Genomic DNA, 72089 nt, shown 5'->3' with positions numbered 1-72089 from the left:
GTGCATTGACTCGATCGCACTGGCGATGAGAGGCAGCGGTTAGCTGTACCTCACAGTGATCTGATTGATGCCCCGATAGATACACGGGCGCAGACCTCCATCCTTCTTCTTCACAAAAAATAAACTCGAGGAGGCAGGTGAAGTGGAGAGCCGAATGTATCCCTACCCCAGGGATTCGGAGACATATGTTTCCATAGCCGCCGTCTCCTCCTGTGACTGAGGATACATGTGACTCCTGGGAAGTGCTGCGTCTACCAGGAGATTTATCGCACAATCCCCCCGTCGATGGGGTGGTAATTGAGTCACCTTCTTCTTACAGAAGACGAGAGCCAAATCGGCATATTCTGAGGGGATGCGCACGGTGGAGACCTGGTCTGGACTTTCCACCGTGGTCGCACCGATGGAAACCTCTACATACCTCCCTGAGCACTCTCGTGACCACCCCTTGAGAGCCCTCTGTTGCCACGAAATTGTGGGGTCATGACAGGCCAACCAGGGTAGGCCCAGCACCATGGGAAACACAGGAGAATCAATAAGGAAGAGACTGATTCTCTCCTTGTGACCCTCCTGCGTAACCATGTCTAGTGGAGCGGTGGCCTCCCTAATCAGCCCTGACCCTAATAGTCGACTATCTAGGGCGTGCACAGGGACGGGCATATCCACAGGAACAATGGGGATCCCTAAACTATGGGCAAATGAACGATCAATAAAATTCCCAGCTGCGCCTGAGTCTACGAGCGCCTTATGTTGGGAATGCGGGGAAAACTCAGGAAAATTAATAAACACATACATGTGAGCAACAGGGGGCTCTGGGTGAGCCTGGTGCTGACTCACCTGGGGTGACACGATAGTGCCCTGCCTGCTGCCTCGACTCTCTGAGGAACCCCCCCAGCACCGACCAGCAGTGTGCCCTCTGTGGCCACAGATGGTGCAGGGAATGGCCCCTCCTCCGGTCGCCCTAACCGCAGCACCTCCCAGCTCTATGGGCGTCGGAGAGGAGGTGCTGGGGGATGGAACTGACAGGCCCCGGTCCGGATGTCCGCGGGTAGCCAGTAGGTTGTCCAGCCGGATGGACAGGTCCACCAGCTGGTCCAATGTGAGGGTGGTGTCTCGGCAGGCCAACTCCCGACAGACGTCCTCGCGCAGACTGCACCGGTAGTGATCGATCAGGGCCCTGTCGTTCCACCCCGCGCTGGCGGCCAGGGTCCGAAAGACCAATGCGAAATCCTGCGCGCTCCTCGTCCCCTGCCTCAGGTGGAACAGACGTTCAACCGCCGCTCGACCCTCAGGCGGGTGGTCGAACACTGCCCGAAAGCGGCGGGTGAACTCTGCGTAACTCGGCGTTGGCCCACTCCAGGGCTTTGCCTGAAAGGCAGGAGACGAGAGTGTACACGCTCTCACGTCCCGAAGGATCCAGGTGGACAGTCGCCAGGGAGAGCTCCAGCTGGAGTAGGAACCCCTGGCATCCGGCAGCCATCCCATCATACTCCCTCGGGAGCGCGAGTCGAATCCCGCTGGGACCGGGTGAAAGAGGGGTGGACAGTGGGACCCGCTGTGGCGGGGCTGATGGAGGCGCTGGAAAACCTCCTCTCTCCCAACGATCCATCGTCTGCAGCACGCAATCCATGGCGGTGCCCAGACGTTGCAACATGGTCGCGTGCTGCTGGACGCGCTCCTCTACCGCCACAGGGAGGGCGTCTGCTCCTGCTGACTCCATTCCGGGTGAGTTATTCTGGAATGTGGTCTGTATGTAGCTGGTGTATAGGAGTCAGGCGCAGGACAGTAGATATGAGTAAATAAACGTACTTTACTCAACATAATACAAATGCACTACAAAAGAGAGCCCACATTAACGGACCTTACTACATACAAACAATAACTCACAAACTAACATGGGGAACAGAGGGTTAAATAATAAACAAGTAATTGGGTGAGTGAAGCCAGGTGTGTAAGACAAAGACAAAACAAATGGAAAATGAAAAGTGGATCGGCGGTGGCTAGAAGGCCGGTGACGTCGACTGCCGAACGCCGCCCGAACAAGGAGAGGGACCGACTTCTGCGGAAGTCATGACAACGTGCCATTGAAACACAGGAGTGATGGTTGCTGATAATGGGCCTGTGTACGCCTATGTAGATATTCCATTAAAAGTATGCCGTTTACAGCTACAATAGTCATTTACAATATTAGCAATATCTACACTGTATTTCGGATCAATTTGATGTTATTTTAATGGACAAAAAAGGTGCTTTTCTTTCAAAAACAAGGACATTTCTAAGTGACCCCAAACTTTTGAATGGTAGTGTAAGTACTGTTGATAAAGTCCTTACTGTTGATCCCATGTTTAGTATATTATGGTATTTATAAGCAGAACCTGTCTCAGACCAGTACAGTCATTCAGAACCCCCCTGTTTGTCTCTCATCCAGGTGTGTACCCAGTACATGAAGGACTCTAACATGCTGTTCGTTGGAGGGCTGTTGATGGCTATAGCTGTGGAACACTGGAACCTTCACAAACGCATCGCCCTCAGAGTACTTCTCGTAGTAGGGGTGAGGCCTGCCCTGTAAGAGACCCCCTTTATCTGTTTTAATTCTCCTATTACAGAGCTGTTTGGTCTAGTGTTCTGATAGCCCAATGTGTAATTCATATCAAATGTCTTATCTGTTTCCTTTTTAAATGGTCTCTCTCTCTCTCTCTCTCTCTCTCTCTCTCTCTCTCTCTCTCTCTCTCTCTCTCTCTCTCTCTCTCTCTCTCTCTCTCTCTCTCTCTCTCTCTCTCTCTCTCTCTCTCTCTCTCTCTCTCTCTCTCTCTCTCTCTCTCTCTCTCTCTCTCTCCCTCCCCTTCCTGTCTCTCCAGTCTGATGATGGGCTTCATGGGCACCACAGCCTTCCTGTCCATGTGGATCGGTAACACAGCCTCCACTGCCATGATGCTGCCCATCGCTAATGCTGTGCTGAAGCAGCTGTGTGACACCGAGGCCCAGGCAGAGGAGAGGGAGATGGACCTGATGGCCATCAGAGGGGCCGGGCCCGGGACTGGGATACCTAAGGGCCAGGACAACCAAGCCTTTGATATGGGTGACAAGGAGAACAGTATTACCATATGTGTGTGTTGTTAAGAGGAAGTGGTGTGTGTGTGGGGCGGGGTATGTGTATGTATGTATGTGTGTATGTGTGTGTTGAGAGTAATTTGTTTTGTGTCCATTGGCCTCGACACCATCCATTCTAGGTTTCTCAAGCCATTCTCAAACTAAAATACAGCCTGGTACTACTAGACTATGCCCATAAGTTCGCCATGAGCTTTCACAATCACAAGCTGATTCACATCTTTCTGTTTTTGTAATAAATGATATCTCCCTTATTTGGCAGATGATGGAGGTGCTACTAAATGTACAAAGGATGTCAAGCCCATGAAGAATGTAATTCAGTTAGGTAAGTAGAATACAGTGTGTGTTCTCTCAACATCAGTGTTCCTCAGTCATGGTCCTTGAAACCCACAGGGTGGACAGGCTTTTGTTCCAGCCCAGGAATAACACACCTCATTCACACCTGTTGTGGATTCCCTGAAACACCCTTCTGTCAATTGTTCAACCATTCATCTTAGTAGAGGTACACAAGTAAGTAAGAGATATTGATAAGCTTATTCAGGATGTGACCTTATTGATTTTGTCTGTTCAAGACAAGATTGTTTGGACTTCTCTCGTCTGGCTAAGATGGAATACAACTGACTCAGACATATTGTACATCATATTCTATATCATCCCTGTTTCAGACTCCCTGAAAACAACAGGTGGAAAATATTTGCCCTAATCTCTTAGTTACCCTTAGGAAAACTTCTGACAGACTGACCTCTAACCCCTGAACATTCTGATTGGCTGACCCATGGTTCTCTCCCTCCAGAGCCCGAGCCAGAGGTGGAGGAGAGTCCGGAGGCGAGGGAGAGGAAGCTAAAGAGGGAGGCTAAGTACCTGAAACTGGATAAAGGCATGAGTCTCAGTGTGTGTTACTCTGCCAGCATCGGAGGAACAGCCACCCTCACCGGCACCGCCCCGAACCTCATCCTCAAAGGACAGGTCGACGAGTATGTTTATATGTCTGTTTATAAAGGCTTACTATGTATGGGTATTATTACAAGTAAATACAGTAAGATACCCATCTGAGTAGCTCTCATTAAAGGGTTATTGTGTGTGGATACAGTATTGCACACTGGTTTAGCAACTGTTCTTCTCTGGGAAAACTGCAGTGCCCAGTGTACTTTGTTTACAGCAGCTAAAGCACAAGGCTGGATACACTGACTGTACAGTAGTTCCTTGGCTTGGGAGTTAGCTAACATCTCTGTCACCTCCTCGATAGAATTAGAATTCCCTGCACATTCCCGTTCAATGCAGCATTTTTTGGTGGGTGCACCGCCCGGCGGCCATGTTGGGTGTACCTACAGTACAGTACCCTTTGGAATGTTCATGTAACTGATGCTAGTTCTAATTCTATCATTCTATCATTCTTTCCCCACAGACTGTTCCCAGGAAATGGAGACATCATCAACTTTGCCAGCTGGTTTGGTTTCTCCTTCCCCAACATGGTTCTGATGCTGATCATCTCCTGGCTGTGGCTGCAGTTTATGTACCTGGGCTGCAAGTGAGTCCTTCTTTTCTGTTATGTTTTACCTCCAGTCAATAACATCCATAACACTTTTGGCAGGAAGCCGAAGCAATGTGATTATGTGCCTGCAGTCCATGTTGAAAGGGGACACATTCACGAACATATCCAATCATCAAAATGCAATATAATAAGCATAGTAAAACAATAGAAGGTAATGGTTTATGGTCATATTTCACTTATGTAGATATCCATTTATGTTAGACATTGACCTATAGATAAAGTAGATAAAAGCCTATATAAGACCCAGCGCCCTATACGGTACTGTATAGAGATCTCTGATATGTCTGGGATCTATTTGGCCCATTCACCCACAGCATGAAGAAGTTGTTTGGCTGTGGAACGAATAAAGATGGTGACAAGGAGGCGTACGGGGTGATAAAGAATGAGTATAAGAAGCTGGGCAGTGTGTCCTTCGCTGAGGGCTGCATCCTGGTGATGTTTGTCCGGCTGGTCCTGCTCTGGTTCACCACAGAACCAGGCTTCATGCCCGGCTGGGCCGCTGTGCTCTTCAACAAGGACAAACCGTGAGTGATAGACATCAGTATGTTCTGTGTTGTAACTCCCTGTGGTTCTGCCTGGTTATCTCGCTTTTTTTATCTAATAGCTTTCTGCAGTCTTTGTAAGCAACAAATACAGCTATACACATAATATGTACATAAACTGTAATTACACTGTACATGCCTATGTAACTACCATATTAATACATAGGGACACGTTGAGTGGGACTGAGAGACATTGTTTATATGTCGATTTATATGTTCCAGGTATGTCACTGATGGCACAGTGGCCATGTTGATGTCAACGCTGTTCTTTGTGATCCCATCCCAACTACCCAGATGTGGCGGGTACTCTGAGGATGGTATGTGTGTGTGTGTGTATGCACGTTTGTGCATGTGTGTGTTTTTTGTCAATATATCTTTGAGTGGTGAGTACATTGAGACCCGATCACTGGACACTTTAATAAATGGATCACTAGTCACTTTAAACAATACCACTCTGAATAATGCCACTTTAATAATGCCTACATATCTTACATTACTCATATCACATGTATATACTGTATTTTATACCATCCACTGCACCTTGACTATTCCGCTCTGCCATCGCTCATCCATATATTTATATGTACATATTCTCATTCACCACTTTAGATTGTGTGTATTAGGTAGTTGTTGGGAAATGTTCGATTATTAGTTAGATATTACTATAAGCATTTCGCTACACTCGCATTAACATCTGCTAACCATGTGTATGTGACCAATTATTTTTATTTGATTTGACTCGTGTGTTTACGAGTGTGCGATTGAGAGAGACGGTGTGTGTGTCTGCCTGTCTGTGATACTATTGTATAGAGCGGCCTTTCTTAAAGTATGGGTTGGACATGTTAATGGTGAGCCGTGACATTATTTTTTGGGGGGACTCAATCGGCGTCTCAACTTTGACATTTGGTTGTCCACAAGCAGTTTTCCTCTAGTTATGTCAGTCATTGGCAGTCACTCAATTAGCCATGTCAGCTAACATTTTTTAGATTGTTAAGTTAGTCTAGCCAGCTATCTAAACTTGTAGTAATCATGGCTGAATAGCAACCGGGCACCTCTAAACGGAGGGCTCCAGTAATTCAGCACCTACCTCTAAACGGAGGGCTCCAGTAATTCAGCACCTACCTCTAAACGGAGGGCTCCAGTAATTCAGCACCTACCTCTAAACGGAGGGCTCCAGTAATTCAACACCTACCTCTAAACGGAGGGCTCCCTTAATTCAGCATCTACCTTTAAACGGAGGGCTCCAGTAATTCAGCACCTACCTCTAAACGGAGGGCTCCAGTAATTCAACACCTACCTCTAAACGGAGGGCTCCAGTAATTCAACACCTACCTCTAAACGGAGGGCTCTAGTAATTCAACACCTACCTCTAAACGGAGGGCTCCAGTAATTCAGCACCTACCTCAAAACGGAGGGCTCCAGTAATTCAGTGTAACAGTTTAACTTTATGGCGTCCCCTCGCCCCGAACCGGGCACGAACCAGGGACCCTCTGCACACATCAACAACAGTCACCCACGAAGCGTCGTTACCCATCGCTCCACAAAAGCCGCGGCCCTTGCAGAGCAAGGGGCAACACTACTTCTAGGTTTCAGAGCAAGTGACGTAACTGATTGAAACGCTATTAGCGCGTACCCGCTAACTAGCTAGCCATTTCACATCCGTTACATCAGCACCTACCTCTAAACGGAGGGCTCCAGTAATTCAGCACCTACCTCTAAACGGAGGGCTCCAGTAATTCAGCGCCTACCTCTAAACGGAGGGCTCCAGTAATTCAGCACCTACCTCTAAACAGAGGGCTCCAGTAATTCAGCACCTACCTCTAAACGGAGGGCTCTAGTAATTCAGCACCTACCTCTAAACGGAGGGCTCCAGTAATTCAGCACCTACCTCTAAACGGAGGGCTCCAGTAATTCAGCACCTACCTTTAAACGGAAGGCTCCAGTAATTCAGCACCTTCCTCTAAACGGAGGGCTCCAGTAATTCAGCACCTACCTCTAAACGGAGGGCTCCAGTAATTCAGCACCTACCTCTAAACGGAGGGCTCCAGTAATTCAGCACCTACCTCTAAACGGAGGGCTCCAGTAATTCAGCACCTACCTCTAAACGGAGGGCTCCAGTAATTCAGCACCTACCTCTAAACGGAGGGCTCCAGTAATTCAGCACCTACCTCAAAACGGAGGGCTCCAGTAATTCAGTGTAACAGTTTAACTTTATGGCGTCCCCTCGCCCCGAACCGGGCACGAACCAGGGACCCTCTGCACACATCAACAACAGTCACCCACGAAGCGTCGTTACCCATCGCTCCACAAAAGCCGCGGCCCTTGCAGAGCAAGGGGCAACACTACTTCTAGGTTTCAGAGCAAGTGACGTAACTGATTGAAACGCTATTAGCGCGTACCCGCTAACTAGCTAGCCATTTCACATCCGTTACATCAGCACCTACCTCTAAACGGAGGGCTCCAGTAATTCAGCACCTACCTCTAAACGGAGGGCTCCAGTAATTCAGCGCCTACCTCTAAACGGAGGGCTCCAGTAATTCAGCACCTACCTCTAAACAGAGGGCTCCAGTAATTCAGCACCTACCTCTAAACGGAGGGCTCTAGTAATTCAGCACCTACCTCTAAACGGAGGGCTCCAGTAATTCAGCACCTACCTCTAAACGGAGGGCTCCAGTAATTCAGCACCTACCTCTAAACGGAGGGCTCCAGTAATTCAGCACCTTCCTCTAAACGGAGGGCTCCAGTAATTCAGCACCTACCTCTAAACGGAGGGCTCCAGTAATTCAGCACCTACCTCTAAACGGAGGGCTCCAGTAATTCAGCACCTACCTCTAAACGGAGGGCTCCAGTAATTCAGCACCTACCTCTAAACGGAGGGCTCCAGTAATTCAGCACCTACCTCTAAACGGAGGGCTCCAGTAATTCAGCACCTACCTCAAAACGGAGGGCTCCAGTAATTCAGCACCTACCTCTAAACGGAGGGCTCCAGTAATTCAGCACCTACCTCTAAACGGCGGCAGCTCAATGTGTTTGGTAAATACATGTGTGTCACAATGATTAAAGGCACTTAGTGAAGAGTTAGAGTTTGGAGTGCGAGGCAGCAGAGTTTGCGAGGCAGACTTTGAGGTGCCTTGTCATGGCTCTTTGACTTCTGTTTTCGTATTCCTGGCAAAGAGTGTTTTCGTGGTCATGTTAGTATCTAGGATTTAACGATGGCCTTTGATTCCTTAGTAGCAATGTAAGTAGGCATAAGTTAGTACAGTACCATCTAGGACAGAGTCCAGTACACTGTAACAATATAGACCATATAGATTTGGACAGAGATACAATGTACCTTCCTAACTTGCATTACCATACTACCAAGTTTCTGCAGAAGTGCCTGGAATCGAGGCTATAAGTACCGTGATTGTAAACCTTGTTTCATTCTCCAGTGTGTGCCTTGTCCCTATAGGAAAGCCCCTGAAGGCCCCTCCCACCCTGCTCAACTGGGACGTGGTCCATAAGAAGATGCCCTGGAACATTCTCCTGCTAGTGGGAGGAGGCTTCGCTCTGGCCCGGGGCAGCGAGGTACCGTCAGTCTGTTGTTAGGTCGGTCGGTCTGAATTGGTCTGTGTGTCTGTCTGTGTTATATTTTTTGTAACAAAAATGATGACAACTGTGGTTCTGTTTTTATCCGTGTGAAGAAGTCTGGTCTGTCTCAGTGGCTAGGAGAAAGTCTGGCCCCCCTGCAGTCCATCCCTCCCGTTGCCATCTCTTTCCTCCTGTCTCTACTCATCGCCACTTTCACTGAGTGCTCCAGTAACGTAGCTACTACCACATTGTTCCTGCCTATACTGGCCTCTATGGTAAGAGCAGAGAGAATCCCTTACAAATTCGCATACCCACACCCAGGCAACATACATGGTAACACAGATGTTCACTTAGAAAACCTGGATCAATGATTTTAAGTGATGCTAGATTTAGTTTGGAGTTTGTCCTTTTGGGACTATTCCATTGGTTCCATTTTACCGAGAAAACGAAATCAAGCACAGCTAAGTATATGACATGTGTATTGGACCCAGGTCTGACACTTAGGCATACACTACATGTTAATTTCACCCCTTTAACCCATGTGTGACCCTGTCGGTCTGTTCTCAGGCCGTAGCCATTAAGCTCCACCCGCTGTACGTCATGCTGCCCTGCACCATCTGTGCCTCGCTGGCCTTCATGTTGCCGGTGGCCACGCCCCCTAATGCCATCGCCTTCTCCTATGGCAACCTCAAAGTCATGGACATGGTACAACCTACGACCCTTCACCCCTCACCTCGCACCTCTCTCCATACAGTACTTTGTGTAGAGTGAAATACAGTACTGGATCCAAACTGAATTGTTATTTTTCACTTCATGATTTCAGTCTGGTCATCTCTTCATTGTAAAAAACACTTTGTAAAGAAATGTGATTGATTGATTGAGTTATTGAAACCAGTAGTGAAACGGAGCAATTCAGTTTGGATGCAGGCTAGTAGAATACATGGTTGTGAAACATTCTGTCTGTGACCCATGTTTTTCACTGCACTGACAACAGGTGAAGGCTGGATTCGTGCTGAACATTATTGGTGTCATCACCATCAATATCGCCCTGAACACCTGGGGAGCAGCCATGCTCAATCTCAACACCTTCCCTGACTGGGCCAATGTTACCACCATACCCACCCCTTGATCCAGAGACACCAGAAAGAAAGGAAGGAGGGAAGGAGGAGGAGGAGGAGGAGGAGGAAGAGAGTGGAGGGATGGGAAGAGGGGAGAGATGCTGTATGTACACCTCTATCTGGGGCAGGCTGTAAACAGAAGACAGTGCTGATGGTCAACCCACTCAGGGTGATCTAAAGCTGCTACTGTATACACACTCCATGTAACAACACACACAGTATCTGTTTACCGGTTGGACTGGTACTCCTCCTACACTCTGTCAAAGTTTTGATTGATTTGAATTAATTTAAATTAATCTATTTAAATGTTTTTTGTACAGCTAGCTATGCAGGTCGTATTTTATCCTTTTTGGGATAGCCAAATCTGCTTAAGTTTAGAGGAGCGGACACGAGGTGAAAATACTGTGTCTGTTTGGGGAATAGAACAGAATAGAATAGAATATAACTTTATTTGAGGTTAGGGGATTATAAGGGTAATCTATGAGATCATTTATGTTTCTCTGAACACATTATTATGTCAAAAACAACAACAAACTAACAAACATCTATTTAATGTGAATGGCAATCTGTGTTGGAATACAAATGTTATTTTGATGTCAGGAACTCCATCAGTGGCATATTATTATGAAACGTTGCGCTCTTAGTCCTTACAGCTGTTGCACAAAATGTATATATTTTTTATTATTGTTTCAACAGTTTTTATGTCTACTGTATTAAATGCTGCACACACAACCACTCCAAATAGGAGAATAATTTAAAGTGTCCAAGTACACGCCATCTCAAACTAAATGTGGAATTATTTGTATTGGTTATAATTGCATTATAGTTAATGTCTGATGATGACATTACTATTTGGGTTGCACATTGATTTTTGGGTTCATACATTTTGTGGCACTGCTCCCTTCATACCCACTTCCTGTAGGATTGCAGAATATGAATTTGGGCAAAAATGATGACCTCAAATCCCATTGCCACCCATAGGATTATGCCCACTGACGGAGACCCCAATTGGTTTGAAGGGTACGGAAGGCAAATCCTTTCTATTTCAATGTTCTTATTGTTGTTTTCAATTATATAGCTTTCAGATAATTCAGAATCCTTTCAAAACAGTAGGTTAAAAAATTAAGTAAAATACTAAATAATAATTTAGGGTAAAGAAGGAAATGAATAAAATAAAATGTAATTACAATTTATAGAATTAATTAAAGGAACAACTGACAGGATTACTTTTCCATGACCTAGGGTCATCAGGGCGGTTGGAAATAAAATGAGATGTAAAAACATTTGGGTTATAATCTTGGTAACATTCTGCCGTGATCATTGCATGGTAGTGTCACTCAGAGGACAACCAAACAAAAGAAACACTCAGTGGTTCCATGCATAGTCAGGTGGTAGGGTGGTTCCATGCATAGTCGGGTGGTAGGGTGGTTCCATGCATAGTCAGGTGGTAGGGTGGTTCCATGCATAGTTGGGTGGTAGGGTAGTTCCATGCATAGTCAGGTGGTAGGGTGGTTCCATGCATAGTCAGGTGGTAGGGTAGTTCCATGCATAGTCAGGTGGTAGGGTGGTTCCATGCATAGTCAGGTGGTAGGGTGGTTCCATGCATAGTCAGGTGGTAGGGTGGTTCCATGCATAGTCAGGTGGTAGGGTGGTTCCATGCATAGTCAGGTGACAGGGTGGTTCCATGCATAGTCAGGTGGTAGGGTGGTTCCATGCATAGTTGGGTGGTAGGGTGGTTTCATGCATAGTCAGGTGGTAGGGTGGTTTCATGCATAGTCAGGTGGTAGGGTGGTTCCATGCATAGTCAGGTGGTAGGGTAGTTCCATGCATAGTCAGGTGGTAGGGTGGTTCCATGCATAGTCAGGTGGTAGGGTGGTTCCATGCATAGTCAGGTGGCAGGGTGGTTCCATGCATAGTCAGGTGGTAGTCAGGTGGTAGGGTGGTTTCATGCATAGTCAGGTGGTAGGGTGGTTCCATGCATAGTCTGGTGGTAGAGTGGTTCCATGCATAGTCAAGTGGTAGGGTGGTTTCATGCATAGTCAGGTGGTAGGGTAGTTCCATGCATAGTCAGGTGGTAGGGTGGTTCCATGCAGGTTCCATGCATAGTCAGGTGGTAGGGTAGTTCCATGCATAGTCAGGTGGTAGGGTGGTTCCATGCATAGTCAGGTGGTAGGGTGGTTCCATGCATAGTCAGGTGGTAGGGTGGTTCCATGCATAGTCAGGTGGTAGGGTAGTTCCATGCATAGTCAGCTTGTAGGGTGGTTCCATGCATAGTCAGGTGGTAGGGTGGTTCCATGCATAGTCAGGTGGTAGGGTGGTTCCATGCATAGTCAGGTGGTAGGGTGGTTTCATGCATAGTCAGGTGGTAGGGTGGTTCCATGCATAGTCGGGTAGTAGGGTGGTTCCATGCATGGATGGGTAGTAGGGTGTTTCCATGCATAGTCAGGTGGTAGTCAGGTGGTAGGGTGGTTCCATGCATAGTCAGGTGGTAGTCAGGTGGTAGGGTGGTTCCATGCATAGTCAGGTGGTAGGGTGGTTCCATGCATAGTCAGGTGGTAGTCAGGTGGTAGGGTGGTTCCATGCATAGTCAGGTAGTAGGGTGGTTCCATGCATAGTCGGGTAGTAGGGTGGTTCCATGCATAGTCAGGTGGTAGGGTGGTTTCATGCATAGTCAGGTGGTAGGGTGGTTCCATGCATAGTCGGGTAGTAGGGTGGTTCCATGCATGGATGGGTAGTAGGGTGGTTCCATGCATAGTCAGGTGGTAGTCAGGTGGTAGGGTAGTTCCATGCATAGTCAGGTGGTAGGGTGGTTCCATGCATAGTCAGGTGGCAGGGTGGTTCCATGCATAGTCAGGTGGTAGGGTGGTTCCATGCATAGTCAGGTGGTAGGGTGGTTCCATGCATAGTCAGGTGGTAGTCAGGTGGTAGGGTGGTTCCATGCATAGTCAGGTGGTAGGGTAGTTCCATGCATAGTCAGGTAGTAGGGTGGTTCCATGCATAGTCAGGTGGTAGGGTGGTTTCATGCATAGTCAGGTGGTAGGGTGGTTCCATGCATAGTCGGGTAGTAGGGTGGTTCCATGCATGGATGGGTAGTAGGGTGGTTCCATGCATAGTTAGGTGGTAGGGTGGTTCCATGCATAGATGGGTAGTGCATAGATGCATAGTCAGGTGGTAGGGTGGTACCATGCATAGATGGGTAGTAGGGTGGTTCCATGCATAGTCAGGTGGTAGGGTGGTTCCATGCATAGTCGGGTAGTAGGGTGGTTCCATGCATGGATGGGTAGTAGGGTGGTTCCATGCATAGTCAGGTGGTAGGGTGGTTCCATGCATAGATGGGTAGTGCATAGATGCATAGTCAGGTGGTAGGGTGGTACCATGCATAGATGGGTAGTAGGGTGGTTCCATGCATAGATGGGTAGTAGGGTGGTTTCATGCATAGATGGGTGGTAGGGTGGTTCCATGCATAGTCAGGTGGTAGGGTGGTTCCATGCATAGTCAGGTGGTAGGGTGGTTCCATGCAGAGATGGTAGTAGGGTGGTTTCATGCATAGTCAGGTGGCAGGGTGGTTCCATGCATAGTCAGGTAGTAGGGTGGTTCCATGCATAGTTGGGTGGTAGGGTGGTTTCATGCATAGTCAGGTGGCAGGGTGGTTCCATGCATAGTCAGGTAGTAGGGTGGTTCCATGCATAGTCAGGTGGTAGGGTGGTTCCATGCATAGATGGTAGTAGGGTGGTTTCATGCATAGTCAGGTGGCAGGGTGGTTCCATGCATAGTCAGGTAGTAGGGTGGTTCCATGCATAGTCAGGTGGCAGGGTGGTTCCATGCATAGTCAGGTGGTAGGGTGGTTCCATGCATAGTCAGGTGGCAGGGTGGTTCCATGCATAGTCAGGTGGTAGGGTGGTTCCATGCATAGTCAGGTGGTAGGGTGGTTCCATGCATAGTCAGGTGGTAGGGTGGTTCCATGCATAGTCAGGTGGTAGTCAGGTGGTAGGGTGGTTCCATGCATAGTCAGGTGGTAGTCAGGTGGTAGGGTGGTTCCATGCATAGTCAGGTGGTAGGGTGGTTTCATGCATAGTCAGTTGGTAGGGTGGTTCCATGCATAGTCAGGTGGTAGGGTAGTTCCATGCATAGTCAGGTGGTAGGGTAGTTCCATGCATAGTCAGGTGGTAGGGTGGTTCCATGCATAGTCAGGTGGTAGGGTGGTTCCATGCATAGATGGTAGTAGGGTGGTTCCATGCATAGTTGGGTGGTAGGGTGGTTTCATGCATAGTCAGGTGGCAGGGTGGTTCCATGCATAGTCAGGTAGTAGGGTGGTTCCATGCATAGTCAGGTGGTAGGGTGGTTCCATGCATAGATGGTAGTAGGGTGGTTTCATGCATAGTCAGGTGGCAGGGTGGTTCCATGCATAGTCAGGTAGTAGGGTGGTTCCATGCATAGTCAGGTGGCAGGGTGGTTCCATGCATAGTCAGGTGGTAGGGTGGTTCCATGCATAGTCAGGTGGCAGGGTGGTTCCATGCATAGTCAGGTGGTAGGGTGGTTCCATGCATAGTCAGGTGGTAGGGTGGTTCCATGCATAGTCAGGTGGTAGGGTGGTTCCATGCATAGTCAGGTGGTAGTCAGGTGGTAGGGTGGTTCCATGCATAGTCAGGTGGTAGTCAGGTGGTAGGGTGGTTCCATGCATAGTCAGGTGGTAGGGTGGTTTCATGCATAGTCAGTTGGTAGGGTGGTTCCATGCATAGTCAGGTGGTAGGGTAGTTCCATGCATAGTCAGGTGGTAGGGTAGTTCCATGCATAGTCAGGTGGTAGGGTGGTTCCATGCATAGTCAGGTGGTAGGGTGGTTCCATGCATAGATGGTAGTAGGGTGGTTCCATGCATAGTCAGGTGGTAGGGTGGTTCCATGCATAGTCAGGTGGTAGGGTGGTTCCATGCATAGATGGGTAGTAGGGTGGTTTCATGCATAGTCAGGTGGTAGGGTGGTTCCATATATATATATATATTTTTTTTACACCTTTCCCCCCCAGTTTCGTGGTATCCAATTGGTAGTTACAGTCTTGTCTCATCGCTTCAACTCGGGAGAGGGGAAGGTCGAGAGCCATGTGTCCTCCGATACACAACCCAACCAGGCCGCACTGCTTCTTGACACAATGCCCACTTAACCCGGAAGCCAGCCGCACCAATGTGTCGGAGGAAACACTGTACACCTGGTGACCGTATCAGCGTGCTTGCGCCCGGCCCGCCACAGGTGTCGCTACGCACACGACCCTACGCACACAGCCAAGACAATGCAGGAGTGGCTTCGGTACAAGTCTCTAAATGTCCTTGAGTGGCCCAGCCAGAGCCCGGACTTGAACCCGATCTAACATCTCTGGAGAGACCTGAAAATAGCTGTGCAGTGACGCTCCCCATCCAACCTGACAAAACTTGAGAGAATCTGCCGAGAAAAATGGGAGAAACTCCCCAAATGCAGGTGTGCCAAGCCTGTAGCGTTATACCTAAGAAGACTCAAGGCAGTAATCGCTGCCAAAGGTGCTTCAACAAAGTACTGAGTAAAGGGTCTGAATACTTATGTAAATTTGATATTTCAAAAAACAGTTTTTGCTTTGTCATTATGGGATATTGTGTGTTGATTAATGAGGGGAAAAAACTATTGAATCAATTTTAGAATAAGGCTGTAATGTAACAAAATGTGGGAAAAGTCAAGGGGTCTGAATATATTCCGAATGCACTGTAGGTCATTCACACATTTTCTATAGGCTACTGCACTCTGTTAAAGATAAGGTACACGTTATATTTTCAAGGTGTGTTTTTATGCCCGTTTTTCTTTTCAAAGAGAGCTAAATAAGAGACCTGCATAATATTGTTCTATAATGTCTCCTGGGTAGACAGCTGCTGTTTAATAGCATATAGGATGTGTCCCAAATGGCACCCCGTTTCCTCCATTGTACACTCGTTTTGACAGGGCGCAGGTCAAAAGTGCATAGGGTGCCATTTGGGATGTTCCACTGAATCACTGGGAGAGTAAATAAATATCTATTTTATATACCTTTACCATGAGCCAAGAGTGGAATCACTAAGTTATAAATCTATTTATGTTCCCTGGGGGTTGGGAGTGTTCTTTTTAGAGTTTTAAAACATGAACTCATAAATCATGATATTTAAGGACACAATATTCCTCTCTTTCTGAGTAAACCAGGTCATCAACATGTTACCTCTCTCACCTGCCTCTCACATTGGCGTCAAACATCATCAAGCTACCCACATACAATACCACATACAGTACCCACAGTATTGTTCGATAAGAAACACTGTGTTTTACATGTGTTATAAACATCACTTTGTTAAAATAATTTTGTATTGGCAGTTTACACAACTTTAGCATCTAGCTCTCTGCCAGGTCACTGGCATCAGGATTGTCTGTACTGTAGTCAAGCTACCCTGTCTGGCCTGACCTGGCTGTGTGTGGCATCTTCACCTAGCATCTCTTACCTAGGTTACCAGTCTAGTAAGAGCAGAGCTCTGATTGGCAGCTCTCTATTATTTCCAGGGCAGCTGTTGTCAGGTGTTATCAGGTAAGCAGTTATCCTTTAGCTCGAAAAGCTATCGCCAGTTTTGTACAACGCGACTCAGACCAGAGCATACCTATTTTCTCTCCATATCCCCGGATTTCTACCGCAAGCTCTGGACATTTACACCTGGATCTTGCAGCTAGCTAGCTGCTATCCGAGTGACTATTGGCTAACGTCGGTCCCGGAGCAAATATCAATTATTCCGGAGCTAGCCAGCTGAAGAGTTCCATCAGCCACTCCTGGGCTACAATCACCTATCCGGACCTGTTTTACTGTCGATACGGAGCCCCACCGGGCCTTCACGACTGGACTACCGACGTTATCTGCCCCTCCGCTGCCTGAACGCCCATCTGCGGCCCGCTAATCGTTAGCTGTCTTATCGGCTGCAATCTGAATAAGTCTATCGGACAATTTTCTTGGGCCACTATAACTATAACTATTTGGACAATTGGATTGGTCCCCTCTACCACACGGAACCCCACTAATCTACCGACGGAAACGTACGAGGTGGCTAAAAACAGACCTCCATCTTCTGCCAGCTTGCTAACCATGGCCCGGCTAGCTGTCTGAATCACCGTGACCCCAACCAACCTCACTACTCACTGGACCCTTATGATCACTCGGCTAAGCATGCCTCTCCTTAATGTCAATATGCCTTGTCCATTGCTGTTCTGGTTAGTGTTTATTGGCTTATTTCACTGTAGAGCCTCTAGCCCTGCTCATTATACCTTATCCAACCTTTCAGTTCCACCACCCACACATGTGAAGACATCACCTGGTTTCAATGATGTTTCTAGAGACAATATCTCTCTCATCATCACTCAATGCCTAGGTTGACCTCCACTGTATTCACATCCTACCATACCTTTGTCTGCACATTATCCTGTCTCGCCCAGGCGTTCCGCTAGCGGAACTCCTCCCACATTCCACTGAAAAGGCAGAGCGCGAAATTCCAAAAATATTTTTTTGAAATATTTAACTTTCACACATTAACAAGTCCAATACAGCAAATGAAAGATACACATCTTGTGAATCCAGTCAACATGTCCGATTTTTTAAATGTTTTACAGCGAAAACAGCACGTATATTTATGTTAGCTCACCACCAAATACAAAGAAGGACAGCCATTTTTCACAGCACAGGTAGCATGCATAAAGCCAACCTAACTAACCAAGAACCAACCAAACTAACCAAGAAACAACTTCATCAGATGACAGTCTTATAACATGTTACACAATAAATCTATGTTTTGTTCGAAAAATGTGCATATTTGAGGTATAAATCAGTTGTACATTGCAGCTACCATCACAGCTACCGTTAAAAATATCACCGAAGCAGCCAGAGTAATTATAGAGACCAACGTGGAATACCTAAATACTCATCATAAAACATTTCTGAAAAATGCATCGTGTACAGCAAATGAAAGACAAGCATCTTGTGAATCCAGCCAATATTTCAGATTTTTTAAGTGTTTTACAGCGAAAACACAATATAGCATTATATTAGCTTACTACAATAGCCTACACACAACCACATTCATTCATCAAGGCACGTTAGCGATAGCAATAGGCACGTTAGCGTTAGCGAATAAACCAGCAAAAGATATAAATTTTCACTAACCTTCATAAACCTTCCTCAGATGACAGTCCTATAACATCAGGTTATACATACACTTATGTTTTGTTCGAAAATGTGCATATTTAGAGCTGAAATCAGTGGTTATCCATTATGCTAATGTAGCTTCTTTTTCCCAGAATGTGCGGATATTTCTATTAGACTCTCACCTATTCTGACCAAATAGCTATTCATAAACATTACAAAAAAATACATGTTGTATAGGAAATGATAGTAACACTAGTTCTTAATGCAATCGCAGTGTTAGAATTCTAAAAATATCTTCATTACGACATCCACCTTACGTTATAGCGAGAGAGTGCCCAAAATCTGGGCGCAAAACTACTAGTATACAGTTCGACAGATATATGAAATAGCATCACAAAATGGGTCCTACTTTTGGTGATCTTCCATCAGAATGTTGGACAAGGGGTCCTTTGTCCAGAACAGTCGTTGTTTGGATTTAGAACATCGGTTTTCCCTCCTGATTTAGCAAGCACACTGGCCAAGTGGCTCGAAGCTCTCCTTTCTGAACAAAGGCACACAACGCAACACGCCTAACGTCCCGAATAAATTTCAAAAATCTAATAAAACTATATTGAAAAAACATACTTTACGATGATATGGTCACATGTATCAAATAAAATCAAAGCCGGAGATAGTAATCGCCTATAACGACAGCTATTCAGATGGCAAATCCAGGACCAACTTCGCGCCTTCCTGAAAACATAAAATGGGTGACACGTCATTCCAAGAGGACGTATTCCATCTCAGACCAAGATAATCACTCCATTTCTTCTCTCACTGCATCTTGACATCCTGGGGAAGGTGTATGACGTGCATGTATACTCATACGTGTCATGCCCATTTATAGGCAGGCCCTTGAACAGAGCATAATTTTCAGACTTTCCACTTCCTGGTCAGAAAGTGTGCTGCCAAATGAGTTCTGTTTTACTCACAGACAAAATTCAAACGGTTTTAGAAACTAGAGAGTGTTTTCTATCCAATAGTAATAATAATATGTATATTGTACGAGCAAGAATAGAGTACGAGGCCGTTTAAATTGGGCACGTTTTTCCCCCAAAGTGTAAATAGCGCCCTCTATCCTCATCAGGTTAAACCTTGAAGCTATTTTATCGCCCCCAGAACCCTGCTCCTTTTACTCTCTGTTCCGGACGTCCTGGACGACCAATTCTCATAGCTTTTAGCCGCACCCTTATCCTACTCCTCCTATGTTCCTCTGGTGATGTAGAGGTGAATCCAGGCCCTGCAGTGCCTAGCTCCCTCCTATTCCCCAGGCGCTCTCTTTTGATGACTTCTGTAACTGTAATAGCCTTGGTTTCATGCATGTTAACATTAGAAGCCTCCTCCCTAAGTTTGCTTTATTCACTGCTTTAGCACACTCTGCCAACCCGGATGTCCTAGCCGTGTCTGAATCCTGGCTTAGGAAGACCACCAAAAACTCTGAAATCTCCATCCCTAACTACAACATTTTCAGACAAGATAGAACAGCCAAATGGGGCGGTGTTGCAATCTACTGCAGAGATAGCCTGCAGAGTTCTGTCCTACTATCCAGGTCTATACCCAAACAATTTGGACTTCTACTTTTAAAAATCCACCTCTCTAAAAACAAGTCTCTCACTGTTTCCGCCTGCTATAGACCACCCTCTGTCCCCAGCTGTGCTCTGGACACCTTTTTTGAACTGATTGCCCCCACATCTATCTTCAGATCTCGTGCTGCTAGGTGACCTAAACTGGGACATGCTTAACACCCCAGCCATACTACAATCTAGCTTGATGTCCTCAATCGCACACAAATTATCAATGAACCTACCAGGTACCACCCCAAAGCCATAAACACGCCCTCTAAATACACCTCTGCTGTTTTCAACCAAGATCTCAGCGATCACTGCCTCATTGCCTGCATCCGTAATGGGTCAGCGGTCAAACGACCTCCACTCATCACTGTCAAACGCTCCCTGAAACACTTCAGCGAGCAGGCCTTTCTAATCGACCTGGCCCGGGTATCCTGGAAGGATATTGACCTCATCCCGTCAGTAGAGGATGCCTGGTTATTTTTTTTAAATGCCTTCCTCACCATCTTAAATAAGCATGCCCCATTCAAGAAATTTAGAACCAGGAACAGATATAGCCCTTGGTTCTCTCCAGACCTGACTGCCCTTAACCAACGCAAAAACATCCTGTGGCATTCTGCATTAGCATCCCCCGTGATATGCAACTTTTCAGGGAAGTTAGAAACCAATGTACACAGGCAGTTAGAAAAGCCAAGGCTAGCTTTTTCAAGCAGAAATTTGCTTCCTGCAACACAAACTCAAAACCTTTCTAGGACACTGTAAAGTCCATGGAGAACAAGAGCACCTCCTCCCAGCTGCCCACTTTACTGAGGATAGGACACTGTCACCACCGATAAATCCACTATAATTGAACATTTCAATAAGCATTTTTCTACGGCTGGCCATGCTTTCCACCTGGCTACCCCTACCCCGGTCAACAGCACTGCACCCCCCACAGCAACTCGCCCAAGCCTTCCCCATTTCTCCTTCTCCCAAATCCAGTCAGCTGATGTTCTGAAAGAGCTGCAAAATCTGGACCCCTACAAATCAGCCGGGCTAGACAATCTGGACCCTTTCTTTCTAAAATTATCTGCCAAAATTGTTGCAACCCCTATTACTAGCCTGTTCAACCTCTCTTTCGTGTCGTCTGAGATTCCAAAAGATTGGAAAGCAGCTGCGGTCATCCCCCTCTTCAAAGGGGGGGACACTCGGGGAGCACGTGATGCCGCGGAGCTGAGCAGACGTTGACAAACCGAGCTCTTCAAAGTTATTCTATTATTACCTAAATAACAACGTTGAAACAATATTCTAACATCGGCTGATAAATTGTCAAGTACTTACCTTCCCAAAGAGCCATGGACCGCCGAAAGAGAGGCAAAGAAGGACGACCAAAACGTCGTTGATTCCCAAGATAACGATAACGCTAGCAAGATTAGCATTAGCCCTCATAACTCAAACGACAGTTCCAGACTGTTGCTCCCGGCCTCTTGCGAGCCTGCCGACATGCTGGCTACTCTCCTCCGGGAAATTCAGGATGGTAACAAAGGTCTTTCTATGAAAATCGATAAGAGAACGGCTGAACTCCATTCTTCCATTGACGACCTGAAATCCTCCATGAATGATCTCCTTTTGAGAACGACTGAGGCAGAGTTGCGCATTAGCACAGTTGAAGACACCATCGCTCGACATGACCAGGTCTTGATACAACTGCAAAAGGACAATGCCTACCTCAAAAACAAGGTAGATCAGATGGAGAACCAGAGCAGACGTAGTAATATCCGTGTGGTGGGATTGAAAGAGGACAGCGAGGGCCGTGACCCGGTCCGTTTCTTCACTCAATGGATCCCGGATGTCCTAGGCACAATCAACTTCACCAAGTCACTGGAAATCGAACGCGCCCACAGAACATCAGCGCCGAAACCCCGGCCAGATGAGCCCCCACGGGCCGTCCTGATCAGGTTCCTCCGTTTCCAAGACAGAGAGAAGGTACTGCAACTCGCAAGAGCCAAAGGGGACATAACCATTGATGGCAAGAGGGTCAGCCTTTTCCCGGATATGAGCGCGGATCTCGCAAGACGTCGCAAGCAGTTCAGACCTGCCGCCAAAGCACTGAAGGAGAAGAACATCATCGGCTACCTCATCCACCCTGCGCGGATGAAAGTTCAGTACAAAGGCCGAAGCCATCTCTTCAACACGCCGGGAGAAGTGTACACTTTTCTCAAAGAACTGAGCAACGTCTGAGCCAGGACGGTCTCTTTGGGGGAAAAGATGCAGTTTGTTTGTTTTCTCTTATCCGGACTGAACCGCTGATACCCTCCGGTCGCTATAATTGATTTGTACATTTTCAACTAACCGTATCTTTCCGGGGTGAGTTCTATTACATTTACAGGAGAGTATATTTTGGTTTAGTACATATCACTGGGCGAAGCAAATAAGTGGGTTTAGGCCCACTGCTTTCCCCCTCATTTATGTTAATCTTTCGAAAAGAGACTCAAGCAGCCCTTACCGTGGGCAGTAAATATTCAGCCATAAATATCTATTCACAACGTTTGTTTTCAATTTAGAGAGCTCGCAGGTTTTAGTTTACGCCAAGGTTTAGCTAGTAAGAGCAAGATGGAAAGCGAGCAGCAACGTATCTCTACAAGTGTATTCATGTTTGATTGTTGGGATTGTGGTTTTAGTCTAACAATCGGGGTGGGTGGGATTCTTTATTTTTTTCCCCTTTTTTCTATGTTTATTGTTTCCTTCCTAAAGAGACACATAGGTCACTTCTGTGTTCAAACCAAAGTTGAAACATTTCCTAACTATCTACATATGATAGATTTCCATTCAGTTACATATTTGAAACCCTACTATGCTTAATCCACTAAAATATGTCACATTCATCGTAAAAGGTCTTAACAGCCCGATTAAAAGGAAGAGAGTCTATACATACCTTAAGAAATTAAAGGCTGACATTGTGTTTTTACAAGAAACACATCTTACAGCCAGTGAACACAAGAAATTGAAGAGGGAATGGGTAGGACACGTTTTTGCGTCCTCTTTTAACTCCAAAGCAAGAGGAACTGCAATTTTGATAAGTAGACACATCCCCTTCTGCGTCAGCAACACCATCTCTGATCCCTCTGGCAGGTTTGTTTTGGTGCAGGGGCATATGTTTTCAGAGTCTTGGACCCTATTGAATATCTATGCTCCTAACTTCGATGACCATATGTTTATTCAGAATGTCTTCCTTCAGGTCGCTCAAACACCACCAGGATGGTTACTGGTTGGAGGAGATTTTAATTTTTGTTTAGATACAGTTCTTGATAGGTCCTCTGATAAACCCTCACTTCTTACCAAAGCCAGCAAGCTCACCATGTCATTCATGAAAGATCTCAATTTACTAGACATCTGGAGACAGTTGCACCCACAGGATAGGGACTACTCTTTTTATTCACACCCACACAAGACACACACACGCATAGATAACTTTTTACTGTCGACACAACTATTTCATAGAGTGTTAGATGTCGAGTATCTCCCCAGATTGCTTAGTGACCATTCTCCCCTGGTATTATCAATCTCCATTCCTACCAAGGTAAATGGAGTATATAGATGGAGACTAAATTCTACACTCCTAAAGCAACCTGAATTTTGTGCATTCATCAAAGAGCAGATCAATATTTTCACTTTGACAAACAAACCCTCCGCTCCTGACAGTTTCATTCTTTGGGACACATTGAAGGCCTATCTGAGGGGACAGATCATTTCCTATACTAAAGGGCTGAAGAGAAAACACGGTGCGGAACTGAGTGCCCTTGAATCTGAAATCTCAGAGCTAGAGAAAACCTACCAAAGAGGCCCAACTAAAGATCTATACAGGCTTTTGGTAAATAAAAAACTGAAATATAATATTCTGAACACATATCAAGCTGAGAGGGCCATCACTAAATCAAAACAGCGTTATTACGAGCTTGGAGAGAAAGCACACAAAGTATTGGCATGGCAACTGAAAGCAGAGGAAAGTAAGAGGACAATTAATGCTATAGAAACTCTTACTAATGAGATATCTTTCGACCCTACTGAAATTAATAATACTTTTAAGAAATACTATGAAGACCTCTACACTTCCCAATCAAGCGATGATCTATCAGAGATCGACTCCTTTCTCTCCTCTCTCAACCTCCCATGCCTGTCAGGGGAAGACAGCGAGCGCCTGAGTGAACACTTCTCAGTTCCTGAATTGTTGGAGGCCATTAAATCCTTACCTTCTAATAAATCTCCTGGGGAGGATGGCTTCCCTCCAGAGTTCTATAAAGAATTTAGGGAGCTGTTGGTCCCCTACCTTATGGAGGTACTTAAAAAAGCCAGGGAAGACAACTGCTTTCCAGAGTCTTTCTCTCAAGCAGTGATTACTGTAATCCACAAGAAAGGGAAAAATCCACTAAAGTGCGCCTCATATAGACCAATCTCTCTCCTTAACACAGATTGTAAACTGGTCACCAAAATGCTATCTAAGAGACTGGAGTCATGTCTTCCCCTGTTGGTCAACCCAGATCAGACTTGCTTCATAATTAATAGATTGTCCTCCAATAATCTCAGAAGGTTCTTTGATATAATTCACCTTGCTAACAAAAACAAAATACCTAGTGTCGCAGTCTCCCTCGACGCTGAAAAGGCCTTTGATAGGGTTGAATGGCCATACCTCTTTCGCGTCTTGGAAAAGTTTGGTTTAGGTACCGGGTTTGTAAATTTGATAAAATCACTCTACAAATCTCCTAAAGCTAGGATTGCTACCAACGGGATTACTTCCTCCTCTTTCCCTCTCTATAGGGGGAACAGACAAGGTTGCCCAATTAGCCCCCACCTCTTTGCCCTCGCCATCGAACCGTTGGCTGAGGCTATTAGAACGTGCCCTGACATACATGGCTTTGAGGTGGGCCCCCATACCCATAAATTATCACTCTTTGCGGACGACCTTATCTTATTTCTAACAAACCCAGAACACTCCCTCTCTCACTTGCAGATCCTACTACAGTGTTATAGTTCTTTCTCTGGATATAAGGTCAATTTAGATAAAAGCGAAATCTTACCGTTGTCTGTCTTTGACCATCATACCATCAAGCACAAGTTTCCTTTTAGATGGTCGCCTATGGGCTTCACATATTTGGGCATAATGGTGGATGGTAACCTGAACAACCTCTATAAACTCAATCTGGCCAATTTGTTGCAAAAGGTGGAGGGTGACCTTTGTAAATGGATGGACTTACCTCTCACTCTACTGGGTAGAATCAATGTAATTAAAATGAATGTCCTGCCCAGATTTCTATATCTGTTTCAATCTCTCCCTATCCCTGTTCCCGCAGCATTCTTTTCCTCTCTCGACAAGATGACCAGGCGGTTTATCTGGCACGGCAAAACCCCTAGGGTTGGCCTGGATAAACTGACCCTGGATTACAGTCAAGGGGGCTTAAACCTCCCCAATTTTAGAATGTACTACTGGGCAGCACAGTCTAGGTTTCTGGCTCAGAGGTTTGACAAGGGTCCCTCTCCCTCATGGTTGAACATTGAAAAGCTTGAGGTAAATGATGACACTGGGGCAGAATTGTTTTACAAATGGGACAGAAAATCTATAAAAACCATCACAGACAACCCTTTAATCATACATTCTGTCCTGGCATGGTGCAAACTGCATGAGCTGTTCGGACGAGGGGGATTCCTTTCCCCTGAAACACCTTTATGGAACAATAGATTGATTCCTATGTTTTTCCAGAATAGTAACTTTAGACCATGGTCTGATAAGGGGATCACTCTTCTGGAACATTGTTACGAGGAGGGAGTTCTTATGTCTTTTGATCAGCTGAAACAGAAATACCACTTGCCTAACAGGGACTTCTTTAGCTACCTACAACTACGAAACTTTATTAGGGTGTCTCTCAAGGGACAATGGAACCTACCTAAGATGTCACCTATTGAACAACTCTGCCACGCAGACCAACCACTGTTCAAGACCATTTCCCGTGTTTACGATGCTCTTATGTCAGGACTAACACTGCCTGGGCTAGATAAACCCCGACTTAGATGGGAAAAAGATCTGGGTATTGATCTTGATGAGGGTCTATGGAGTGACCTATGCAGGGATGGTGTTACATCCACATTGAACTCCAGATACAGACTGATCCAGTTTAATTTCCTCCATCAGCTCTATATCACCCCATCTAGACTGCACAAGTTCAACCCTGATATCTCCTCCCTATGTTTTAGATGTGGCTCAGATGAAGGAACATTCCTCCATTCCACTTGGCAGTGTTCAAAACTACACGGTTTCTGGCAGGGGGTATGCGATACCATATCCTCAATTCATGGGGTTGCATTCCCTTTAGACCCGGAGGTCTGTCTACTGGGCAACTTTACTAACACCAATCTTAGGCAAAGCTATACTATAAAGCTAACAGAAATATTGCTAGCGATTGCCAAGAAATGTATCGCCTTGAAATGGAAATTGGATTCCCCCCTGCCAGTTGCAATGTGGCTATCAGAAGTTAATAGTTGTATCCCACTGGAGAAAATTACTTACCGCTTGAGGAATAAGTTAAATACATTTTACAGAATTTGGCAACCTTTTATTGACTATATGGAGAATCTCCGCCCACATCACATTGAATGAATCTCTATATTATCCTTATATAATGTTTCACACGTAACGTATAATATGTAGCCTACGGCAGGTGACCATATGATCCAATGTCTCATTATAATTTTTTTTTTATTGTATGTCTGTATATATAATTATAATTTGTTTTCTTTTTTCTTTCTTTGTTACGCTCATCTGTTATTGTCACTTTGTCCTATTGTTGTCTAATATCTTTTCACGTTTGTCTTGAATGTTGTCAATTGGAAAATGCAAAAATAAAATATTCAAAAAAAAAAAAGGGGGGGACACTCTTGACCCAGACCTATTTCTATCCTACCCTGCCTTTCTAAGGTCTTCGAAAGCCAAGTCAACAAACAGATTACCAACAATTTCGAATCCCACTGCACCTTCTCCGCTATGCAATCTGGTTTCAGAGCTGGTCATGGGTGCACCTCAGCCACGCTCAAGGTCCTAAACGATATCTTAACCGCCATCGATAAGAAACAATACTGTGCAGCCGTGTTCATTGACCTGGCCAAGGCTTTCGACTCTGTCAATCACCACATCCTCATCGGCAGACTCAATAGCCTTGGTTTCTCAAATGATTGCCTCGCCTGGTTCACCAACTACCTCTCTGATAGAGGTTAGTGTGTCAAATCGGAGGGCCTGTTGTCCGGGCCTCTGGCAGTCTCTATGGGGGTGCCACAGGGTTCAATTCTTGGGCCGACTCTCTTCTCTGTATACATCAATGATGTCGCTCTTGCTGCTGGTGAGTCTCTGATCCACCTCTACGCAGACGACACCATTCTGTATACTTCTGGCCCTTCTTTGGACACTGTGTTAACAACCCTACAGACGAGCTTCAATGCCATACAACTCTCCTTCCGTGGCCTCCAACTGCTCTTAAATACAAGTAAAACTAAATGCATGCTCTTCAACCGATCGCTGCCTGCACCTGCCCGCCCGTCCAGCATCACTACTCTGGACGGTTCTGACTTAGAATATGTGGACAACTACAAATATCTAGGTGTCTGGTTAGACTGTAAACTCTCCTTCCAGACTCACATCAAACATCTCCAATCCAAAGTTAAATCTAGAATTGGCTTCCTATTTCGCAACAAAGCATCCTTCACTCATGTTGCCAAACATACCCTCGTAAAACTGACCATCCTACCGATCCTCGACTTCGGCGATGTCATTTACAAAATAGCCTCCAATACCCTACTCAATAAATTGGATGCAGTCTATCACAGTGCCATCCGTTTTGGCACCAAAGCCCCATATACTACCCACCACTGCGACCTGTATGCTCTCGTTGGCTGGCCCTCGCTTCATACTCGTCTCCAAACCCACTGGCTCCAGGTCATCTACAAGACCCTGCTAGGTAAAGTCCCCCCTTATCTCAGCTCGCTGGTCACCATAGCAGCACCCACCTGTAGCACGCGCTCCAGCAGGTATATCTCTCTGGTCACACCCAAAGCCAATTCTTCCTTTGGCTGCCTCTCCTTCCAGTTCTCTGCTGCCAATGACTGGAACGAACTACAAGAATCTCTGAAACTGGAAACACTTATCTCCCTCACTAGCTTTAAGCACCAGCTGTCAGAGCAGCTCACAGATTACTGCACCTGTACATAGCCCATCTATAATTTAGCCCAAACAACTACCTCTTCCCCTACTGTATTTATTTATTTTGCTCCTTTGCACCGCATTATTTCTATTATTCTACTTTGCACATTCTTCCACTGCAAATCTACCATTCCAGTGTTTTACTTGCTATATTGTATTTACCTTGCCACCATGGCCTTATTTTTCTACTGTATTATTGACTGTATGTTTGTTTTACTCCATGTGTAACTCTGTGTTGTTGTATGTGTCGAACTGCTTTGCTTTATCTTGGCCAGGTCGCAATTGTAAATGAGAACTTGTTCTCAACTTGCCTACATGGTTAAATAAAGGTGAAATAAAAAATAAAATAAAAAAGCAGTAAGCAGGTGTGTACAGGGAGCACCCATGTCAGCACCTGGGCCAAATAACCACAATAAAAACTGACAATAACAGAATCGGTGATTGATTGAAAGTTCTCATTCATATGTATATGTATATGTGTTCTGATTTGCTAAACTGATTACATATAAGAGTACCAGATGCAGTATAAGTCATTCTGATGACATGGCCCAATTAGAGGCAGCAGGCAAGCAACAAGAGGTTTAGGTCACAGTAAGTCAGTCTGTTATCTCCTGTGGGGATAGCAGTCAGTCTGTTATCTCCTGTGGGGATAGCCATCTGATGGTTTCCTTTCTCTTCTGATGTTCAAGTGGTGTTTGTTGATATAGCTTGATTTAATCATTGGCACCGACACTACCTGGAGAAAAATAAACTGTAGTGTATTGTACTGTAGTAATGACACACATCATTTCAGAGTTAACAAACTGGCAACACTTTACGTGAAGTAGCCCCTATACCTATGTAGCATACTGTAGATATGTAACATACTGTAGATATGTAACATACTGTAGATATGTAACACACTGTAGATATGTAACATACTGTAGATATGTAACATACTGTAGATATGTAACATACTGTAGATATGTAACATACTGTAGATATGTAACATACTGTAGATATGTAATACACTGTAGATATGTAACATACTGTAGATATGTAATATACTGTAGATATGTAACATACTGTGGATATGTAATATACTGTAGATATGTAACACACTGTAGATATGTAACATACTGTAGATATGTAATACACTGTAGATATGTAACACACTGTAGATATGTAACATACTGTAGATATGTAACATACTGTAACACAAGTGGAATCCCAGGGTTGATAGGATCCTGATCTAAGGACCTTAGTTGGCTGATACAATTGTAACAAGGCACAGTGTATAATTCACTTCACGGAAATGTCTGTTTCTTTCTAGCACCCACTACACTCTATTACCATGTAATAACATAGCAGTTACACATAGGTATATGGTCAAATTGTGTTACACGTGTTTGCGGCATCAATCGTTTCAGAGATTTGCATGAACAGTTTGTTTTGATGAGCCTGTCTGGAGCATGTGTTAAGGTGGCAACTAATGGAGAATGATTCAAGACTAGAATAAACCCCCCCCCCCCGCCACCCTTCCATTGCCCGAAAATAAACAATTCTAGTAAAACAACAGAAAACAAGGACACCTCAGTGCTACAGGATGTTTTGTTTTTTTACCAAGTGGGGTTTGGTGTCATTTCAACAAGTGCCCTTTAGGACTTCTTTCCCACATTCCACCTCTTCAGAAATCCCTGTTTCTGTCAGGAGGAGCCCCCTGCGGCTACTTGACTGCGTTGAGAGGTTGGCTGAGACCTCCCACTGTAACCTAAGATTTTATTCATCTGTAACTTATCCCTCTGTCTATCTATCAATCACCTCAGCCTGGTTTGAATTTTAAGGCAGCTGAGAGAGAGATGGAGAGAGAGAGAGGGAGGGAGAGAGAGAGAGAGAGGCTAGGAGAGAGAGAGGGAAGGAAAGAGAGAGAGAGGGAGGGAGGGAGGGTGTTACTTTCTTGGTTTACTTGGAGGGTAGGATAGGAATTTACCTGTATTGACATACTTCTTCCACTTCTTTCTCTTACTTTCTTTCTCTCTCTCCTTCCCCCCCTCCTCCCCTTCTCTCCCTCTTTGGCTCAGGTGTTGGTCTTGATCCATCTGTCAGTATAAAAGTTTGGAAGAGATCTTCAGCGATTCAGTCCATCATTTGCTTTCTCAATGAGAGGCTCAAAGGGTCAACCCCTCTCCTCTACCCAGCGCCACTCAGTCTATCTAAACCAACAACCACCTTGGCATGTGACCGGTCTGACAGAGTGTGACACACCTGGCACTTCTTCTCTGAGCCTGTGCCGTCTGCTCAGCACCTGACTACCTGGCACTGCGTCCGCGACACACCTGGACACATCTGGGTACGTCTAATCCAGCAGTTTAATTCGTTAACTAATGCTATTTTATGCAGATGCATCAAAATGTCAACATTTTTAAATCTACAAAAAAATTATAAAATAATAATATATTGCCGTAGCAAATGAGAGCCCTGATGCAATCAAAGAACAGCAATTAGTGTCAATAGACCAAGCTAGATAATTGAACTAATATGCTATACAGGCTCTTATGATTGGTGCAATTACACAGGGAGAACCAGATCCTATCCTACAGGTCCTATTAATGTGGACGAGCTCTGAAACCAGGGCTTAGTACACACTCTCTGCCAGTGGATAGGGGATGTGATTAAAGTGTATCTGATGCCCCATTCACACAAGTCACCTACTTCGAATCAGGTAAAGAAAGAGGGAAGGAGAGAGAGACAGAAGTGGTGACTTCAGCAGTACAGTAGCTAGGCCTTTGGAACCTGTTGTGACAGGTTTCCTTCTATGTATCTCATAGCTCTCTGCTGGGCTACTGTGGGTTGGCTGAGGGCCAGACAGAAAGAGAGAAAAAGAGAGAGAGAGTGAAAGAAGAGAGAGAATGAGCATGAGATTAATGCTCTGAAGGCTGGAACCAGCCCTTCAGCTCTGCTTCCTACTACCACACTCTTCTTAGTCAATATATCTTCAACAGTATTCTTCAAAAGAAGAATTGCTCTGTTGGAAAGTGTTCCAGGTGTTTAGGCTAAACCATGTGGATTGTGTGAATCTGATCAATTCTTCTTCTTCCCCAGACTGGACTGGAATGATTGATTGTCACCACGAGATTCAAATAAGATACTGTGGCCTACTGGCAGAACAAGATTGTTGTCGAATCAAGGAGGGTGAGTTGAGCATGTCTAAATGGTCAAGGATGGGAAAAGGTTGGAAACTTTGGAGCAAATATGACGAACCTATGGCATTACACCTGTCTGTGCTTCTAATCAGCTATTGTTTCTTTATTAAGTGTGACATGCATGTGAAATGACACTGAAAACTCATGTACGGCATGTTAAGGCCCACAAGGAGAGGACCTTGTTTGGTGGTTGTGTGTTTGCTGGGGGGACACTACTTTCAAAAGAAAAGCTGTGTCGTTGAACAAAGATGAGTCTTGTCTTCTTACCTGCAACTCTGATGTTTAGCGGCTGAAAGGGCACCGACTAACGACATTAAGCATGCTTTAGTGGCCTTCTGGCCCTGTGTCAGCCACAATGGACTGAGTAACTACCCCTGCTGTATGAAACCATGTGCAATGGTTTTGTAAACAGTTTTCCTATTCATAGGCTTGATCAAGTTGTCCCTGATTTACTTTAAATGTATAATTTCATTACTCAAAACATTTTCTTCATATGCAATGGTGAAACACGAGGGGAGGGGAAAGTGACAAGAAGAAAGTTAGCTAGCTTGCTAACGTTAGTTAAACAGACATTACATGCATGTACAGTATTGACTGATCATGTAAGAATGCACAAACAACTTGGCTGGCTAGAACTGTAAAAGTTTCTCCCGAACAGGGACCATAACAGTCCACCATTAATTCAGAAGTTTTTGGAATTCTCGCTGTGTCGCAAGGTGTTATGGGATACCCTCCCCACCAAAGGGAATGAAAAAGTATGCTCCCATGCGTGCTTTGTTTTCCAGTACTCCCAAGTACACTTATAGAACTTGACATACTTGTCTTTTTACATTCTTATGTTTGGAATCACACTTGAAAAATGACAGTTGTCTTTCGTACTTGCTATACGCTCTAGATAGAACACAAGTATGCATTTTGGATCACTGCCAGTGTTTGTTTGTCTAAATAGTAAATGTAATGTGAGAACTAACAGGAGCGCTGTGAGTTGTATAATATGACTATCACATTGTTGACAACAGGCAAGCCAGCACTTTCACATGTAGGCATGGAGCCTGTACAGAGAGGAGAGGCTATGGGATTATGCCTTTGCCTGGTTTCATGGTCCTATCCAATGGTTTCCAGGAAAAACTTCCCCAAAATGACTAATTCTTGGTAAACAGGTTGGAGGAGCACCCTATCTAAATTCCTCCAAAAAAGCATAAACGGTGTATTCGGGAAAGTATTCAGACCCCTTGACTTTTCCCATATTTTGTTACATTACAGCCTTATTTGAATAACTTTTTTTCTTCTTATCAATCTACACACAATAACCCATAATGGCAAAGCAAAAACAGGTTATTAGAAATGTTTGCAAATGTATCCCCCCAAAAACCTGGAAATCACATTTACATAAGTATTCAGACCTTTTCCTCAGTACTTTGTTGAAGCACTTTCGGCAGCGATTACAGCCTTGAGTCTTCTTGGCACACCTGTACTTGGAGAGTTTATTCCATTCTTCTCTGCAGATCCTCTCAAGCTCTGTCAGGTAGGATGTCGTTGTCCTGTTGAACATGAACCTTCGCTCCAGTCTGAGGTCCTGAGAGCTCTGGAGCAGGTTTTCATCAAGGATCTCTCTGTACTTTGCTCCGTTCATCTTTCCCTTGATCCTGACTAGTCTCCCAGTCCCTGATGCTGAAAAACATCCCCACTCAATGCTTCACCGTAGGGATGGTGCCAGGTTTCATCCAGTCGTGATGCTTGGCATTCAGGCCAAAGAGTTTAATCTTGGTTTCATCAGTTCTGAGAATCTTCTTTCTCAATTTCTCATTTCTCAAGAGTCCTTTAGGTGCTTGACCATCAGGTTCTTGGTCATCTCCCTGACCAAGGCCCTTCTACCCCGATTGCTCAGTTTGGTCGGGCGGCCAGCTCTAGGAAGAGTCTTGGTGGTTCTAAACTCATTTAAGAATTAAGGATGCCACTGTGTTCTTGGGGACCTTCAATGCTGCAGAATTTTTTGGGTGCCCTTTCCCAGATCTGTTCCTCGACACAATCCTGTCTCAGAGCTTTACAGACAACTCCTTCGACCTCATGGATTGTTTTTTGCTCTGACATGCACTGTCAACTGTGGGACCTTATATAGACAAGTGTGTGCCATTCCAAATCATGTCCAATCAATTGAATTTACCACAGGTGGACTCCAATCTTGTTGTAGAAACATCTCAAGGACGATCAATGGAAAAAGGATGCACCTGAGCTCAATTTCGAGTCTCATAGCAAAGGGTCTGAATACTTACTTAAATAAGGTATTTCTAAAAAACTGTTTGCGCTTTGTCATAATGGGGTATTGTGTGCAGATTGATGAGGATATTTGATTATTTTATCCATTTTAGAATAAGGTTGTAACCAGTGGCGATTTTAGCATGTAAATCTTGATGGGGAAACAAACATTTTAGGGGGGGATGCATGCCAGCAAAGCCACTTCACTACACAATAAAACACTAAACAATACATTAATTGCACTATAATGGTGACAAACTATGCTCACAAGCTGTTATGGCCTACATAAAGCTGTCACAACAGCGGAGTCCCAACAGCAGTCCCAACATCTTACCACTGTTACACCTGGCTACCAGCGGAGCCTTGTCTGGCAGCGAAACAGTTAATTCTGCCTCATTTACTGCCTTTAAAAAAAACATAGCTGATATGGCTGACTTGCTTAAACAAATGTGGTTTCTAATGACAATTGAGAAGTACAAACTATGGCATAAGGGGACGACGAAGCGGATAAGAGCCAATCCGTAAATTCGATTAAGACATTAATGAGCGAGCTAGGACGGACGTAGTCAATATAACTATTTGTTCAGCACCTTTGAAATGTACAGTAGCAGAATTCAGAACATGGGCCATTCTTACAGTGTTCTCCCTGTACACCAAGTCAAAACCATAGCATAAATAAAGGGGGCATATAAGCCGACAACGACAGCTCTTACAATATTTGATGATTACATTTTTATAAAACAGGTTATAGGCTACATGTGCACCACCAAGTCAGAACAGTAGGCAGAATTAAGAGGGGAAAATAGACCAAATTATTAGGGTGAGGCACATGGGCTACTAAAAGCTTACTACACAACATACAGTTGAAGTCGGAAGTTTACATACACCTTAGCCAAATACATTTAAACTCAGTTTTACACAATTCCTGACACTTAATCCTAATAAAAATGCCATGTCTTAGGTCAGTTAGGATCACCACTTTATTTTAAGAATGTGAAATGTCAGAATAATAGTAGAGAGAATGATCTATATCAGCTTTTATTTCTTTCATCACATTCCCAGTGGGTCAGAAGTTTACATACACTCAATTAGTATTTGGTAGCATTGCCTTTAAAATGTTAACTTGGGTCAAACGTTTCAGGTAGCCTTCCACAAGCTTCCCACAATAAGTTGGATGAATTTTGGCCTATTCCTCCTGACAGAGCTGGTGTAACTGAGTCAGGTTTGTAGGCCTCCTTGCTCGCACACGCTTTTTCAGTTCTGCCCACAAATTTTCCATAGGATTGAGGTCAGGGCTTTGTGATGGCCACTCCAATACCTTGACTTTGTTGTCCTTAAGCCATTTTGCCACAACTTTGGAAATATGCTTGGGGTCATTGTCCATTTGGAAGACCCATTTGCGACCAAGCTTTAACTTCCTGACTGATATCTTGAGATGTTGCTTCAATATATCCACATAATTTCCCTCCCTTATGATGCCATCTATTTTGTGAAGTGCACCAGTCCCTCCTGCAGCAAAGCACCCCCACAACATGATGCTGCCACCCCCGTGCTTCACGGTTGGGATGGTGTTCTTCGGCTTGCAAGCGCCCCCCTTTTCCTCCAAACATAACGATGGTCATTATGGCTAAACAGTTCTATTTTAGGACATTTCTCCAAAAAGTACGATCTTTGTTCCCATGTGCAGCTGAAAACCGTAGTCTGGCTTTTTTATGGCAGTTTCGGAGCAGTGGCTCCTTCCTTGCTGAGCGGCCTTTCAGGTTATGTCGATATAGGACTCGTTTTAATGTGGATATAGATACTTTTGTCCCTGTTTCCTCCAGCATCTTCACAAGGTCCTTTGCTGTTGTTCTGGGATTGATTTGCACTTTTCGCACCAAAGTACGTTAATCTCTAGAAGACAGAATGCGTCTCCTTCCTGAGAGGTATGACTGCTGCGTGGTCCCATGGTGTTTATACTTGCGTACTATTGTTTGTACAGATGAACGTGGTACCTTCAGGCGTTTGGATAAACCAGACAAGGATGAACCAGACTTGTGGAGGTCTACAATTTTTTTTCTGAGGTCTTGGCTGATTTCTTTTGATTTTCCCATGATGTCAAGCAAAGAGGCACTGAGTTTGAAGGTAGGCCTTGAAATACATCCACAGGTACACCTCCAATTGACTCAAATTATGTAAATTAGCCTATCAGAACCTTCTAAGGCCATGACATCATTTTCTGGAATTTTCCAAGTGTATGTAAACTTCTGACCCACTGGAATTGTGATACAGTGAATTATAAGTGAAATAATCTGTCTGTAAACAATTGTTGGAAAAATGACTTATGTCATGCACAAAGTAGATGTCCTAACCGACTTGCCCAAACTATAGTTTGTTAACAAGAAATTTGTGGAGTGGTTGAAAAACGAGTTTTAATGACTCCAATCTAAGTGTATGTAAACTTCCGACTTCAACTGTACACTTACTATTACTTTCTTAGCTACAGTATACATTTCTCCCTGGCATATTACATAATTTATGCAGCAGCGTACAATACATTTTTGGACTCACCTTGTTTTTATTTGTTTATTTATTTAACCTTTATTTAACGAGGAAAGTCAGTTAAGAACAAATTCTTATTCACAATGTCGGCCTACCCCGGCCGAACCTGGACGACGCTGAGCCAATTGTGCACCGCCCTATGGGACTCCCAATTACATCCGGATGGGATTCCTTCTGGATTCGAACCAGGTACTGCAGTGACGTCTCGGGAGCCCTGAGTTGTGCTGTGCTCATTTGAACAGGACGGTGGCGCAGCAGTCCTTCGTGGGCAAATTCTGTCATCAAACTTTGTCATCAAAGTTTTGCATTCTTTGGGTTTATGGTGCTTTCAAGACAACCTGGGAACTCAAAAAAACAAAACAAGGTTGAACATTCTAATGATCTAGTGGCCCCTGGGGCGGCAGGGTAGCCTAGTGGTTAGAGTGTTGGACTAGTAACCAAAAGGTTGCAAGTTCAAATCCCTGAGCTGACAAGGTAAAAATCTGTCGTTCTGCCCCTGAACAAGGCAGTTAACCCACTGTTCCTAGGCCGTCATTGAAAATAAGAATTTGTTCTTAACTGACTTGCCTAGTTAAATAAAGGAAACAAAATAAAATTCGCTTTTTAAAATGATAACTTGGATTAGCTAACACAACGTGTCATTGGAACACAGGAGTGATGGTTGCTAATAATGGGCCTCTGTACGCCTATGTAGATATTCCATAACAAATCTGCTGTTTCCAGCTACAATAGTCATATACAACATTAACAATGTGGGCTGGAACAAGGATTTTGTTCCAGCCCAGCTCTAACATACCTGATTCATCACATCAACTAATCATGATCTTCAATTTAGACTTGTGTTAGTTGAAACAGGTGTGTTAGTGCTGAGTCAGAAGTTGCCCACCCCTGTGTTACTGTCTGTGACATGACATGTAGGAGCATAGAGATACTGCACAGAAGCTTATAACATCTGTGATGGATGACTTGGAATGTCAACAGGTCACAAAACTGTAAGTGAAGTGAACGAGGGTTAAGTCCCCAGTATTCGTTCTTTGAGATTATATTAGTTTTCTCCCCTCATCTCACTGCTGGCACTCTGGGCTTCAGTTATAACAACACAACTCAGGAACCGACAGAGCAAAGGAGATGAAAATAAGTACTTCCTAATTACACGATGGATGAAAGTGAAAAAGTAGACTTTCTTGGTCCATTAGAACTGCCAGTCAAGGTGAGGGTTAGTTATGGCAACATCTCAACACTGGGACAGCTGAAACATGCTCAGAAACAAACCCACTTGGGTTCAAATACTATTTGAAATCTTTAAAATACTTTGAGCGTCTGCTCTAGCTTGACATGAGTGCCAGATGGGTGGGTTTTACAGTTTTGGGACTATTCTATTGGTCCATTAAGCAAGGCATGCTCAATCAAGCACAGATAAAGTATTCATAATGATTTCAAATACTATTTGAACCCAGGTCTGTCAGGAACCAGCACACTGTTCAGCTTTAGAAGAGCTTTAAAGAGGAATTGGACACTTAAAGGAAAACCACCACCACTAAACACTGGTGTATCAAATTATTCACATACATATTTTTGTTTTTAAATCAGATGGGAACCATTCATTCATACATTTTGGCTCCTGAATTGTGGGAATATCCTCAGGACAAACTGTGGACATTTTGATACCTGATTTTTAATGGGTCGTTTTTTCTAGGGTTATGATAACATGGCAGACTGGTGCCATTCCTTTTCCCATGTCAACTCACAGACAATGGCAGCGTTTGTTCATCTGAATGGCACATACTGTACATTTGTTAGTATTAGCTTCTGGTTGTGGAGACCATTATCAGTACACAGTTCCTAGAGTCAAATCATTTAGACATTAAGGTTAATTGTGAAGATGTATTGCAGTATATTGGTTAGTTCCCAGAGTCTAACGAAGGACCCTGCTGTTACATAGCAAGTGCACTTCACCTATGTCATAAAGGTCCAGCCCTTTTGTCAGAGGTCACAGTATGCTTACAAACAGGGATGTCACACTATAGTCCTCAACCGTCCACAGATCCCGCTCCACCTTAAATCCAGTTAACCATCTTTGGCCAAAGAAATGGCAGCACAGCGATTTTTTTTCTTGATTAGTTATTCTTCCTCGTCAGTGCAACTCCAAACGGCCAATCAGAGGTTTGAGTCAAACAGGTCAAAAGTCAAAGGAGCTGTTGCTGCAACAGAACAAAGGCTGTCTCAACTCTGACATCTCACTTCCTTATTACTCCTGTATGAAAACTTCCACAATATCTCTCTATCTTTCTCTCTCTCTCTCTGTCTCGCTCTCTCCATCTCTGAATCGAGTCGCCATCAATAATTGTGGATCACTGGCCGTGACCCCACTCTCCGAACACATTTTAATTTTACACCTCTTACACAAGTACAGGTTCCCCACATGTACATGCAGGTAAGCAGGAGAAATATAAGCACCCTCAAGTTGACCTTTTTCACAAACACACACACACACACACACACACACACACACACACACACACACACACACACACACACACACACACACACACACACACACACACACACACACACACACACACACACACACACACACACACACACACACACACACAACACAACAAAAGGGTCTTGATGTCACCCTTCAACCCACCTCAGCAATAGCTGGTTTTGAGTGACCTAATCTTCACAGTTTGTTGCCCATTTTAATGAGCTTTGAGGAGTGTGTGTGTGTGTGTGCGTGCGTGCGTGCAAATATGTGTGTGTATGAGGTTACCCTTCCTGGTAACTTTTGCCACGTGCCTCACACCTCTGCTGATAACAGAACTGTAAACTGATGAAGATGGAAGAGCACCTTGCCTCCTTCCATAGAGTCCTAGACAAAATGTTTCTCCATTTAAAGTGCTTCTTAGACTTAATCTGTGTCCGGGAAACTGTTCCATCGAACCTAAAGTACCCACACCTGTACACTTAAAGATCACGTACTGTATCGCTCCTAGTCTTGTACAATGATAACTCAGAGATGCCCAGAAGACCACTGAGATGTTACAATGGGGTTAAGTGCTGTAGCCTACCTGAAAGGTACATTCATACTATGAATGACCCAGACTGAAGGATACAATAAAAATATAATGTAATGCATGGATGGCACTGGTAAGCATCAACCACAAAGAGATGAATCATACAAGCCACTGTGCAAACAGTACATGTCATGGACCTGTGAAAGCTAGTCATTTCCAATTAATTTCCAATTCCAAATCACATAGAGAAAAAACACAGGGAATGGGATTGTGACTCATAACACACATGTTGAGCTACACTGAGTGTACAAAACATAGACTGACCACAGAGACTGACCAGGTAAATCCAGGTGAAAGCTATGATCCTTTTGTCAGTGTAGATGAAGGGGAGGAGACAGGTTAAAGAAGGATTTTTAAGCCTTGAGACAATTCAGATATGGATCATGTATATGTGCCATTCAGAGGGTGAATGTGCAAGAAAAAATATGTAAGTGTCTTTGAATGGGGTGTGGTCGTAGGTGTCAGGATCAGTTTGAGTGTGTCAAGAATTGCAACGCTGCTGGGTATTTCATACTCAACAGTTTCCTGTGTGTATCAAGAATGGTCCACCACCCAAAGAACACCTTGTAGAGTCCATGCCCTGATAAATTGAGGCTGTTCTGAGGGCAAAAGGGGGTGCAACTCAACATTAGGAAGGTGTTCCTAAGGTTTTGTACAATCAGTGTATATCACACCCCAAACTCAAACATGTTTGAGGGGCGGCAGGTAGCCTAGTGGTTAGAGCGTTGGACTAGTAACCGAAAGGTTGCAACATTGAATCCCTGAGCTGAGAAGGTAAAAATCTGTCATCCTGCCCCTGAACAAGGCAGTTAACCCACTGTTCCTAGGCTATCATTGAAAATAAGAATTTGTTCTTAACTGACTTGCCTAGTAAAATAAATAAATTAAAATATATATTTTCCTCCCGGGTGCAGATTTCTTTCTAGGCACACTATCATGTCTACAGACTCTCCCAGCTCCACATTTACACCCAGTGCCAACAGGTTCCTGACAACGACACCAGCCCCTCAGACCTCCTCCCTACGCACCTCTGAGCCTCCAGGGTTCTCCTTCCAGCAGATGGCGCACTCACAGGTACCAGAATCCACTGAAAACTGTTTATTGTAAAGTTGCACCCATTTTCACCCAGAAACAATCCAGATGTTAGCCATGGGCATGGAAACACTCTCTCCATTTTGATCTCGCCCAAAGCCATGCATGCTTTAACCATCTAATCTCCTTTCCTGCACCTGCATTAGGCTACTGTTCCTCCAGTGGTAATTCCAGAATCCACACTGTGATCTTAGTGCATTAGCCCTTAGCTGTTTGACTAACCAAACCTCAGTGCAAGTAGTATTTGTTATCTTTCAAATACTTTGAGCATTTGCTTCAGCCTGCTTGGAGTGGTAGATGGACAGGTTTTGAAAAATGTACCTTTTTTTGGTTCCATTGGATACTTTTCATTTGTCATTTTCATTGGTTCCAGTGTGCCAGATAAAGTATTTGAATGAAAATGAATACTGTTTGAACCCAGGTCTGCTTGCAACAGAGAGATTGTTTATGAGTGAATCTAAAAGGATGTAAACTATCTACCTATCGCACACACAGGACCTTTTCAAGGACAAGATGCCCTGGAGGAAATGTGTTAAGTTTTATCCTGACATTAATCACGTTCCTCTTCTTTTGGACTAATTAATTACCCACCCTTGGGGCAGTAATGTCTATCTAGAGATCAAAATACGACCACACCCCCCCTGAAACAGGCATGATGTGTTTAAACAGAAATAATGTCTGCGTCCCAAATACCACCCTATTCCCTAATAGGATGCCACTTGGGACACAGACAATGCCAGGAGATAAAATGTAGGTGATTGTTGGCTATTTCCACTTGCATTGTTTTATGATTGCAGATGCTAGCCAGGAGATTCTGGACGTTGCTAAATAACCAGCTTAGAAATTGTATATTCATCTCCCCTCAGTGTGAGGAGAGCAGTTCTGTGTCATTTACCACTGCCCAGTGCGAGAGAGAGAGTGCCACCTACAGACAGAGAAATGCCGCTGCAGAGAGCTGCAGGAGGCACAGCGTTGATGGAGCCATGGTGGGACAGAGTCAAAGGTCAAACTTAGTGTCAGGATCGGCTGACCGCTTCCACCCCTACCGACATCAGTTCAGCGATGATGGGGTTGGCACCGGTTGCCTGGCCCCTGGTGCCCCTGGGTCTCGTACCTTCGTCTGTCTCAGAGAGGTAGAGGCTCCAGATAGCTTCGTTGCCACACGCACATCTACCAGTGAGGAACAGACATCCTGGGATCCATACAACGGGAGTTTCCAGGCTTCCAGACTGATGGTATGATACAGTGATACTCATACTCTAAATGGCTATTCATTCTTCGTACACGCCACCAGATGAACTGTAGTACCATACCCAGGTGTACATGGCCATCGGGGAGAGCCCCACATGTGCAAGTAATTCCCCATAGACAGATCTCTCATACACACCTACAGCTCCTATCCACCCACCCACCCACCCACCCACCCACACATCATGTTGATACTAGTGCTGCCAATGAGTTTTCTCAGATTTCATCACTTGAATCATGCTATTATCTTCATTCATTCCCTTCATTCAACACAGCAGGGCTCACAGTGCTCTTACACAGAACCACCGGATGCACCCGAAGAACCTTCCTGCTTCCTGTCCCAAGGCCACGCCTCCTACAGCCCCCTAGCCCCGCTTCCGCAGGTGAGTGGGCAGGACCAAAGTACAGGGTGAGGTGATAACTTAAGGGGGAGTTTCTTAGAGGAGCTTATCTCAATGGGGTGATTTTGGAATTGCACAGAAAATAAGGTCAGTGGTAAACACAGGCTTAGGAGATCTAATAGTATATGTTTTGTTCTATGAGATAATCTTAATCTGCTAACGTAAACATTTTTGAATTTTGAAGCATTTATGTAATCGAAACAAGCACACAAAGCACTTAAGGCTTCATAATTCATAAATGTCATGTTTACTGATTAATATTCTCTCAAAGAACAAAACTAATTTCTGTTTTTTAGAACTACAAACTGGCAACCTCTTTTTGTTTGGGTGGAATTTTGGCGCTGTATAGGTTGATTGACATAGAAACCACCTACGGTACTGCACATCTTTCCTATTAGGTGTGTATTCTACTGCACATCTTTCCTATTAGGTGTGTATTCTACTGCACATCTTTCCTATTAGGTGTGTATTCTACTGCACATCTTTCCTATTAGGTGTGTATTCTACTGCATATCTTTCCAAGGATTAGTGCCACTCTGCCAAATACCTTGTCAAACACCTTGCCAAGGAAAATAACACTTTGCCAACAGGGCTTGATTATATCATACCGTGAACTTGTTTACAGTTGTAGGCTTTGCAGCACACAGCTGTGCGGTTTGGAAAAACCTCATTGTGTACACACTCTGTTGCTAAAGTAATACAAGTTTTGCTCTAACAATGTGTGTGTACGTATGTGCGTGTGTTCGTGTGTGTGTTCTCTCCAGTTCTCACCAGGTGTGTATTCTACCAGTGGACAATCCAAAAGTTCTCAGTATTCTCTCCAGTGCCTCTCCACTCCAACCCATCAGGACAGTAGCATGCAGTCCCTCTTCCCCAAGCCCATCTACTCATACAGGTGAACACTGTCGTGACGTGACTATCATTCATCTAATGACTGTTATTTATTTTGTCAACTAACTATGTTTAATTGTTACTCAATTAAATTGATCATGTAACAATTAATTCATTAGAAATTTGGGGCACCATGGAATAAGTTGTTTAATGACTTACCACCTCCCAAATTAAACTCTACAGATATGTAGATATCTCTTACATCAATAACAGTCAATTATGAATTATTACCTCATCAGTCCCATTCCGAACGTTGCATAATCCTTGGATCAACGAGAACCCTAGCCCTTCTGAATATTCAGTACTACACAAATTGATTTAATCATTTATTTACTAACTAACTAAATAATAACACAGAATACACATACACACTTACATGAGATAAAAGTCCCTAGTGGACTGACATGATATGACGGCTTGTTACATATATGGAGAGGGAGGGGTAGGTAAAGAGAGGGAGAGACAAAGAGTCAACTTATCGTTGTTACATTTGGAACCTACACTCAAAGGAATAGTAATACTTTGCACATGAACCACCGCTCATTCGGATAAGAAGTACAATATATACATTTACGCATAGCTGTCCTTGATCGTCGTCTATCTCTGTTGAACTCGATGACTCCTATGGTGAAGTTGTCGATGGGTGTAAGGTTCTGGTTTGTCCACCAGAGGTCACAATGTCTTTTGTAGAGCTTCACTGGTAGTGGAGTGGTAGAATAGATACTTCAGATGTGCCAATGGTTGTCTGAGAGGGACCTATTCCTTCCCCTCGTGTCTTTGATCAAATGTCCTAGACTACTTTACATGCCAGCTGCAGACTGGTAAATGCTACGGTCTAGTGAGTTTCTTCTTCTTGTGTAGAGATTGAGAGTTTCAGAGTTTCACCATTTCAAACGTATGGACTACCGTCTCACATTTTTCTGGTCTGTAGAGTTTAAACCATTTGTCACGTTTAGCTCACGCTGTACGTTGGCTGGTCTCGTAATGGTCTGAAGGCTGATTATTCAGGTTCAGGCTCCCGACCACGTTACACGCCAGCAGCAACCCGGCATGTTTTGGTCTAATGTAAATTTAGTTTCCAAGGCTTTTATCCTTGGGTAAAAAGGGGGGCATTCCATCACGCCGACACAATGTCTGTGATCACTTGGGCGTGGTTACTGACTGGGCACACGTTTATATGAAAAACAATTAGCTCATTTAGAAGGCTAAAATCACATCACTATCTTCACAAAACTGTTCTCATATTTAATCATATATTTTACACATTTAGATGTAAACTTGATACATAGAATGCGTACACTTTCAGAGTTACAAAAACTATACCATCCTTAAGGACATCACAAAATAATAAACAATATGACATGATTATTCTTTAGATCCCCACTGATCATTCTTAACATTCCTCTCTTATAAATATTGTTCCCATATTCACTTTCTGGACAAAAAGGTTTTGGCGGCAAAAGTCTCTCTCTACACAAAGCACATTCCAACCTTGCTACTAGAGAGCCAGAAGGAGAGTTCTCTCTCCCTTAATTTATTACAGGGTGTGAAGGTGTCAAAACCAGCCCAATCCGTCAGCCATTTGCCAAGCTGATCTGGCACCTTTGATCCTCACCCAGGAAAGAGTCATGACAGCACCCTACTTCGATACTCCATACATGTGCATAATCACAATCTTTTACCAACCTGTACAATCAGATTTTGGACTTTGGTGCAGCATTAATTATATACTAAAGACCTTATTCAATCAAGACCTTATTTAATCAGACCCATTTCATCACTCTTCTTTCTCTACATGTTTGAAATAATGTTTACAAGGTGAAACAAAAAGAAGTTGAGCTGTTAGCATGTCAGTTCTTTAATAACCCCTAAAACCAGTTTACCAGTTTGGATTGAAAGTGAACCCAAGTATTCGGTGTTCAGCTATGATTTCAGTTAGTTTCTGCACATTTTGTACTCTGGTCCTCTGAGGACCAGATGGTATATATTTCAATAATGATTTAACCTAAACTACTTTCAAGTATCAATGTTACATAATACAAATTATCCCTCAGGCTTGCAGGTGTGAGGTGGATGGGGTGTGTGTGTGTGTGTGTGTGAGGTGGCCCATGCCCTAGATCTTCACTGGTTCTGCATACACAGCACAGCCTCTTATTCAAACCCACTACGGAAGACCATTCGTGCTTTTATTTACGATAATGTCAATTCTACTGTATCTACTATGCTTATTTTCAGAAGTTTTCCTCAAAGACTGAAATAGTGTAATAATAACAACGTGAATGTCCTTGTTTCCTTTTAGTGTTTTGTGGATGTCATCATGAATCCTTGTCATGAATGTACACTCGTAGAAAAGAATATGCTATCTAGAACCTTAAAGGGCTGTCCCCATAGGAGAACCCTTAGAATAACCCTTTTTGATTCCATGTAGAACCCTTTCTACAGACGGTTCCACATGGAGCTCAAAAGGGCTCTAACTGGAATCAAAAAGGGTTTTACCTGGAACCAAAAAGGGTTATTCAAAGGGTTCCCCTATGCCTATGGGGACAGTCGATGAACCCTTTTGGAACCCTTTTTTCTGAGATTGTAGTGTATATGAAAGGGAGAAACAACACTGTGATGTTAAATAATAAAATGTAATATACGTAATAATAAATATAATAATAATATAAATTGACTACATCTGATTGACTACACTGACTACAATGTTTGTCTTCTATCCATAGCATCCTGATCTTCATGGCTCTGAGGAACAGTAAGACAGGGAGTCTCCCGGTTAGTGAGATCTACAGGTTCATGACTGAACACTTCCCCTACTTCAAGGTACAGCAGGAGGACATTATGGCTTCTCACTGACCCAACAGTCATCTCTGTTTCATTATTCTCATCCTATGTATTTTATCTGTGCAATGTCACAGGCAGAGTTGTTATAACCATTTCTATAACTCATGCACTGAGAAATTGTATGAACTTTGCATCACCTAACTTTCCAAAACAGACACATAAGTGTGTTATGCATTGGGCATAACCACACTTGTAAAGTAAATACCCTGTAGTATTTACATGTGGTTTAAAAGACTCAATCACTGAGAGATCAACGCCTGTTGATCTTCAATCCTGTCTTATCTGGCGATAAGCCCTTTATAGAAAGACATGGAGAGGGAGAGAGAGATGGACAGAGAGAAAGAAAGAGAGAGTGATATCAAGAGAGAGAGAGAGAAACCCTATATTTTCTTTAGACATCGGAAGGATTGGCTCTACCACCTAGCAGTCTCCAGATCTCCTGGCAAGCCTCCATAGATGAATGATGAATGATACTGTAATAGTGTATATAGATTCAACAGTGTGCCAAAGCAGAAGCAGCCATAGGCTAGCCTCTTCCCCAGCCGTTTGTTAGGCATCATCGACCCCTACCTATTCCATAGAGAATACAGGCGTGGCCTATAGGACCTAGTCAAAAGTAGTGCACTAGGTAACAGGGTGCCATTTGGGACACAGCCAGTGTTTAACAAGGCTAACCGTGGGCCACCCCGGCTGATTCCCGTTAGGGCTTGATCAGTGTCTTCCCATCCATCCCAGTGGTTATAGACCCATGAAATGGTTGGCTGTTTGTTGGCTGGCTGTTTGTAGGAGGAGGTGGAGGAAGGTGCAATGTGGCATTGCAACAGCTTTGGCTCCTCTCCAGCCACACATACAGTAAGACCTTTGACTGAGAGACTACCTCGGGGGGTGTGTGTGCATGTGAGTGTGCACGTGTGTGTGTGTGTGTGTGTGTGTGTGTGTGTGTGTGTGTGTGTGTGTGTGTGTGTGTGTGTGTGTGTGTGTGTGTGTGTGTGTGTGTGTGTGTGTGTGTGTGTGTGTGTGTGTGTGTGTGTGTGTGTGTGTGTGTGTGTGTGCGACATGGCACTCACACTGCTTTGGTTCCTCTTGACTTTTGACTTGATTTTGAATTACTTAATTGGTTAGGGTTTTGGCAGTTGAAACAATAACTCAGTGTTCTGCCCGCCCCTGTTTGGGGTAAAACGCTGAGGGATGGGGCTGGACAGAGCTCTGGATGCAAGGTGTATATTGTTTGTTTACATTTAATGTTCACAAACAGTGGAGTAAAACAAGCATATATTTTGGGTTCTGAACTAACTTATAAGTTATATTCTTCAACGATCAGTGGGTAACACAGGAGGTTGGTGGCATCTTAATTGGGGAGGACGGGCTAGTGGTCATTTGTGCCGTTCCAGCCATTATTATGAGCTGTCCTCCCCATAGAAGCCTCCACTGATGGGTAAATATCATTAATTGAAAAGTCCAAAAACGGATACGTCAATCGCAGATAGTGTCACAACTTCCACCGAAGTCGTTTCCTCTCCTTTTCCTTTTCCTTTTCCATTTGTTTTGTCTTGTTTTCCTACACACCTGGTTTCCATGTCCCTCATTATTTGTTGTGTATTTAACCCTGTGTTCCCCCCATGTCTTTGTGTGGAATTGTTTGTTGTAAGTGCTTGTGCACATGTTTACTGGTGCGCGTCGGGTTTTTGTATTTTTATGCCGTTGGTTTTTGGATTAAACTGCTCCGGCTACTACCTAGTTCTGCTCTCCTGAGTCTGACTTCCCTGCCACCAGTTACGCACCCCTTTACAGATAGCCCCTTTAAGGAATAAATAAATGTTAAATATACTTCAAAGCAATACCTTGATTATTTACATACAAACTGTACAATAGTATATCGAAATTGAAAAATTTAAGAGAACAAAAAGTATCCCATGGAAAATGTAAAAATACACTGTTACTGTGAGTTTTTCCTCTCCTTTCTGTCTCTCAGACGGCTCCAGATGGATGGAAGAACTCGGTCCGCCACAACCTGTCTCTGAATAAGTGCTTTGAGAAGGTGGAGAATAAGATTGGCAACTCTTCCCGTAAGGGCTGCCTGTGGGCCCTCAACCCAGCCAAGATAGAGAAGATGCAGGAAGAGCTACACAAGTGGCGCCGTAAAGACCCCCTCACTGTCCGCAAGAGCATGGCCAGGCCAGGTAGGTGGTCTATACATCACAGACCAGGACTCCCCTTAGACCTGGGCTATGTTTTATTTGCGCTTCCTCAAAGTTCGGATGCCAGTATTTTAGGTGGAGGGTAAGCTTGGCAATTCTCAGGTCCGTCATGGCATAAATGACACCCTAAATAAGATGCTGTTACATACAGGGTATTTTACCTTTGAGACTGAGCAACTCCAGCGTTCTGGTGATTCTATCTACTCAGCCTTTTTGGCAGCTGTTACAGGAGATAAGTGCAAGGTCATCTCAATTTACCCACAGTCTCTCTCTCTCTCTTTCTCTGTTTTCTCAGAGGACCTGGATCGCCTGTTGGGGGAAAGACCAGAGAAGCTGAAATCTTTACCTTCTTACCACAACCAAATCCCTACCCCTTCCTCCTTCACATCCCATCCTCCAGAGCCCTGTCACCCTCTTCGACGTCCCCTCTACCCCCACGTCCCCCCTCCCTCCCTGACAGTCCAACAGCACCCCCATTACCTGCCCCCCACCCCCCCCTTCTCCTTCTACTCCCCCTGCAGACAGCAGCCTCCATCGGGAATCCCCCCCAATGTGGGTACCCTGGGTTCCCCTCTGGCGGGGCAGACACCCCCCACCTGTAGCGCCACCATACAGGCAGAGTATGATGTTGGGCCCAGGAGCATACAGGAGCTACAGCTAGATGAAGATGCTAGTAACGATATCGACACGCTCAACCCCAGCTTGACTGACCTGCAGCTCCACGGTAAGGATGAAAGAGAGAGATAGAGAGTGAGAGGCCAAGACAGAGAGAACCATATTCAGGAATTATTTTTATACAATCTACAACAAGATTTACAACCTTGTTCACTCTCCTCTCAGGTTACTTGTGGGACGAGCTGAGAGAGGACAGCCTGGCTCCTGATTCGCTGGTGGTAATCAGCCCCTCCCTGTCCCCATCCTCTTCCCAGCCAACACACCTCCTCCTGGGGTCCAGTCTGAGGAGCACCGGTCCTGTCAACCAGACATCAGAGTGGATCTCCGACGGGCTGGGGAAGGAAGATGAGGAGGAGATGGGAGGAGGATGTGGAGGTCCATCAGACCTACATATTAATGGACAGTACCACACAGCCTACCCAGGTGTGGAGAGCTTGGCTGGTTACCTCACTTCTATGGGGAACACCCCCATAGCTTTGCTTTGAAGCCCAGGAATAGGGCTCCCTTCGTGGAATAGCTCACAAAGACCTCCCCCCTGGACCTCTAGAACAACTCAAGACTGTGGTTGTGAAGGTCAAGACTTATCACAAAGGGCTCAGTTTGAAAGTGAATGTAGCAATGATCACAATCAAATGTCATATTTTGCTTTGCTTTGAACATGCAGAGCACGTTGACTCAATTTGTTGACAATGAGTCTGAAGAGAATGGGGGAGTCTGAGTTCAGATTTGATCATAACCGTGTTAAAAATATGTTGTTATTCATAACAATGACTTTGGCTGGGTCAAAGTCAAGACTTGACATTCATGAGAATGAATGTATCCAAAAGCTCATGACACACCTGACTGTTCAGTGATTAAGAGTAGAGTGCAGTATGACCTAACTCCACACAAGATGGCAGCAAAGAGCTGTAGAGCTGTAGTTACTGGGAACTTTAAAGTTGTAGACAGAAATACAGCACTAATCAAATTTTTTCCGTATTCTACACTACAGAGAATCATATATGTTCTACACAAAACATTTCTATGTTGAACATTCTGTGAAGTCGCATTCTCCTGAATAAGCCCCCTGGTGTGATATGTTCCACTATTGCAATTAGCCTTTTATACAGCTTATGGTGACAAGAGATGATTCAAGCCAGTTGTTTTTTGCTCAAAGCTAATGAATACAATTACAAAATGTGTCTTAGCATAATTTCTTATACGAAACAGGGAACATACTCACTGTTTACTCAATTCATTTTGCTTTCTAGAAATAGTTTTCAAAGCTTTATAGCTAAATTACCATTGAGGATGGAAGTCAATATCAAGGCAGAGCCAGACGACTGTTCTCAGGCCTTCATCTGGTTCCTGCAGGCACTATCTCATAATAAAAATAAAATCACCTTACCAGACACATTTTTTGAGAGTGTATTTTAGTCAAGGCATGTGTGAAAAGCCCCTTTTTCTTGTATGACTTAACTGAGTATATAGTAAACTGTTTTTGATTTATAGCGCTTGAATTCATTCATTAATTTATATTCTAGTCTAGACAATTGTTCTGTGTCTATCTATGCAATTCCCTTCTTCTAATTTCTGTCACAGATCTATCCAGACATTGTAAAACAACATTTGTTATACAGTGCATTCGGAAAGTATTCAGACCCCTTGACGTTTTCCACATTTTGTTACAGCCTTATTCTAAAATGGATTAAATAAAAAATGTTCCTCATCAATCTACACACAATACCCCATAATGATAAAGCGAAAACAGTTTATATTTTATTTATTAAAATAAAAAACAGAAATACCTCACGTCTGGAGGAAACCTGCTACCATCCCTACAGTGAAGCATGGTGGTGGCAGCATCACGCTGTGGGTACGTTTTTTAGCGGCAGGGACTGGGAGACTAGTCAGGATCAAGGGAAATATGAACGGAGCAAAGTACAGAGATCCTTGATGAAAACCTGCTCCAGAGCGCTCAGGACCTCAGACTGGGGCAAAGGTTCGCCTTCTAACAGGACAACAACCCTAAGCACACAGCCAAGACAACTCAGGAGTGGCTTCGGGACAAGTCTCTGAATGTCCTTGAGTGGCCCAGCCAGAGCCCGGACTTGAACGCGATGGAACGTCTCTGGAGACCTGAAAATAGCTGTGCAGCGACGCTCCCCATCCAACCTGACAGAGCTTGAGAGGATCTACAGAGAAGAATGGGAGAAACTCCCCAAATACAGGTGTGCCAAGCTTGAAGCATCATACCCAAGAAGACTCGACGCTGTGATCGATGCCAAAGGTGCTTCAATAAAGTACTGAATAAAGGGTCTGAATACTTATGTGATATTTGAGTTTTTATTTTTTAAATATTTGCAAACATTTCTAAAACCTGTTTTTGCTCGTCATTATGGGTTATAGTGTGTAGATTGATGAGGGAAAAAAAACAATTGAATCCATTTTAGAATAAGGCTGTAACGTAACGAAATGTGGAAAAGGTCAAGGGGTCTTGAATAATTTCCGAATGCACTGTGATTGGCTGTTCCCACATATCATCATCTTCCTATCAAGTGAATAAAGACCACAAGACGCATTTCAAAACTTCCCAAAAAGTCACATATATTTATTTCTCAAAGTGGCATTTCAACCATCTAAACTTTACACAATTTTTTGTTTTAATTTACAAAAACCACATTTATTTTAAATACATCTGCAGATCACTTGAGACTAAATAGTATGTGCTGGATATCAAAATGAATATCTGGTTTTGAGTTCCTATATGACTATCCTTCACCTACTTTTAACTCCTCAAAGTGGCTATTTAAAAAAATACTTTAGAACATAAAACTATGAGTATACGGAAATAAACACGACTAGGATTGCAAAATTCCAGTAACTTTCCTAAAACTCCCAAGTTTTCCGGAAATCCGGGTTGGAAGATTCCGGGAATCAGGTTGGAATAAGAAACGCAGGAATCCTCCAAACGGGACTTCTGGAAAACCAGGGAATTTTGGGAAAGCTAGAATTTTACATCCCTAAATACGACACATTCACTTTAAAAGAGTACCTGTCCCATTCTACGACTTACTGTACCCTAATGGCATTTGACTGGTTTCTAGTGGAATGGTGATCGACAAAGAACTTCATCAAACAGTAGTACTATTCCTATCAGGGACATCGAGTCATTCAGAGCTAATGGCTATTTATTAGAAATTCAATAAACTTTTTTGACTTTCTTTAAGAGTAAAAAAAAGTTGCTGAACCCTAGTAGAAATATATAGGTTCTGCTTGCTCGACTAGAATACATGTTTTGAGGATGTCAGAGAATTGTGTGTCTGTGTCACTTGGTCCTGCGACAGACAACTGGCGGGTCTGTCTGTCTGTTGTTTAAATAGCTTCATGTCAATGTGATGAAGGGCAGATAAGCAGACCCTCTCTCTATCTCTCGTTCTCTCTCTCAATTTTTTCTGTCTCTCCTTTTTCTCTCTTTCCTGCTCTCTTTTTCTCTTTAGCAGATTGACTGAGCCCTTCAGAAAACACTGACTAGACAGTCAATCTCATTCATTGTTACTGGCCCTTACATACTGTACTTGTTGTGCTTTTATTTTGTCTAGATCAGGCCACATCAGATGTGTCCCATAGCGAAGGTATGTGTGTGTTTATGTATGCTACACTGTGAACACATCTACAACACTCTCTATCAGACACAGAAACATAAGTTGAGAGGTCATTGCAAGAGACTTGGAGTAGGGGATTGCAATTGAGGCGATAACAAGCAATGAGGGAATTCTGATTGGAGAAATAAAGCTGCTGAGAGTGCGTGAGGCTGTCCATCAGTCCTGTTGCTTGTGACCTGTCAGTCCGTCCATACATCTCTCCATTCGTCAGCACGTTCGTCTGTCTGTCTGTCCGTGGTCCCATGGGGGGGTGGGATTGAGTTGGAGTTGGGATGGGTCTAGGTGTCTAGGGGGGTCCTGTGGTCCTATGGACTCCCACTGTAGGAGTAGTCTGCCTTGTTGTGCATCACCAGCTTGTTGTCCACAAAGTAGAAGCTGTCGGACTGCGTTTTGTATGGGTGCAGGATCATCTCACTCACTGAGGAAGAAGGGAGAGCAAGGACATATCAGTGTGTGTGTGTTTGCGTAAGTGTGTGTGTTTGAGTGAACGTGTGTGTGTGTGTGTGTGTGTGTGTGTGTGTGTCGGCCTGTCTGGTATGGGTACAGGAAGTGCACGCATGCATGCGTGCTATGTCTGTGTCTCTGTTTCTATGAGTGTCTATACTCACTGATGTCCTCTGACAGAGGGGGGAACTCATAGATGTGTTCACAGGTGTTCTTGCTGCTGGGCATACAGAAACCAAACTCAAAATCAAAGCTCTTGAGGAGCTGCTCTCTGAAGTAGTGCCTCTCAATCATCCTGAAGTTGTTGATGGGCATGTCTCCCACTGTGAACTCCACACTGTGTCAGAAAGGACAGGGGGACAGAGAGATCTGATAAACTCTTGGAAACACACTTACACACATCATTAGTTTGTTATAGTTTGCTGCAGAACAGAAGTATAATTCCATGTTTCCTCATCTGCCCCCATTCTGTAGCCCTTTCCTGCAGTCCAATGAAACACTGACCTCATGGGTGGAATGTTATTCATATTTTTCAGAATTTCCTGATTAATAAAGATTATTTTAAACAGTCGAACATCTGGTGTTTCTATGTCAAACAATTTTGTTATATTTCAGTCTTCTATGATCTATATAAAGTGTAGTATTGGGATGCAAACTCCAAACATTTCAACTTTATATATGAAATAGTACAGGTGTCTTCTTTTTTTAAGCCCATAACCATGTGTGTGAGGTGTATACTTTGGTTTCAAAGTAGATTTGTTTAAGACTACCAAGAAACAGTGATTTAGCCCACTGCAGTAATTAATAACAACTGGCCTGAATGTCCTTTTCCTCATCTCTCTTTCTCTCTTTCTCTTTCTCCCTCTCTGCCTTCTTTTTTCTCTCTCTCTCCCTCTCTCTTTCTCTCTGCCCCCTACTGTACGGCCTTCCTGGCTCCTTGGTATCTGTCACTCACAAACACGCATGCAAGCACGTAGGCATGCACACACCTCCTCTCACTCTCTGAGAATAGCCCTCCCCATCTGTCTCCTCTTTGTAGAGCAGCAGGGCACTGAGTGTCCACCGCACCACCATTCTTACACACCCACACACCCTGGCGGCCATCTTAGCTGTGACTTACGTGGCTCCGACCTGGCGCAGCTGCAGGAAGGCGGGGGTGAACTGGTAACGGACGAAGCGGCCTCCGTTGGGGTCCAAGTCCTTCTTTTCGCCCGCTGCCACAGTGTCACAAAAGAGACCGTGTTAACAAGCCTGCTGTTTTGAAGCGCGGTCTCTCTGCTGTGTACCTCTCTGAATAGACACTGTTTCAGAGCCTTAGATGATCAACTCACACAGCGAAATAACACCTTCTCAATGGCGACCTAGCTAATAGGAGTAATTCATTCATGAATCATGCATATTACTGCCTGGGCCTAGTTAACCCAGAGGTTGAAGTCGGAAGTTTACATACACCTTAGCCAAATACATTTAAACTCAGTTTTTCACAATTCCTGACATTTAGTCCTAGTAAAAATTCCCTGTTTTAGGTCAGTTAGGATAACCACTTTATTTTAAGAATGTGAAATGTCAGAATAATAGTAGAGAGAATGATTTATTTCAGCTTTTAGTTCTTTCATCACATTCCCAGTGGGTCAGAAGTTTACATACACTCAATTAGTATTTGGTAGCATTGCCTTTAAATTGTTTAACTTGGGTCAAACGTTTCAGGTAGCCTTCCACAAGCTTCCCACAATAAGTTGGGTGAATTTTGGCCCATTCCTCCTGACAGAGCTGGTGTAACTGAGTCAGGTTTGTATACCTCCTTGCTCGCACACGCTTTTTCAGTTCTGCCCACAAATTTTCTATAGGATTGAGGTCAGGGCTTTGTGATGGCCACTCTAATACCTTGACTTTGTTGTCCTTAAGCCATTTTGCCACAACTTTGGAAGTATGCTTGGGGTCATTGTCCATTTGGAAGACTCATTTGCGACCAAGCTTTAACTTCCTGACTGATGTCTTGAGATGTTGCTTCAATATATCCACATATTTTTCATCCGTCATGATGCCATCTATTTTGTGAAGTGCACCAGTCCCTCCTGCAGCAAAGCAACCCCACAACACGATGCTGCCACCCCGTGCTTCATGGTTGGGATGGTGTTCTTCGGCTAGCAAGCCTCCCCCTTTTCCCCCCAAACATAACGATGGTCATTATGGCCAAACAGTTCTATTTTGGTTTCATCAGACCAGAGGACATTTCTCCAAAAAGTACGATCTTTGTTCCCATGTGCAGTTGCAAACCGTAGTCTGGCTTTTTTTAGGCAGTTTTAGAGCAGTGGCATCTTCCTTGCTGAGCGGCTTTTCAGGTTATGTCGATATAGGACTCGTTTTACTGTGGATATAGATACTTTTGTCCCTGTTTCCTCCAGCATCTTCACAAGGTCCTTTGCTGTTGTTCTGGGATTGATTAGCACTTTTCGCACAAAAGTACGTGTATCTCTAGGAGACAGACTTGTGGAGGTCTACAATTTTTTTTCTGAGGTCTTGGCTGATTTATTTTGATTTTCCCATGATGTCAAGCAAAGAGGCACTGAGTTTGAAGGTAGGCCTTGAAATACATCCACAGGTACACCTCCAATTGACTCAAATTATGTCAATTAGCCTACCAGAACCTTCTAAAGCCATGACATCATTTTCGGGAATTTTCCAAGCTATTTAAAGGCACAGTCAACTTAATGTATGTAAACTTCTGACCCACTGGAATTGTGAATTATAAGTGAAATAATCTGTCTGTAAACAATTGTTGGAAAAATGACTTGTGTCATGCACAAAGTAGATGTCCTAACCGACTTGCCAAAACTATAGTTTGTTAACAAGAAAAAAAGTTTGGGGTCACTAAGAAATGTCCTTGTTTTTGAAAGAAAAGCACATTTTTTGTCCATGAAAATAACATAAAATCAGAAATACAGTCTAGACATTGCTAATGCTGTAAATGACTATTGTAGTGTTTTGTAGCGTTTTGAACGGTCGTGTACATAGCACAGACAGGCCTAATACTGACCTGGTGCTGGTGGTTTGGTGATCTCAAACAGCACCGTCCCTGTCTCCATGTCTTGATTAAATACATTATAATGGGGGACATGTTTCTAATATCTGTACTGTATAATGTGATAGTTTCGACATAGCACATACCTGGTGCAGGGGGCTTGGTGATCTCAAACAGAACCGTTCCTGTCTCCATGTCTCGGATCTTGAACCGTGTGAAGTCGATCATGTGAACGTTCTCCTCTGGGGAACATAGGTAGTCTGAAACAGAAAGGAGACAGAGCACCTTTTAATTTGAATACAGGAGTGCTACAGGAGGGCAACATGCTCTACAGAACACTTTTTAATCTGAATACAGGAGGGCTACATACTCTACAGAACACCTTTTAATCTGAATACAGGAGGGCTACATACTCTACAGAACACCTGTTAATCTGAATACAGGAGGGCTACATACTATACAGAACACCTTTTAATCTGAATACAGGAGGGCTACATACTCTACAGAACACCTTTTAATCTGAATACAGGAGGGCTACATACTCTACAGAACACCTTTTAATCTGAATACAGGAGGGCTACATACTCTACAGAACACCTGTTAATCTGAATACAGGAGGGCTACATACTCTACAGAACACCTTTTAATGTAACGCCTCACTGCGGTGACGGTCAGCGCTCTTCTTCTGCCGTCCACTCGCCTGACGCAAAGACTCCTGGACGGCTCTCCAGGTCTCCTTAGAGCGCTGCACCCACTCCTCCACCGCAGGAGCCTCGGTCTGGCTCTGATGCCATGGCCCCAACACACACTCAAATGGTGACATGTTGGTAGAGGAGTGGCTTAGTGAGTTCTGGGCAATCTCTGCCCAGGGGATGTATCTTGACCACTCCCCTGGCTGGTCCTGGCAATACGACCGCAGAAACCTACCCACCTCCTGGTTCACTCTCTCCACCTGCCCATTACTCTCCGGGTGATACCCCGAGGTCAGGCTGACCGAGACCCCCAGATGCTCCATAAACGCCTTCCATATTCTGGACGTGAACTGGGGACCCCGATCAGAAACGATATCCTCGGGCACCCCGTAGTGCCGGAAGACATGGGTAAATAGTGCCTCCGCAGTCTGCAGGGCCGTAGGGAGACCGGGCAACGGGATAAGACGGCAGGACTTAGAGAACCAATCCACAACGACCAGGATCGTGGTGTTCCCCTGAGACAAGGGAAGATCAGTAAGAAAATCCACCGATAGATGGGACCACGGCCGTTGTGGAACGGGGAGGGGTTGTAATTTCCCTCGTGGCAAATGTCTAGGAGCCTTACTCTGGGCGCACACCGAACAGGAGGAGACATAGAATCGCACGTCTCTCACCAAGGTAGGCCACCAGTACTTCCCTCTGAGACTTCGCACTGTCCTTGAAATATCCGGGTGACCTGACGAGGGTAGACTATGAGCCCATCGAATCAATTGATCATGAACAGCGAGCGGCACATACCTACGACCCTCCGGGCACTGTGGAGGCGCAGGTTCCGCCCATAGTGCCCGCTCGATGTCCGTGTCCACCTCCCATACTACCGGTGCTACCAGCTTAGCCGCCGGAATGATGGGAGTAGGATCGATGGACCGGTCATCAGTGTCGTATAGTCGGGACAGCGCATCGGCCTTAGTATTAAGGGAACCTGGTCGATACGAAATCGTAAAACGAAATCGGGTAAAGTACATGGCCCACCTTGCCTGACGAGGATTCAGTCTCCTAGCTGATCGGATATACTCCAGATTCTGGTGGTCGGTCCAGATGAGAAAAGGGTGCTTAGCCCCCTCAAGCCAGTGTCTCCACACCTTCAGAGCCTTGACCATGGCCAACAACTCCCTATCCCCCACATCATAATTCCGCTCCGCTGGCCCGAGCTTCTTAGAAAAAAAGGCACAGGGGCGGAGCTTCGGTGGCGTACCCGAGCGCTGGGAGAGCACAGCCCCAACCCCAGCCTCGGATGCGTCCACCTCAACTATGAACGCCAAAGAGGGGTCAGGATGCGCCAACACTGGCGCGTCGGTGAACAGCGCCTTCAAACGACAGAAAGCTCTCTCCGCCTCTGCGGACCACTGCAAGCGCACCGGGCCCCCCTTCAGCAGTGAGGTAATAGGGGCCGCCACCTGACCAAAACCCCGGATAAACCTCCGGTAGTAATTGGCAAACCCTAAGAACCGCTGCACCTCCTTTACCGTGGTCGGAGTCGGCCAATTACGCACGGCTTTTACGCGGTCATCCTCCATTACCATCCCCGAGGTGGAAATGCGATAACCCAGGAAGGAAACGGCTCGTTTGGAAAACTCACATTTCTCTGCCTTCACGTACAGGTCATGCTCCAGCAGTCGCCCACGAACCTTGCGCACCAGAGACACATGCTCGGCGCGTGTAGCGGAGTAGATCAAGATGTCGTCAATATACACCACTACACCCTGTCCGTGCAGGTCTCTGAGAATCTCATCAACGAAGGATTGAAAGATGGCTGGAGCATTCTTCAACCCGTACGGCATGACGAGGTACTCATAATGGCCAGATGTGGTACTAAACGCGGTTTTCCACTCATCTCCCTCCCGAATACGCACCAGATTATATGCGCTCCTGAGGTTCAATTTTGTGAAGAATCGCGCCCCGTGAAATGATTCCACCGCCGTAGCGATGAGAGGTAGTGGGTAACTAAAACCCACAGTGATGGAATTTAGACCTCGATAATCAATACACGGACGCAAACCACCCTCCTTTTTCTTCACAAAAAAGAAACTCGAGGAGGCGGGTGACATGGAGGGCCGAATGTACCCCTGTCCCAGAGCCTCCGTGATGTATGTCTCCATAGCCAACGTCTCCTCCTGGGACAACAGATACACGTGACTCCTGGGGAGTGCAGCGTTTACCTGGAGGTTTATCACGCAATCCCCCTGTCAATGGGGAGGTAATAGGGTCGCCTTCCTCTTACTAAAGGCGATAGCCAAATCGCCATACTCAGCAGGAATGCGCACGGTGGAAACCTGGTCTGGACTCTCCACCGTTGTCGCACCGATGGAAACTCCTAAACACCTGCCTGAACACTCATCAGACCACCCCTGGAGAGCTCCCTGTCTCCACGAAATTGTAGGATTGTGAATAGCCAGCCAGGGAATCCCTAACACCACCGGAAACGCAGGTGAATCAATAAGGAACAGACTAATCCGCTCCTTATGATTTCCCTGCGTCATCATATCCAGAGGTATCGTGGCCTCCCTGACCAGCCCTGACCCTAATGGTCGACTATCTAAGGAGTGCACGGGGAAAGGGGGGTCTACCTTGACGAGCGGAATCCTCAACCTCTGGGCGAGTCCGCGATCAATAAAATTCCCCGCTGCGCCTGAATCGACTAGCGCCTTATGCTGGAGAGATGGGAAAAACCTTAGAAAATAGATTAACAAAAACATGTGACCAACAGGAAGCTCTGGGAGAGTGTGGTGCTGACTCACCTGAGGTGACCGAGGAGTGTTCTGCCTGCCCTCTCGACTCCCAGATGGACTCCTCCAGCACCGACCGGAAGTGTGCCCTCTCCGGCCACAATGGGTACAGGAGGAGCCTCCTCCTCCGGTCTCCCTAGACGCAGCCCCTCCTAGCTCCATAGAAATGGGAGCGGGGGGGGCAGGAGGTGGAACTGACAGGACCCTCTCAGAACGTCCGCGAGCAGCCAGCAGATGGTCTATCCGGATTGACATGTCGATCAGCTCATCCAAGCTGAGCGTAGCGTCCCGACAAGCCAGCTCTCTGCGGACGTCCTCCCTTAGGCTACACCTGTAGTGGTCTATCAGGGCCCTGTCGTTCCACCCTGCTCCAGCAGCCAAAGTACGGAAATCCAGCGCAAAATCCTGCGCGCTCCTCGTCCCCTGCCGGAGATGGAACAACCTCTCACCCGCCGCTCGGCCATCCGGGGGATGATCAAACACAGCCCGGAAACGGCGGGTGAACTCCAGGTATTGACCCCTCGCTGAGTCGGGTCCATTCCATACGGCGTTGGCCCACTCCAGGGCCCTACCCGACAGGCAGGAAACGAGGACACTCACGCTCTCCTCGTCCGAGGGAGCAGGCCGAATGGTGGCCAGGTAGAGATCAAGTTGGAGTAGAAATCCCTGGCACCCGGCCGCTGCTCCATCGTACTCCCTCGGAGGCGTGATGCGCAGGACGCTGGCACCGGCTCCCGCTGGAGGAGATGGTAAAGTTGCTGGTGGGAGGGTAGGTGGGGTAGTAGGGAGACCACTCCTCTCCCAACGGTCCATCCTCTCCCTCATCTGATCCATTGCCGAACCAATGCGATGTAGGATGGACGTATGATGCAGGACTCTCTCCTCCATTGTGGGGAGAGGTGTGGTCGCTGCTCCTGCTGACTCCATCAGTAGGTGCGGGCTTCTGTAACGCCAGGAGAATGATGGGTGTAGAGTCAGGCGCAGAGAGAGCAGAAGTTTACGGGAACAAAAACGCTTTAATGTCCACAGTGAAAACAGGAACAGGTACAAAAGGGGTGACGCCAAAACACAGGCGCAAACACAACCCACAGACCAACTGTTTAAAATAAACTGGACAGCGAAAAACCCACAATCAAATAATCCACTCCTGACGTAACATGAACACACAATAAGCCCGCACAAACACTAGCGGGCGAAACTAACCTAAATAGTACACCTCCCAAAACCCCAACAAGAAACAGGTGAAAACAATTAGACAGACATAAACGAAAAGGAAAAAGGGATCGGTGGCAGCTAGTAGACCGGCGACGACGACCGCCGAGCGCCACCCGAACGGGAAGGGGAGTCACCTTCGGTAGTATTCGTGACATTTAATCTGAATACAGGAGGGCTACATACTCTACAGAACACCTTTTAATCTGAATACAGGAGGGCTACATACTCTACAGAACACCTTTTAATCTGAATACAGGAGGGCTACATACTCTACAGAACACCTTTTAATCTGAATACAGGAGGGCTACATACTCTACAGAACACCTGTTAATCTGAATACAGGAGGGCTACATACTCTACAGAACACCTGTTAATCTGAATACAGGAGGGCTACATACTCTACAGAACACCTTTTAATCAAAGGAATGAACAGTAGTTCCACAAAGACTATGTGATACTTTTACGATACATTTGTTCAAGTTCATGAACATTCTAGAATTGTCAACCTCTTGCATACAAACCAGACCAGAAATGTTTAATATATTAGTATAAAAGTTCACTTTTATCAAATAGAGGAATGTAAAAGCGTGAAACTTGGTACACCTGGACTACAAGTAATACTAGCTATGTTAAAAGACAATTATGCAGTTGTTAAAGCCTTGTGCACACTGATTCAGCTCTTCCAAAACATGCCCCTTCACTAAACACTCTGACCCTGCCGCATCCAGCCACTTGGCCAGCCTGTCAGATCCTCACCTAACACAGAGACAGAAATAGCTATTTTTATTCCTCTAATCCTTGAGTCTGCCAAGATGTGACACTGACAATAACCACAGAACCTCTCTGTGATAACATGCAGGCCCACAGTGTTTTGTGTCACACTAACAGAACTGACAGCTTGGAATATGAGACACTTCTATAAGGACCTCTCCCAGAACTCACAGTTTGGAATATGAGACACTTCTATAAGGCCCTCTCCCAGAACTCACATTTTGGAATATGAGACACCTCTATAAGGCCCTCTCACAGAACTTACAGTTTGGAATATGTGGAAGGAAAAATATTAGGACAGAAATAGAACACTAACAAACACGTATGGTTCCAATACAGCTCAGTTGGTTGAAGCATGTTGTCGAGGGCAACACCAGGGGGCCAGCCAACATAACCTAAGGTTTGGGTCGAGAGTACTGTACGCTGATCCCACACTCTTAGAAAAAAAGGGTTACAAAAGGGTTCTTCGGCTGTCCCCATAGATTAACCCTTTTTGGTTCCAGGTAGAATCCTTTTTGGTTCCATGTGGAGCCCTCTCTGTGGAAAGGATAATACATGAAACGCAAAAGACTTCTAGCTGGAACCAAAAAGGGTTCTTCAAAGGGTTATCCTATGGGGAAATGCGTAGAACCCTTTTAGGTTCTAGATAGCACCCTTTTTACAGATCTGTGCCTAAGGGACAGCATCTACAGCCCTGTGGCATACACTCACCTCCCCACAGGCTGTGGATTAGGACTAAGAGGCTTACATTGTTTCACCGTCACATGGACAGATTGGGAGACGTTAAGGGGATTTGGGGAAACTATAGGTTTTGCTGTAGTATAACCCCCATTCCCCCGACACCACCCCACACATTGACCCATACACCCCTCCCTACCTGCGTCCCATTAATGGAAACTACAGGTGGGCACCTGCCTCTAAGCCTTTGATATAACTTCATGTCAAAACTGTACTGAGGTAGAATAGTAAGAGCACGTTCTAGTAAGAGTTCAGCGAGCCCTCAAACACACACAAAACATACACACACTTGAGTGTGCACACACTCTCTCTCTTTCTCTCTCTTGCCTCTCTCTCTCTCTCTCTCTCTCTCTGTCTCTCTTCCTCTCTCTCTTCAGTTCTTTACTTTCCTAAGGGTTAGGAAGCAGATGGACCAAACTGGCTAGCCAATGGCCAGGAGATATTTTTAGCCTTCCTGTTACCTAGCTGTGCTACATGGAGAGAGGGGAGGTGTGTGTATGTGTAAGTAAGTATGAAAGGTCTTGTGTGTGTGTTTGTGTATACACATGCACGCGTGTGTGTCTGTGTGTATGTGTGCGCTCACATACGTGTGTGTGTCTATGTGAGTGGAGGAGGGGGGAGTGTTGGACTCAAAGGGCCTTCACACAAATCTGCTGAGGTCTTAAGACGACGCCCTCGTTCCCTGCTCAGGCTCCGGTGTTGTTAGGTTCATTAAAATAATTGGTAGCAGGCTTTGGACTCTGCTGTGTGTGTGTGTGTGTGTGTGTGTGTGTGTGTGTGTGTGTGTGTGTGTGTGTGTGTGTGTGTGTGTGTGTGTGTGTGTGTGTGTGTGTGCTGTGCAGATGGCAGTAATTCCCTTGTGAGTTGTGACTGGGTCTCTTGGCTACTTTCCATCTCACCTACTACCCACCTGTCATTATAATCCACACCACAGTACTACTACACCTACAGATAGATAGTAACAACTGTATATACTGTACGTGTGTGTGTGTGTGTGTGTGTGTGTGTGTGTGTGTGTGTGTGTGTGTGTGCGTGCGTGCGTGCGTGCGTGCGTGCGTGCGTGCGTGCGTGCGTGCGTGCGTGCATGCGTGTGTATTCTGTACTGGTGGGATAATGGACCTTTTTAATATGTAAGACCGGGGGTCTATGTCTAAGTCCAGAAAGGTTGTCTCAGTGGAGTTGATGGGAAAGCACTCAGCACTGGGATAGCCACACAACATCACATGTCTGCTGGAATAACAGACCAGTCAACATATTTACTGTACATGTAGCTCTCCAACTTAAACCAGCAACCACAAATTCTGTGATTTTTACTTCTGAGGCCAACCTACTGCAAGCTCTGCGGGTTACAGTGGTTCACAAAATAACTGATGTTGATGTATGACACTTATCTGTACTACTAAGAATATTATGCCAGAGTCAAGTTTCAAGTTTTATTTGTCACATGCACATGTACAGTGACATGCTTATCTTGTAAGCACTATCCAACAGTGCAGTATTCAATATCAAAATAGTATAACTAATACAAAAATATAAAATCTTGAGAAATAAGAGAGGAAGAAAAAGACAAAAACAGAAGAATGTCAGGTATATTCAAGGTCAGTGCCAATACCAAATGGACAATGTGTAGTGATACTGGAGTATTGAGGTAGATACTGTAGCTGTAGGTGAATAACACAGTGATTTAGGGGTAAATGTGGTAAATAAACAGTAGGAATATGGAGGGCTGCACACTACAGTATATCTTCAATAATTGACCATTTCGTTCAAACACTAACTTACAGCTCTTAGGCTAACCTTTTCCTCCTTGGGGAGCACAGGTCATTCAGGTTCAAATCGGTGTGAAATAATACATTTCAAATGAAATGTTGCTGTCCCCTCAATAATAAACAAAGAATTATAGAACAGACCTACAGTGTTAGAATGTAAATATTCATAACAAAACACTGTAGACTATTACAGCTCTATAACATGATTGTAGGTCAGTTATATGTGTAGTGACTGAATGCCCTTCATTTGCACTCTGACTCTGGTGCCATATGGTAGGTGTTATCTAACACCTAACACGTTAGATCAGAGGCCCAAGCTGTGTCCAGGCATCGGCTAACAAGTGGTAGAGCAGAATAGTGCGGCCATTAAATCCTCATCAACACACAACCATGCTGCATCACGGTGTAAGAAAAGTCAAGTGTACATTCAATCTCTGGTTTAAAAAATAATGCTGTGCCGTATGCAAAATTGTAAGAAATTACGTTATTATGACCATTCAATTTCTATAATCGATGTCCCTTTTTCCAATCTGTCACTCAACCCCAAAGGCTCCACCCACATTTCTACAGCCATGACAACTACAACCACAGTGTGTTGGAAATTAAGGTGCTGTTACCCTGGCAACACTGGCACTATGTTCTTGGCACATGGCAGCCTTGCCTTCTTTACTGTGACCGGGATGTCTGATAAGAGTGATGTTCTCAGAACATGAGACGGCTACAGATCAGCTAGCTAAACAGGAGCTCCACGAGAAAATTGTATGAGCCCCACTACCCATACTGCAGTACAAGGGTTGCATCTCAATAGTCATCACCATGACCCATAGTACAAAGAAGGCCACATCTCAATAGTCTAAAGTGGCTTCCTCCCCTTTACTGATCTGAACACAGACAAATAATTTATGGAGGATGCCAACTGAACCAGGAAATTGCTTTCACCTGTTCATTTCATTCATGTCAGTGTAGATTGCCGGAAGGAGACGAGGAGAGACTATTGAGACACACCCAAAGTGACCAATACTCCATTGCTCATCACAAAAGATGACAATGATAATACCACTACATTATCTGTACCTACTGTAGGTCCAATAGTCATTGAGCCATCTGAAGTAACAGGGTCTGAAATGCTGGAGGCTCAGAGTAAGATAGCATCAGAGACCTTTGTGCAGGCAATGCCAAAAGGCACATGGACCCTGTTCCATCAGAGACTGTCATGATGACTCCCTGTAATGCTTGTATGAGCATGAGCTATTCAATCATTTCAACTAACATGGCGTGGGCCACGTTAATCAGCCATCCCTGATTATTCATGTAGCCTAAATATTGTATTCCCTTCGCTACACATCCCGATACACAATATACACCGCACATCATATAAGTGATCATGTCAGCTTCCTCATTGGGAAATCTACTCTCTGATTGATTTCTGTTGTAGCTTTAGCTTTGCCCACTCATCCAGTCCAGTGGGCAGGTAGGTAGGGAGAGAATACACTACATGGCTGCCTAGCGTTAACTTGAATCTTTGGCCCGTGAAACACTCCACTGCAAAACGCGTGTGTGATTATAAATCTGAAGCTGACTGGACAGATTACCGACAGATGCCCTGCAGAGGAGGGATAGCAACACGCCAAGTTACACACACACACACACACACACTCACACACTCACACACACACACACACGCACACGCACACGCACACGCACACGCACACGCACACACACACACACACACACACACACACACACACACACGCTAAGTCAGCCAGAATTACAGATGGAGAGAGAATGTCATCAGACATTCCACACTATGCTAATTAACCTGCGCTAATTTCCCTCATCGTGATCCAGACAGTGTGAACATTTGCATAGAAATAAATGTACTCTACTTGTAAACAAATGTCATACCCAACGAGTCACCAAAAAGCCCTGCAATCACAGCTCCTAAATGTCTCTACATTCTCTCTCCTCACTGAGTAAGGCCTGCATGTACATAATAGATGGACATAAGTACAGTAATAGCCGCTGTTAAAATCCTAACAGACCTCATCCGCTGTACTTTTATGGCTGGGGGCAGTATTGAGTAGCTTGGATGAATAAGGTGCCCAGAGTAAACTGCCTGCTACTCAGTCCCTGAAGCTAAGATATGCATATTATTAGTAGATTTGGATAGAAAACACTCTGAAGTTTCAAAAACTGTTTGACTGATGTCTGTGAGTATAACAGAACTCATATGGCAGGCAAAAACCTGAGAAAAAATCCAACCAGGAAGTGGGAAATCTGAGGTTTGTAGGTTTGCCTATCCAATATACAGTGTCTATGGGGTCATAATGCACTTCCTAAGGCTTCCACTAGATGTCAACAGTCTTAGAACCTTGTTTGATGCTTCTACTGTGAAGGAGGGGGGAATGAGAGCTGATTGAGTCAGGGGTCTGGCAGAGTGCCACGAGCTCACTCAGGCGTGCCCCCGTGAGAGGTAGCTGTGTTCCTTTTCGTTTCTAAAGACAAAGGAATTCTCCGGTTGAAACATTATTGAAGATTTATGTTAAAAACATTCTAAAGTTTGATTCTATACATTGTTTGACATGTTTCTACGAACTGTAATGGAATATTTTGACTTTTCGTCTGGACTAAGTGTGCCTGCGCGTCGTGAATTTGGATTTTTTAACTAAACGCGTGAACAAAAAGGAGCTATTTGGACATAAATTATGGACGTTATCGAACAAAACAAACATTTATTGTGGAACTGGGATTCCTGGGAGTGCATTCTGATGAAGATCATCAAAGGTAAGTGAATATTTATAATGCTATTTCTGACTTCTGTTGACTCCACAACATGGCGGGTACCTGTATGGCTTGTTTTTGTGTCTGAGCGCCATACTCAGATTATTGCATGGTGTGCTTTTTCCGTAAAGTTTTTTTGAAATCTGACACAGCGGTTACATTAAGGAGAAGTTTATCTTAAGTTCCATGTGTAATACTTGTATCTTTTATCAATGTTTATTATGAGTATTTCTGTAAATTGATGTGGCTCTGCAAAATCACCAGATGTTTTGGAGGCAAAACATTACTGAACATAACACGCCAATGTAAACTAAGATTTTTGGATATAAATATGAACTTTATCAAACAAAACATACATGTATTGTGTAACATGAAGTCCTATGAGTGTCATCTGATGAAGATCATCAAAGGTTAGTGATTCATTTTATCTCTATTTCTGCTTTTTGTGACTCCTCTCTTTGACTGGAAAAATGGCTGTGTACTGACCTAACATAATCAGATGGTGTGCTTTCGTCGTAAAGCCTTTTTGAAATCGGACACTGTGGTGGGATTAACAACAAGTTATCTTTAAAATGGTGTAAAATACTTGTATGTTTGAGGGATTTTTATTATGAGATTTCTGTTGTTTGAATTTTGCGCCCTGCAATTTCACTGGCTGTTGTCAAGTCGATCCCGTTAACGGGATCTCAGCCATAAGAAGTTTTAAGGGTCATTTAAGTGATCATTGTGTATATTTCCTCACAAGGAACGACAACACAAGATTGTGATTTACGTCTAAAACATTGAGAGAGGGACAGAAAGACGGAGTCACGACAAATATGGCGTGAATCATCATATTCAACATGAAGAGGTTCCACTTCCTATTCATCTGAATGGTTATCCTTGAAGAGGAGAGAAGGAGAGGAGAGGAAGAGATGAAAGGAGAGAAGAGAAGGATGAGAGTAGAGAGTAAGAGAGGAATGGAGAGGATTCGATGAGAGGTGGGAGAAGAGAAGAGGAAGATTATACATTGTAATTAAATGTTAAAACAGTTCTGTCCATTAACAGCATTACAGCAACAACCTGGTCCATGATGACCTTTACCAGTATTCCCTTGAGTAACTAGGCTAATAAAGATGAATAAAGCTATGGCTTAATTTACATAGAAAACCATCAAAAGGACATTTCTGCAATCCCACCAGGAGTTGACCTGCATATTACAATACATAAATGTCTGAGTAGAGACAGCCTATTGATATCATTGAGCAAGGTGGCCCAGTTGATCTACGCATCTATGGAGGGTATATGAATAAGTATGTGTGTGTGTGTGTAAAGTATGTATGTGTGTCTCTGTGTGTGTGTATTCCTTTGTAATTAATACATTTGTCTCTGTCTAAATTCAGTCTGATTGGTCCAAGCACACTTCCAGTATGCAGCAGGACAGAGCACAAATGAACCTGCATTGTATCAGTCTGCAGTCAAAATCAAATCAAATTACATTTTATTGGTCACATACACATATTTAGCTAGATGTTATTGTGGGTGTAGCGAAATTCTTGTCGATGGCTACATTGTCAGGTGTATTGATGTTCCAGTACCAGCATGGTTCAGTGAGTCAGAACATTGAGCAGTGGCTTACTGCTTACTCTTCAAAGCAGAGGGATTCTCTCTGTAATGAACTTCACCAAAACACTTCCTTCAAACTGCTGGCTGTGCAGATATCAGATAGGAGCTGCTTGGCAGAGACTTGAGGGATGCCACTGCACTGTGCAGTTAAAAGGCCAGTTGACTTTGTAGTCTAATCTACACAGAGTACCACTGTTGTCTTGCTGACTTCAGCGTGTGTGTGAGCGTGCGTTTGTGTGTGTGTGTGTGTACTGCATCACAAGACAATTGCCATACAGGTGGCCATTCATCAACCTGTAATGACTAAAAGGTGATATTAAAATGACAAGTGGGTGACATTAGACAGTTCATGAGAACCAACTCTAACATTGATAGAGTTTATACTGTAACTGATAAACGTTTTTGTTCCCTGTTTGTGCGGAAGTATGTCATCCTAACGGTCTGGCACCTGATAATAATATGAGCTCTAGGTCTTATTGTATGTGCTTATGGAGGCATTGTAGACACTGTGTGTGGGATAGAAATGGGCTTCACAGAGTGTGAGTCGAGCTCTATGGATCGTTCTGTGTGAATTAGGATCCGGCGGATACAGTATATCACTGTGTCCTCTGTCTCTCATCTAGATACAGTATATCACTGTGTCCTCTGTCTCTCATCTAGATACAGTATATCACTGTGTCCTCTGTCTCTCATCTAGATACAGTATATCACTGTGTCCTCTGTCTCTCATCTAGATACAGTATATCACTGTGTCCTCTGTCTCTCATCTAGATACAGTATATCACTGTGTCCTCTGTCTCTCATCTAGATACAGTATATCACTGTGTCCTCTGTCTCTCATCTAGATACAGTATATCACTGTGTCTTCTGTCTCTCATCTAGATACAGTATATCACTGTGTCCTCTGTCTCTCATCTAGATACAGTATATCACTGTGTCTTCTGTCTCTCATCTAGATACAGTATATCAGTGTGTGCTATATGGGATGCTTTGTATTAGCTGAGCTCTGCAGCACAGACAGGCCCTGTGGTTGGTCTGTGCGTGTGTACATATCGATGGATGGTTCTTTGTGTGTATAGTTTGGTTGTTATGTGTGTGAATCAAGGATCCTGGGTGTATTTAGATATAGGGTGTCACTGTCCTCTCAGTCTGCGTTCTACGGGCTGCCGCTGCTCCATATGGTCAAGGAGATCTGGTTCGTCTGGAATCCTATGTGTGGTTCTGTCTGTGTATGTGTGAACATAAGGGACCCTGCTCTATGAGTGTTATTGCTCTATGAGTGTCTATGAGCTCTATGAGTGTTATTGCTCTATGAGTGTCTATGAGCTCTATGAGTGTTTTTGCCCTATGAGTGTCTATGAGCTCTATGAGTGTTTATGCTCTATGAGTGTCTATGAGCTCTATGAGTGTTTATGCTCTATGAGTGTCTATGAGCTCTATGAGTGTTTATGAATAATATGTGGCCATGCGTGTGTGTATCTCTTCCTGTGCGACTGTGTGTGTGTGTTTGTCCGTGTGCTTGCCCATGTGTGTCGGCAGCTCGGTGGCAGCCAGATGCCGGAAGGCTCTGAAGTGGCAGCGTCTCCCAGGTTCCCTCTGTCTCTCTCTCTTAATGCCTCTCTCTCTTTCCCTCTTTTTCTCTCCCTGAGAGGAGTGCCACTCTTCACTTCCTTTTCCTTTAACAGCATCACCTAGCAACGCTCCTTCTGATGCCGTGCCAGGACATTCTGCTTTCTGCTCCACCTCTACCCCCTTTCCTCCCCTCCATCCACCTCTCCTCCTCCTCCACCTTTCCTCCCCTCCACCCACCCACCTCTCCTCCTCCTCTACCTTTCCTCCTCTCCACCTTTCCTCACCTTCCCCCCACCTCTCCTCCTCCTCAACCCCCTTTCCTCCCCTCCACCCACCTCTCCTCCTCCTCCACCTTTTCTCCTCTCCTCTCCATCCACCTCTCCTCCTCTTCTACCTTTCCTCCTCTACCTTTCCACCTCTCCTCCTCCTCTACCTTTCCACCTCTCCTCCTCCTCTACCTTTCCTCCTCTCCTCCTCCTCTACCTTTCCTCCTCTCCACCCACCTCTCCTCCTCCTCTACCTTTCCTCCTCTCCACCCACCTCTCCTCCTCCTCTACTTTTCCTCCTCTCCACCCACCTCTCCTCCTCCTCTACCTTTCCTCCTCTCCTCCTCCTCTACCTTTCCTCCTCTCCACCCACCTTTCCTCCTCCTCTACCTTTCCTCCTCTCCACCATCCTCTCCTCCTCTACCTTTCCTCCTCTCCACCCATCTCTCCTCCTCCTCTACTTTTCCTCCTCTCCACCCACCTCTCCTCCTCCTCTACCTTTTCTCCCCCACCTGTCCACTTTGCATAACCAAGACAAAGCAGAGCTGAACGGATCATGTTAGGGTTAATTCAAATGGTAATGAAACACTATCAGCTGGTCTCAGATCTGTTTGTGCTGTATAGATGTAACTTATATGGTTGTTGTCATGAAAAATCAGGGTAATGAAATGCTATTTTACAGTGATCTGATAAAGTGGTGTCAGACCACTGGGCCTCATGCTGTGTGTGTGCGCATGTGTGTGAGTGTCCGTGTGTCTTTCTCTGTCTGGAACTTAACAGAAGGTAGGGACAGTAACAGAAAGGTTGCTGGTTTGAATCTCCGAGACGACTAGGTGGAAAATCTGTCTGTACCCTTGAGCAAGACACTTAACCCTAAGTAAGTTGCTCTGGATAAGAGCGTTGACTGAAATGTAAAAAAAAAAAAAGAGATGGGAAAGACATTTTACACACTTGCTCAGAAAGCAATTTGGCTGTTACTGCCTGAGGCTCTGCCTGTAATACATTACAGTGTGATGCAGAACACCTTCAGATATGTCTTGGAACAGATGTGTCAACATACAACATGGTACATTGACATGAACTCCACGTAATAGGGATGTGGGTTTTATGCAGGTTCTATGCCTTATGTACAGTCCTTATATTCATACACAGTGGACGACAAGGCTACAGGATATGATAGAGCCTCAGGTTATTCCAAAACTGGACACAATACAGCATGGGCTGACACTGATCTGCATTTCTTGCATCGAATGCTTCAAAGCTCACAGAAGTATTGCGGAGGAGTAAAATTAGACTCAGCCTTGAGTCATGCTGTTCTTATAGAAAGGACCTGTATGACACAAGATGGCCGTTCATGGCATTCATCAACAGCAAGCGACTGCCATATATAGTTCTTAAAGAAAGGGACCTGTTTTGACACAAGATGTCTGTTCATGGCATTCATCATCAGCAAGCGACTGGCTGTCATTTATAGCTCCTAATCCCCCAGATTAGCCAGGAGGAGTTAGAAGACTTTTCAGCCACAAGCGTCCTTCACATCTCCCTCTTTCTTTCTTTTGACTTGACTCGAGCTGTCAATCAACATGGATAAATACACAAGGAGACCTATTTACAGTACATGCCCAAAACCTAACATTTGACAGTCTCCCACAGGAACAAATCTACATTAGAAATAGTTATTTTTTTCAGGATGATAGTGATAGGCTTATTATTTTTTTCACACAGCATGTCTCAGATATGCTGCCTGTAGGCTACTGGTTGGCTGCCTGGCTGACTGTGAGGTGATTGGCTGGCTGGCTGGCTGACTGTGAGGTGATTGGCTGACTGGCTGTGAAGTTTCATTGAAAGGTTGTGTTTTTATTTAAGAGCTAAATGCAGATGAGATCTCCTCCCTCCTTAGCCCCCGCTTGGTCTGTTGTTCGGTCGGTGTGAAAAAGCAGCTTGATTTTGAAGGGAATGTGTGAGAGGGCCTGTGTCTGTTTGTATAATGGTCTGGGGGAGATGTATCAGGAGGGTTTACGCCTCCATCACACCGACAGCGTCATTGAGCAAAATGGTAAGCAGCATCATCTGGATATGTATGCAACAAAAGTTCAATATTCACTTTCTGCTACCATTTCTGTCAAGCCGTCTACACAGACAGTTTGATACATACGTTCGATAAATCCAACGTATGCACCACACAGAACACACTGCAACTGCCTCTGCATTGCAATGCTGCAAGGCAAACGCAGAATTCCATTGGAATTGAATGTACTTCTGGTGTACCAAAATGCAATTAAGCTGTCGGTGTGATCGAGGCGTTAAGGTCTGAATTTGAGCTGCAATTGGCTGTGAGAGAAGTGTTGCTGTGTGGTTGCTCTGCAGAACATACTAGCTCTGTTCACAAGCCCTGTGATTGAACACTATGTTCTGTTGTGCTAGGCGCTACATCATGCTAACCACACACATCAGGGTAACTAAGCGATTGCCTCACCTATCAAATAGGTTGCATT

The 72089-nt window shown here is 44.7% G+C and overlaps 3 protein-coding genes across 3 annotated transcripts in view; 2 read left to right on the top strand and 1 right to left on the bottom strand.

Moving 5' to 3' along the window:
* Positions 1-9898, top strand: part of LOC120018568 (solute carrier family 13 member 2-like) — a 12536-nt gene extending 2638 nt beyond the window's left edge. Inside the window, exons 3-12 of the mRNA XM_038961783.1 lie at positions 2426-2562; positions 2856-3076; positions 3899-4079; positions 4511-4633; positions 4972-5181; positions 5422-5516; positions 8651-8766; positions 8883-9044; positions 9337-9474; positions 9764-9898. Of these exons, the coding sequence (XP_038817711.1) occupies positions 2426-2562; positions 2856-3076; positions 3899-4079; positions 4511-4633; positions 4972-5181; positions 5422-5516; positions 8651-8766; positions 8883-9044; positions 9337-9474; positions 9764-9898 (1518 nt within the window). The remainder of the gene's footprint in view (positions 1-2425; positions 2563-2855; positions 3077-3898; positions 4080-4510; positions 4634-4971; positions 5182-5421; positions 5517-8650; positions 8767-8882; positions 9045-9336; positions 9475-9763) is intronic.
* Positions 9899-39879: 29981 nt separating this feature from the next.
* On the top strand, positions 39880-48774 carry LOC120018567 (forkhead box protein N1-like). The gene is made up of 8 exons (XM_038961782.1): positions 39880-40017; positions 40902-41270; positions 41559-41666; positions 42449-42579; positions 45299-45395; positions 47389-47596; positions 47910-48338; positions 48455-48774. The coding sequence occupies exons 1-8, from the start codon at positions 39880-39882 to the stop codon at positions 48772-48774; spliced, it is 1800 nt and encodes a 599-aa protein (XP_038817710.1).
* A 2492-nt stretch (positions 48775-51266) lies between these two features.
* LOC120018800 (protein unc-119 homolog A-like) lies at positions 51267-55463 on the bottom strand. The gene is made up of 5 exons (XM_038962014.1): positions 55415-55463; positions 53644-53652; positions 53498-53591; positions 52542-52714; positions 51267-52351 (listed from the first exon to the last, which is right to left on the bottom strand). The coding sequence occupies exons 1-5, from the start codon at positions 55461-55463 to the stop codon at positions 52239-52241; spliced, it is 438 nt and encodes a 145-aa protein (XP_038817942.1). The 3' UTR covers positions 51267-52238.
* Between the last annotated feature and the right edge of the window lie 16626 nt (positions 55464-72089).

Source organism: Salvelinus namaycush, chromosome 23 (assembly GCF_016432855.1).
Source record: "Salvelinus namaycush isolate Seneca chromosome 23, SaNama_1.0, whole genome shotgun sequence".
In the NCBI taxonomy this organism is placed as follows: Eukaryota; Metazoa; Chordata; class Actinopteri; order Salmoniformes; family Salmonidae; genus Salvelinus; species Salvelinus namaycush.
Note: the sequence above shows the minus strand (reverse complement) of the source record. Positions and strands in the feature narration are given on the sequence as shown.

Coding starts and splice junctions, on each gene's coding strand:
- LOC120018567 (XM_038961782.1), top strand. CDS start 39,880: ATGTCTACAGACTCTCCCAGCTCCACATTTACACCCAGTGCCAACAGG. Junction 41,271..41,558: donor TCCAGGCTTCCAGACTGATG/GTATGATACAGT, acceptor CATTCAACACAG/CAGGGCTCACAGTGCTCTTA. Junction 42,580..45,298: donor AAGCCCATCTACTCATACAG/GTGAACACTGTC, acceptor TTCTATCCATAG/CATCCTGATCTTCATGGCTC.
- LOC120018800 (XM_038962014.1), bottom strand. CDS start 55,463: ATGGAGACAGGGACGGTGCTGTTTGAGATCACCAAACCACCAGCACCA. Junction 52,715..53,497: donor CTGCGCCAGGTCGGAGCCAC/GTAAGTCACAGC, acceptor TTTCTGACACAG/TGTGGAGTTCACAGTGGGAG. Junction 52,352..52,541: donor CCCTCTGTCAGAGGACATCA/GTGAGTATAGAC, acceptor CTTCTTCCTCAG/TGAGTGAGATGATCCTGCAC.